The 64970-nt window shown below is 46.0% G+C and overlaps 3 protein-coding genes across 3 annotated transcripts in view; all 3 read left to right on the forward strand.

Moving 5' to 3' along the window:
* Mcm3ap (minichromosome maintenance complex component 3 associated protein) overlaps positions 1–13746 on the forward strand; it is a 44251-nt gene extending 30505 nt beyond the window's left edge. Inside the window, exons 19-29 of the mRNA XM_055607046.1 lie at positions 676–744; positions 824–958; positions 3367–3520; positions 4405–4663; positions 4876–4973; positions 6012–6402; positions 7011–7268; positions 8051–8180; positions 9126–9329; positions 10724–10874; positions 13462–13746. Coding sequence (XP_055463021.1) covers positions 676–744; positions 824–958; positions 3367–3520; positions 4405–4663; positions 4876–4973; positions 6012–6402; positions 7011–7268; positions 8051–8180; positions 9126–9329; positions 10724–10874; positions 13462–13620 — 2008 coding nt within the window. The 3' untranslated portion in view covers positions 13621–13746. The remainder of the gene's footprint in view (positions 1–675; positions 745–823; positions 959–3366; positions 3521–4404; positions 4664–4875; positions 4974–6011; positions 6403–7010; positions 7269–8050; positions 8181–9125; positions 9330–10723; positions 10875–13461) is intronic.
* Positions 13747–19343: 5597 nt separating this feature from the next.
* Lss (lanosterol synthase) lies at positions 19344–40892 on the forward strand. Its single transcript, XM_055606970.1, has 22 exons — positions 19344–19414; positions 19597–19765; positions 21488–21626; positions 23017–23125; positions 23715–23836; positions 26295–26391; positions 27043–27178; positions 27717–27825; positions 28254–28372; positions 29201–29298; positions 29935–29962; positions 31329–31385; positions 31993–32064; positions 32540–32590; positions 33143–33292; positions 33849–33945; positions 34571–34676; positions 36508–36573; positions 37163–37243; positions 38278–38448; positions 39349–39427; positions 39994–40892. Exons 1-22 carry the CDS (start codon positions 19401–19403, stop codon positions 40123–40125), a joined length of 2202 nt encoding a protein of 733 aa, XP_055462945.1. The 5' UTR covers positions 19344–19400; the 3' UTR covers positions 40126–40892.
* A 7822-nt stretch (positions 40893–48714) lies between these two features.
* Positions 48715–60396, forward strand: Spatc1l (spermatogenesis and centriole associated 1 like). The gene is made up of 4 exons (XM_055607182.1): positions 48715–48916; positions 50770–51108; positions 59525–59676; positions 59970–60396. The coding sequence occupies exons 1-4, from the start codon at positions 48715–48717 to the stop codon at positions 60294–60296; spliced, it is 1020 nt and encodes a 339-aa protein (XP_055463157.1). The 3' UTR covers positions 60297–60396.
* Positions 60397–64970: the final 4574 nt, after the last annotated feature.

Consider the following 64970-nt stretch of genomic DNA (forward strand, 5'->3'; position numbering starts at 1 on the left):
AGTGTCCTTTTTTTTCTGTGTCTCTCTCAGCCAGGCCCTCCCTGCCGTTCCTTCCAGTCTCCCTGAGCAGTCTAGTTCCTGAGGCTCAAATTGTTCAATCATAGCCATCCTGTCTCTGCAGGCCCAGTATCGGTGTTGTTTTAAGGGCTTTCATAGGCATCCTGCCACCCAGTAGGGAGGCCCTAAGGAGACAATATGGAGGTGCTATAGGCATACCCTGATGTGGCTGTTTCTTCTGGTCATCACGGGATGCTCTCTCTGAACATCTTCTCCTAAGGTTTTATCTGGTCCACCAGATCCCTTGGTCATCTCTGTGTGCTGTATGTAAATGTGTATGGTGGGCTGGCTCATACTCTTGAAGACAGGGTTAGGGTCTTTACTCTAAACCCATGTATGTTGTGACATGGTCTGGTTTCCTGAAGTCATAGTTTCTTGTGACATTCCCTTCCCAATCCTGGCTTTTCTTCTCAGCTTCAGTCTTCACTCATTCTACCAACCCGTAGAAGTCTGTAGTAGCCTGTAATGTTTGAGGGGAGGCCTATGGGATCCATTTGGCTAGTTACTAAAAAACGTAATCCGTTCCTGGGTCTGGGGGAAGTAAAACTACTAAAATCTTCCTGTGGGCTAAAAGTAGCCTCTTATAGTCCTGGTGTCTTTCTTTTTTATTCTTTGTAGGTTGAGGCAGCTTAGAAACAAGACAGCTCACCAGATGAAGGTTCAGCACTTCCACCAGCAGCTGCTGAGGTCTGTCCGTCTCACTGTTTGTATTTGTTCCTGCTTGGGTTCTGTACACTGGCTCATCCATGTGATCTGCCCCTTCCAGTAATGCTGCGTGGGCACCTCTGGACCTGCCGTCCTTTGTGGCTGAGCACCTCCCTGTGAAGCATGAGCACGTATTTTGGAAACTGGTGCTGGTGCTGCCTAATGGAGAAGAGCAGACTCCAGAGAGTCCTGGCAGGTCAGAAGTTTCCTGTATGGGGAGTATGGATGCTGATCTGGAGAAGGACTTCTATTTATTTAAGATTTTGGAAGGGATTAGTTTATACTTTGTCTGCTACGCTTTGTCTTTCCCTTAGGTGAAAAAAAAAAAAAAATGGACATTTTAAAAAATTAAAAAAATGATAAGATACTATTTTCTAAATAATTTCCAGAAATTATAATCTTAAAGCAACTATGATGCTGGTATAGAGTGGCTTATGCCCATAATCCTACCACTCTGAAGGCTGAGACAGGAGAATTGCCATGAGTTTGAAGTCAGCCTGGGCTATAGAGACCTTGTCTCTAAAAAAACACCAAATATGGAGGCTGTGGAGATAGCTCAACTGAAATGTGCGTGCATGAGTACCTGAGTTCACTACCAGGCTTCATGTAAAAAAGCTCGGTAGTCGTACTCTTGTAATCTCAGCACTGCAAGGTGGAGACAGTGCAATTACCCCAGCCCATGCTGAAAATCCCTGTCTCAAAAAAGAATGTGAAGGACCTTGAGGAGTGACGCCGAGTTTGACTTCTTCCTTCCACATACGTGCATGCACAAATACGTGTCACTGTGTGTGTACATACTTGCATAGACAATTCCAAAACAGAACAAACAACCCTCCAGCTACTTTTCCTCTAGTAGCTACTAGAGGAATTGGAATGTCACTCATATATTATAAACTTTATTCCCAGTGATTATTCATAGGGTTTTACAACCCTATGAATAATCACTGTGTCTAGAGCATTTTTTTTTTCTCTAAATAAAAAGCCTGTGTTAATTAGTAGTCTCCATTCTTCTCTAACCCCAGCTCCTGGGAACTACAAATCTCCCTCTAATGTTTCTAGATGTGCCTAATGTGGCTGTCTTATGTACATGGGGTAGTAGTACGTAGTCTTGTAGCATATTATCTAATCTCACCTATGTTACAAAGTAAGCAAGTATCTCATTTTATTTATCTTACAAGTTGATAGCCATTTGAGTTTCCACTTAAATTCTCTTACGTACTTAGGAATAGAATTGCTGCGTTATGTAACTCTATGTGTAAGTCAATGCACAAGTGCCTGATTTTGTATAGTGACTCCAAGTTCTCTGAACATACTACTTTTAAACAGTTACTGTTGGGATTTAGCAAAGGAAAGGGAATAAGGAAACCATGAGGCTCAATCTCATAGGATAATTGAACAATGAAATAGTTGTGGCATTTTAAAAGTAATTGAATGATACATTTCGTAAAATAGCAATCATCTGGTTTTCTGAGTCCCTTAGGAAATGTATGCCACATAGCAATTCTTAAAGACTCGGCAGGAGAATTTTTTTTCATGTGTATGGTGGCTATTTGGCCAACGTGTGGATCTGTGCAGCTTGTGCTTGCAGTGCCCACAGAGACCAGAAGAAGGCATCAAATCCTCCGGAACTAGAGTTAGCTGCTGTGTGTTTTCTGGGAGTTGAACCCAGATTTCTTGTAAGAGCAGCCAGTGCTCTTAACTGCTGAGCCATCTCTCTATCCCAGAGGAATATTTGCTTGTTTTGTGTGTCCACCTGTGTGAAGATCAGAGGACAAACTTGTAGAAATCTGATCTCTCCTTATACCAGTAGTTTTCAACCTTCCTAATGCTGTGACCCTTTAAGACAGTTCTTAACATTGTGGTGATCCCTTAACCATAAAATCATTTTTGTTGCTACTTCATAACTAATTTTACTACTGTTATGGATTGCAATATAAATGTCTGTGTTTTCTGATGGTCTTAGGCGACCCCTGTGAAAGGATTTTTCAACCCCCAAAGGGGTTGCAACCCCCAGGTTCAGAACCACTGCCTACATCTTTGGGTTCTTAAGGCTTGGCAGCAAGCATCTTTATCTGCTGAGATGTCTTACTGGCCCAGTGTGAGAAGTTTGGTTTTATAAAATAGTTTGATGATGGTGGTGGTAGTTTTTTGAGACAAGGTCTCACTGTGTACCCTGAGGGGCCTGGAACTTGCTATACGGATCATGCTGGCCCCAAACTCACAGAAATCTAGCTGCCTCTGCCTCCCAACTGCTGGGATTAAAGGCAGTTGTGTGCCACCATTCCTGGCTGAAATGGGTATTTTAACTCCAGGGAGATTTCTATTGCTCAGGTCCCTTTTTGGTTCACAGTTTTAAATCACATTAGAATTAGCCAGCATGATTGTCCTTTCTAGTTACTCAAATAAATAACTTGGTAGAGGAACCTAACTCCATTTTAAAATGATAACCTGTTTTGTACAGGTAAGCTTCATCATAAAATTTAGTGTCAGTGACCCTGTATCCATACATTATTTCATTTGTTTCCTGAAGATTTCTGTAGTTCATTTTAAAATTAGACTTTCCTTTGATTTTTTTTTTTTTTTTTTTTTTTTTTTTACCTGTAGAATACTAGAAAATTGGTTAAAGGTCAAGTTCACAGGAGATGACAGCTTGGTGGATGACACACGCAATAATTCCGGTGATATCCAGACACTCACAGTTTTTAATGCTCTCAGTAGTAAAGGGGACCAAATAGTTTCCGTCAATGTGTGTATAAAGGTGAGTGACAATCCCTTCACATCTTTATCTCCATAATTTCATTTTCTCGCATTCAGACATTACTGAAATGATGGGTTGTATTGTAACATTTTTGTAAATAAGTATCAATGATTTGTACTAGTTCTATTTCCTCCCTCCCCACGCATGGTCCTTCCTTCCCCTCCATATCATTCCCTTCCTCTTCTAATCTTCCCCGTGATAACTGCTCTTCTGTCCTTTACCTTCTTATTAGACAGATGTTAAGCCACATGAATTGATCTTCTAAACATTATCTTTCTACCCTGTGTCTGTCTTGTTTCTTTGTACTGTATTCTGAAAGGTAATCTTAGCACAGCCTCTACAGGACCTGGTGCTTTTGGTTCTAAGTATCTGTATGTTAAGAGCTTCAGCTATCTTCCCTGGGTCTCTTTTGTGTTGGGAACTTTCTTCAGACATATTCAGACAGACTGACTGTCCCTGAAAAAGGCCCTTAAAGTTGGCCTAAGCTCTGTTTAGGGTAGCTGTAGGTTTTTGTATCTGTTGACAAGGCAGTTTCTTACAGGAATCTATGGTCTCATGGAGGGCTGGCCCAACTGTGTCTTGTTGTTTGTTTGTTTGTTTTTGTTTTTTGAGACAGTGTTTCACTATATAGTTCTGGCTGTTCTGGAACTCACTATTTAGATCATGCTGACCTCAAACTCACAGAGATCCACTTGCCTCTGCTTCCTGAGCGCTGGGATCAAAAGCATTTGCCATCATGCTTGGTCCAGCCTTGTCTTTGAAGGACTCTCCAGCGCACAGTGAATGTATGGTGAATGGACCGCTTTAGTCGTTCTTGCTGAGGCAGACTGTTTCCTCTGTCTTGCTCTCTGGAACATTCATCCTGATGTCTGATTTTGTTGCAGGTGGCCCATGGCACCCTTAGTGACAGTGCCCTTGATGCTGTGGAGACACGGAAGGACCTGTTGGGAGCCAGTGGGCTCATGCTGCTGCTTCCTCCCAAAGTGAAGAGTGAAGATGTGGCAGAGGAGGATTTGTACTGGCTTTCAGCTGTGCTGCAGCTCAAGCAGCTCCTTCAGGCCAAGCCGTTCCAGCCTGCACTTCCTCTGGTGGTTCTCGTGCCCAGCTGCAGAGGAGATTCCATGGGGAAAGAAGTAGAGGATGGTTTGTGAAGGAAGCCTCATTCATGAGCCAGCAGGATATTAAGTGGGTGGAGCTTGAGTTTGATGGATGGCAGGCAGTACAGTGTTGGGAACTTTTGGGGTTAGAACCTTATTTGTTCTGTCCACTGCATGGAGGGCCAAGACTAGCATTAGGGTGCGTCACCTATGACAACTAACGTTGTCACATGCAACCTTCCTCTGTTTCTCTTAAAGGTCTGACTTTACAGGAGTTGGTTTCAGCCAAGCTGATTTCAGATTACATTGTTGTTGAGATTCCTGATTCTGTTAATGATTTACAAGGCACTGTCAAGGTAAAGTTTCATCATTTTTAAAGGTCTTTTAAGATACCTTGTTTTTTTCTCTTCTGATCTAGCTTGAGTTTTATATAGGTGTTTGTTGTGGTTGTATGGTTCATTTTGAGACAGAGTATTATGAAGGGCAGACTGGCCTCAAATTTGCTAGGTAAGCTAGAACTGATGCTGCCTCTGCTTCTGCATGGATTAAAGACATGCATTATCATGTCCTGCGCATATTAGTGACTTCCATTTTATGTTTTATACATACACACACACACACATATATGTATAAAACTTTCTACAGATACAGGTAGGAATAAAAAAATTTGAAAATGGCCTTAGTTATGCTTCAGTAATATATTAAATTACGCACATGAAATTTTTGGCTTTGCTTTTATGAATTTAAAATGACCATTTACATCTTATATCTGAATGTCAGGTTTACCTGATTATTTTTTTAGAGTGATTGCTCTTGGAAACTAAAGAAATAATATTACCTAAGATTTCCTGAAAAGGTCTGCTGAAAATGATTTAGGGATTAGTAAATAACTATATTGCCCGAGGAGGTAGTTCATTGGTACACACCCACTTGACATATACAATGTCCTAAGTTATATCTCCAGCGCTATATGGAAACAAAACAAAAACAAAAACTCTACGGGAAGAGGTGATTGCAGGGTGTAGAGCATCCTGGCAGCGGTGAAGCCACTAGTTCTAGGAAGAAGATGGTGTGGCTCTGCCTTAGTGGGCAGGGAGGAAGATTTCATGAGGACCCAGATTCTTCCAGAAGGGCTTGGCAGGCTCTGCTTATTAGTTGGATCAGACTCATGGGACCCCCTTGGTTACCTTTGAGAGGCATAGCTCCTGGGCTCTAGAAACCTAAACTAAAGTGCAGAGAGGCCTTGTGCTCTGTCCTGCAGTGACTGAGATTTTGTTCTTGGGGCATTTTCCTAATACAGCCATGGGAAGAGTGCTAAGCCCCTTTGGAAAACTACTTTTTAAAATGATTGTGAATTGTGTGACTAGATCTCACCCTGTTGTCTTGTTCTTCAGGTTTCTGGAGCAGTCCAGTGGCTGGTCTCCCGATGCCCTCAAGCTCTAGACCTTTGCTGCCAGACCCTTATTCAGTACATTGAGGATGGGATCAGCCGTGAGTTCAGCGGTCGGTTTTTCCATGACAGAAGAGAGAGGCGCCAGGGTGGCCTGCCATCCCAGGAGCCTAGTGCCATTATTGAGTTGTTCAATAGTGTGCTGCAGTTCCTGGCCTCTGTGGTGTCTTCTGAGAAGCTGTGTGACATCTCCTGGCCTGTCACAGAATTCTCTGAAGTAGGGGGCAGCCAGCTGCTTCCTCACCTGCAGTGGAACTCACCAGAGCATCTAGCTTGGCTAAAGCAAGCTGTACTTGGGTTCCAGCTTCCACAGATGGATCTTCCACCTCCAGGGGGTACGTGCCCACTCTGAGGGAGGAGCGGAGGGCTAGCCTCCTGTTCTCTTTGTTTTAAAGACACTATACCAGATGGTGAGTTTCATTGTGAAGTCCACAGTTCACCTCCACTGTGTACCTACCTATACCCACCTTTGGATTTTTGGGTTAGAAGGAGACAATACTCTATGGAGTTGGAGCTGTTATCCTTTCCCCGAGACAGTCCTGAGATTGTCCCACAGTCCCACTTACCAGAAGAGATGGGCTAGCTGAGAAGCATGAGGCTTATGTGACTGTCTTGGAGCTACTGACCCTGCTGGGGTCAGCACTTAAGTGCTAGTTTATGTTAATGTTCCTTTAAAGCCTAGCTGCGTCTCCTGTGCCAATGCCGTGTATGGGCTGTGTGATGTAGACTCAATAGATAGCACAGGCTGACTCAACCTGGTGCTGCAGGAGCTGCTCTTTCCTATATTAATGGCGCCGGAAGGGAGCTTACTTACTAACTGGCAGAGCTTGTGGCCTTACATACATACTCTCTATATTTCTTAACTACACAGCTCTCTGCTAAGGAAATAGAGCATTAGTAATATTTCATGTTCACTGACTCTTGGTCAAACCTTTCTCTACAGCACCCTGGCTCCCCGTGTGCTCAATGGTCATTCAGTATACCTCCCAGATTCCCAGCTCCCGCCAGACACAGCCTGTCCTCCAGTCCCAGGTGGAGAACCTGCTGTGCAAAACATACCAAAAGTGGAAGAGCAAGAGCCTCTCTACAGGCCAGGAGTCAGGGCCTTCCGTTGCTGATATCCCATGGGATGACATCATCACCTTATGCATCAATCACAAGCTGAGCGACTGGATACCCCCCAGGCTCCCCATCATATCAGGTAGTTGCTGCTCAGCCTCAGGTCCTCAGCTGAGCAGGACCCTGCTCAGGCTGGGTCCTTTTGAGACTGTCCTAGTCTAATCTTCACAGGAGAGGGGAGGTGGGTCTTCACTTGGTTGGTTAAATAGTTTTGTTTTTTTTTAATAGGGTTTCATTGTGTAGTTCTGGCAAGCCAAACAAACAAATAAACAAAAACCCCATCTCCCCTCTTTTGTTAAATTTAGACAAGGAAAGTTTTATAAACTTTGGGAAGAGGTAAGGTTCAACTGGGAATGGTGGTCCATGTCTTTAATCCCATCACTCAAGAGGCTCTTGGTTAAAGGACAGCCAGGACTACACAGAGAGACCCTGTATCAGAAAACAAAACAAGGCCCGGGGGTGGTGGCACAGGCCTTTAATCCCAACACTTGGGAGGCAGAGGCAGGAGCACTCTCTTGAGTCCAAGGACCACCTTGTCCTACAGAGCAAGTTCCAGGACAGTCAAGGCTACACAGTGAAACTCTGTCTCGAAAAACCAAACCAACAAAAGAAGGTTCTAGGAGAACAGGACTCCCTGTTGGCTCCTGAACAGGCTTCTTGGTTGGTTCTGAGGGGGATTCTGTGGCTCTGAGAGCTACACCTATCCCTTCCACAGTCTCTATGAACGCATGTCCCATTCAAGCACGGAAGTTACTGTAGTCAGGTGTGTCCTTAAGTAGGTGGGTTTAAGCAAATACCAAGTGCTCATCTGTTGCTGTTTGTATGTATAATTTTAAAACATTTGTTCTTGTACTGTTTTTTCAGAGGCGCTGAGTGAAGATGGTCAGATATGTGTATATTTTTTCAAAAATCGTTTAAGAAAATACGATGTTCCCTTGTCATGGGAACAAGCCAGAATGCAGACACAGAGGGACCTTCAGCTGAGTCAAGGACGGTGAGGTTCAGGTTCAGTGTGTGTTTTTCTAGTCACAGCCAAGAGCAACAAATGAATGCACGCATGCTCAGTTCCCTCAGTAGGTATCAGTGCTGCACATGGTGGGTTGACTCTTCCGCGGCTATGGATGTGATCAGACAGCCCCCACAGACATGTCTGCAGGCCCCCTTGATCAAGACAGCCCCTCACCGAGACTTTCTTCCCCGAGGATTCTGAATTGTTTCACGCTGACAGTTAAAACTAGCCATCACAGCTATCCACCACAAATCTGACAAAACAAACACCCCAGTAAAATTAAGGCAACAACAACAACAAAATCATGTTCTTTATTAAAACATTAGACATGAATGCCAGGACCAGTCTGTGCTGCTATTGTGGTCACTACTATTGCTTAGTGTTCTTGAAGTCCAATCACTCTCTCTCTCCCTCTCTCTCTCTCTCTCTCACACACACACACAGAAACAGAGACAGACTGATACTGAAACAAAGCCCTGGGAGCCCAGTGTTCCTAGATAGTGGAACTTTTGGAAGCAACGGTGTCTGTCTGTCTGTCTCCCTCATGTTTGTGACAGGGTTTTGCTACATCTTCAGCCAGCCTGGAACTCACTATTAGATCAGGCTGGCTTTGAAGTCACAGAACTCTATCTTTCTCTGCCTCTGTTTCTTGAATGTTGGGATTAAATGCACATGCCACCATGCCTGGCCAACAGTGTCTCTTAATGTGCATGAGAACCACTGTAGGAGAGCTGCCTTCTCTTGTTGCCGTATTCCGACTTGAGGGAAGTTAGGAGTCAGGCTCAGGGCCGATGTGAGCATAAAGTGCCCAGTAGAGTACGTGGAGCTTGAAGCTTTCATTCAGAGTGAGCATGCGTCCGGCTATGTCTGTGCTTTGCACCGCCCTCTTCCCTCCATCTTTCTGACCTTCCCCCACACTTGTGCTTACAGTTCGGGGATAAAGTCTTCTCATCCTTCTACAAGCGGCTTTCCCCCTCCATTGCTTCATGTGCACCACAAAGGGAAGAAGAATGAGGAGAGTGGCCGAGAGGGGACTCTGAGCACGGAGGATCTGATGCGAGGAGCTTCTGCAGAAGAGCTCCTGGCACAGTGTCTGTCCAGCAGTCTGCTGGAAGAGAAGGAAGAGAGCAAGAGGTGCGTGTGTCCCCTTCCTGTCATTCCCTCTACTTCCTGTAGGAGAGGGAGACTAACTGGGGCTCAGTTAAGCCAAGACAGCCAGTGGTAGAGAGGAGGGAGGCAGCCGGGCTGGCAAGGGTTACAGTGAGAGGGGCTGAAGGGAGAAAGGAAGGAAGGCAGGCAGGCAGGCAAGTTGGACATTTATAAAGTATAAGCTTGAGGCTCTGGACTCTGTGAGCACTCATGTGCCCATACTCTGATGTAAACACACACAAACACCTATACATAACTATTTTTAAGTACATAAATATTTTTAAAAGTATAAGCTCTTACAAGACAGACTGTGCTCTAGACAGGATGTTTCTAAGTTTTATCATTTGAAATTGGTTTCATTGCTCATTATTTTAAGTCTATGATGAGTTTTCTAGGTGAAACGTGTGCAGCTAAGTCTCCGTAGCTTAGTCCACTGTGGCTGGCCACTGCTCCTTGGCCCTGGGGAGCCCAAGGCTCCAGTGGATTGTTACTGACTAGGTGGGCAGAAGCTGGGACAGACCCTCCTGCAGAACTGACTTCCCTTCCTTTCATGTGTACTTCCTCTTCTGGTCATTTCTACTGAGAAATAGAACTGGGAAGATAGACATTTGTGAAGGTTGTCTTCTGTCACCCCTGCCTTGCCCTGCCACACCTTCCAGCACTGAGTACCTACTCTTCCCTGCTTTGCCCCTCCCCCTGATACTAGAGAGGAGCACCCATTTTGTACGTGAGGTCAGCTCTCCCTCTGGATTGCAATTTGACCTTCAGCCTGCTCACAGTACTCCACCCATAGGGCTCTCTGGAGACAATGCCCTTCCCTTCACTAGATCATGCATGTTGGCACACAAACCTGCTGACATTCAGACACATCTTCCTGATGTGACTTCATTCTTCTCTCTAGTCACCACTCCAGGCTTCTCATTTTATAGCAAAACTCCTCAGAAACACCTGGGTTAGTCATCACTCTGTCTCTTTTGTCTTGCAGCCTGCATACTTGAATTTGGTCATGAGCCCTTGTCTGTGTCTGTGATCACATCCTAGCTTTTCATCCTTGTTTCTAGTCCCGTTCAAGGATTTCCCTGTTTATCTTTAGCAGCCAGACCTACTCTCTGGACTTCATCCCTGCTTCTTATGTGCTACCTACTTCTCTGTAATTTCATCCAGGTTCATGGATAGTTAAATACTATCAACCTTGTAATAAACCCAGGAATTCTACAGTGGCCCTCCCCGTGGCCATCCGCATTCACATGTATGCATGGGCACACAGAACACCACTTTAAGATAGGAGTGAAACCAGTGGTTTCACTAGTTTCACAGGAGTGGTTGAGGTTCTGCTTTTGGGGCTCTGTTTCTCACCATGGGATCTCATGCTATTCCAGGTTTGAAGATCAGCTTCAGCAGTGGTTATCTCAAGACCCCCCAGCGCTCACGGAGTCAGCCTGCCTTCCTCTCTATCTTCCTCAGACCCTGGTAGCTTTTCCTGATACTATCAGAGCTCAGACTGTGGTGAAAAAATCTACAAGTCCTCAGGTGAGAACTAGTACATTTGGCTTTTCCAGAATTAAAGACTGAGAGAATGTGGTCCAGCCTCAGTGGACCACATCTTTAACCCCAGCAATCCATGAGTGTGTGCCTAGCCTGGTCTACACAGTGAGTACCAGGACAGCCAGGGCTACATAGAGAAACCCTGTCTCAAAAAATGAAAAACAAAGCAAAGTGAAAAAATGAACAAAGCAAAAACCATTTTAAAAGCGCAGTAAGTTCTCTTTAAAATATCCAAAGACTCTAGAAAATGTCTAGAACCTTTGTAAAATATCCAAAGTCTCTTTGAAAGGTAGTCTCTGAACTGTGGGCACTTGTAATAAAAAAAATGTTACATCCTTTCTTATTCCAAGAAGGAAGAATAAGGGCACAGTCATAATCAAATCGAGTGAACCCAGAGTCCAACAGTGTAAAGTTTGGTATCAGACTTCTGGCGTCACTCGTGATCATCTGGGCAGCGGTCTACAGCACATGTCTCCTCGGTTTAGACTGGCTCCACTCCACAGCTGCTGCTGTCCCTGGTGGCCATCCATGGTACCAGCATCTTCGCAGTGCTTGAGTCTCCACTGCAGCTGGGCTGCTCTTTCACCAGTAACTTCTCTTGGGCTTTCTTCAGGGACTCTGTGCCCTGGCACGTGGTATCAAGCATTATCTCACCAGGACCCCTTCAATCCTGAGCCTTCTACTGCAGTTGAAAGCATCAATAGCCTGGCCTGGCCTCTCATGGTGCCAAGCCTCAGCTACACTTTATGACTCCAAAATGCCTTCAAAACCAGTCTTACACTAGCAAGTTCAGATGCCAACATGAGATACAGCTTCAGCTCCCTCTGGACCACAGCTTCTGTGTGCTGCCCCTGAGTAAACACTTCCCAGACAATTTCACCCCAGTGCTGCTGCTCTCTTCTTAATCATGGCAGATTCCTCAGCCCCCACCTGACCAGTATCAATTATCTCAGCAAAGCAAAGGTTTTACTATACAAACAACTAATGGAGTACTTGAGGGTCTTACAAACCTCCCTCTCAAACATCACAAGCTAGACCGCCAACATGTGCGCTACTCTCAGCATTGTTCTCTAATTCCCACACAGCTCATTAAACTCTGAACACTCAGAGGCGTTTCTAGCCCACAGTTCCAGAGTACTCCAAAAATACATGATCAGGTCTGTCGTGGTGATTCCCCAGGGTCCGGTAACCAGTTACTTAATTAGGGTTTCTATTGCTGTCTTAAAACACTATGACTATAAGCAACTTAGGAAACAGTTTATTTCCCCTTCTGTTTGAAGCTCATCATCCAAAGAAGTCAAGATAGGAACACAAATAGGGCAGGAACTTGGAGGTAGGAGCTGATGCAGAGGCCACGAAGGGGTGCTGCTTACTGGCTTGCTCCCATGGCTTACTCCCCATGTTTTCTTATGGAACCCAGGACCACCACCCTAGGAAAAGCACCATCCACAATGGGCTGAGCCCGCGCACATCAATCAAGAGAATGTACCACAGGCTTGCTCACAGGCCAGTCTTACAGGGGCATTTTCTCAATTGAGGTTCCCTCTTCTAAAATAACACTAGCTTAAAATTAACCAGCACAGCCAGGCGGTGGTGGCACATGCCTTTAATCCCAGCACTCGGGAGGCAGAGGCAGGCAAATCTAGAGTTTGAGGCCAGCCTGGTCTACAAAACAAGTTCTACAATAGCCAGGGCTACACAGAGAAACCCTGTGTTAGAAAAAACCAACAGTAACCCTCTTCCCCCCAGCCCAAAAAAAAAAAACAACCAGTACAGGTATGAACAGTAGATCTTGTCTGTGGGACCACATAACTTCCTGACTTTGACATTGACCAGACTCAATTTTGGGATTAACTTTCTCCAAGGAAAATAAATAAATGAAGAAGGTGAGCTCACAGAAGGAAATTTTACCCTAGAATACATGTTTTTCAAACCGTCTCTATGTTTTGTCTTGGTGGCTAAGGAAGCAGGAACAGTTTAACTGAAGGGACATGCTGACGGACAAGGGAGTGTTTCTGGAGTGGTTTAGGAAGCCTCTCAGGAAGGAAGGAGGGTGAACTAAGAGTACATTCTGTTTTCATTTATACATTTGCTTAATACTTTAAAATGTTCTGTTTGGATTACTGTGAAGCATGGTGGTGTACATGTGTAACCCCAGCACTGAGAAGAGAGAAGCAGAGCAGTTCAAGGCAGGCTTCTACTACATAGCAAGTGAGGCTATTCCAAACTACATTCCATCCTTTCTCAGCTCCACTCCACCGCCCCCCCAAAAAATGTTACTAATTCTTTCCTAAAGAAATTACCAGATAGTTAACAGAATTTAATGTACAAGAGTTTTCACTGAAGAATTGATTATATGTACAGTCAACAGATGAGCCCAGCTTGGAGCCTGGTTAAGCAATTCCAGTCCATAGAATACTGGCTCTGTATGTGTGGTAGGGGAGGCTGGAACGATGTGGGATTGATACCAAGGGAGGGTTCTGTTGAGTCTGATAGGCTCTAGAAGATCTAAACATGAATCAGATGTCATGCCTTCACAGAGAATTACTTTGGCTTTTTCTTTATTAACTAGAATGCAAGGGCAGGAGAGCAGTTGCGGCTTTCAGAGGTATCAGACACATCTCTGACTGAAAGGCTGAAGCACCTGGAAAGGCTGATACGAAGTTCAAGGGAAGAAGACATTGCCTCTGAGCTCCATCTCTCTGCACTGCTGGACATGGTGGACATATGAACAGTCTGTCATGGAAGTGTTTCTTCTTCATAATAGTTTGTTTTTATTCAAATTATGTTCAGATGCTTGATGCATTGTTGTAAATGTGACTATTGATTGTGCAAATAAACTATTTGAATCATCCCATATCTTTTTTTTTTTTTTTTTTTTTTTTTTATGAAAGGCTGTGTGATCTCTTTAATAGTATTTGCTTTAGACCATCCTTCCCTCACTAGGGAAAATACTGAGGGAGGGAGTTTTTACAACTTCCTGGTTTTCTTTTTTAATAGTTTTTTTTTTTTTGTGTTTGTTTTTTTAAGATTTATTTATTATGTAGTGTTCTACCTGTGTGTGCACCTGTGTGCCAGAAGAGGGCATCAGATCTCATTATACATGCTTGTGAGCCACCATGTGGTTGCTGGAGATTGAACTCAGGATCTTTGGAAGAGCAGCCAGTGCTCTTAACCTCTGAGCCATCTTTTCAGCCTCCAAGTTTCTGGTTTTCTATACATACATATTTTGGGAATTTTATGTACAAGTATATTTATATCATTTCTACCCTTCTCTCCTGCCACACTCTTGGATTCATGACCTATTCTTCTATAATTGTTGTTAGAATACAATCTACTGAGTCTGTTTAATGTTGCTTATATGTTGATGAGTTTAGGGCTGACCATATGGGAGTGGAGAACCTATTGGAGGTCTACTTCTTGGAGAAAGTCAATTCTCCCTCCCTTGGTAATCCATTGACTGCTTGTACTGTTTGTAATAGATGATTCATCCTCTTAGTAAACTCATTGTCCCTGATGTGCTAGACATCAGAAATGTAAGACAACGTAAGGCATGGGGTCCTCACTGTTAACTCTCTCTGCTCAGCAGGAGAGCCAACAGAAACATACGTACATACGTACATACACTGAAGATGTGTGTGGGTACAGATAATTCACTGTGGGCAGATTGTTTTGAGGGGGCACAATGAAAGCCTCTGTCAGCCAAATGAAAGAAACAGGTCAGCAAGCTGACTACATTCAGAGGCCATGGGAATTATTTGTAGAAAAACGTTAGGCAAAATAGGACCTGGTCCTATTTTCTCTTAAAAAATAACGTGGAACAGGTTAGAGAGATGGCTTTTCATTTAAGAACACTATTGTTCTTGCAGAAGATCTGGTTTTGGTTTCGAGCACCCACATGGTGGCTAATAACCATTTGGAAGTCCAGTTCTAGAAGATCTGACATCCTGTTTTGACCTCTGCAGGCACCATACATGCATGTGGTACACTACCTGAATGAAAACAGCCATACACATCAAGAAATAAAATGGCACTTTGCAAGGAAGGGAAGGAAGTATTAATAAACTTAGCAATGTTCAGTATGATCACCTTCCTGAAAGTGTGCACTAAGCATTTCCAGATTACCAACCTGTAGCCCCAGATTCTATTCAAGAAGAGTATTTAATATCTCTAGTTCTCTTCAAACCTCTAACATAGATGACGTGCCTACCACACGTCTTGGGTCTTGCTTACCTGGGTCTTGCTTAGTTCGCTGGGAAAAAAAAAAAAGAAAAAGAAAGAAAAGCACTAGGAAGAAATCTTAACCATCATCAGAACCACCAGCAAGTCATTTTTCCCCAAACACACTGCATCTTTAGGCTTTATAACTTTTTTTTAATTAAACATATTTTTTTCTTTTTCTGAGACAGGGTTTCTCTGGGTAGCCTTGGCTGTCCTGGACTCACTTTGTAGACCAGGCTGGCCTTGAACTCGCAGAGATCTGCTTGCCTCTGCCTTACAGACTGTTGGGATTTTAGCATATGGGAACTGAACTCAGATCATTAGGCTTTGAGGGAAGCATTTTACACACTGAGCCATGTTGCTGGCAGAAATATCTTCCTCTCCCTCTCCTCTCTCTGTGTGCACACATGTATTCATTCAGCCATGATAGGCTTGGAGGACAACTTTCAGGAGTCCATTCTCCTTCCATCCTTGTTGAGGCTTTCTCCAGCTTTCTCTAGCTTTCTCATCCTATGAAACTCATGCTGTAGTAGCCATCTGAGCTTTTACGTCTAAAGTGTAAATGGTTTTATTTCTATTCTTATATTTGATTCAATGTTTCAGCGAGAATAACATTTTAGATGGGAAATCATTGCCTTATATTCTCACTTGTTTTGTTTCTTGAAAAAAGGCTTAAAAACTAAGTTATTGTGTGTGTGTGAGTGTGTGTGTTTATTATGTGTGGGCCATTGCATGTTACTTAATGCACGTGGAGGTCAGAGGACAACTTTATGTAGTCAGTTCTTTCCTCAGGCTTGCACATCAAGTGCCTTTACCTACTGAGCCTCCTTGCAGGCCTTTTCTTGAAAAATTTCAGATCACTTCCTGGGGTGTCAAATGGACTTAGAGAAGTTGGGTAACAGAGTGAGGACTGAATATGATCAAAGTACATTGTATGCATTGATGAAATTAAAATTTAAGATCCTGTATGGCATCCCTTTGATTCATGGTAGTCTCAAATTTCCCACTCCCTGCCCTTTATTAATTTCTTCCTACTGTTAAACAACCTTTTTGGGTTTACCCGGGAAGCTTTTTCTTGGCATTTCTCCTGTAGTTTAGTGAGGCGATGGCTGAAGTGCAGACATCGGATGGTTCTGCTGGGCTTCATGTCCATGCATGGGCAGAGCAGTCCTTGTGCTGTTTTCCTCCTCTGCTTGCTCGGGCTCTGAGTCACTGAACAGTCTGCTTGCTGATGGACCTCTCTAGTTTTCTACTAAATCCCAGTTACCAATGCTTGTAGGTCTTCTTTCTTCTTTTTGTGTGTGAATATGTTCATGTGGGTATGTGTGTGTGTATGTGTGGATATATGTGTGTATCTGTTTGTGTATGGCCTTCAGAGGTGGGCATTGGGGTTTTCATTGTTTGCCTTCTTTTTTTTGAGGCAGGGCTTCTCACCGAATCCAGAGCTTGCCAGTTCTTTTGGACTGGCTGGCTAATGAGCTGGTGAGTTCTGTTTCTGCCCCTCCAGCACTGCGATTATAGACGTGTGCCACTCTGCTTAGCTTCCATGTGGGTGCTAGGGGTCCAGACTAGTCCTCAAGATTGTGAGCCTGGTACCTTACTGATTGAGCTATTTCATCAGCCCACTTTCTTCCTTCCCTCCCTCCCTCCCTCCTTCCTTCCTCCTCCCTTCATCTATCACCCTGTCTCTCCTCCTTCTCCCTCAGGTGGTCTTGCTATAAAGCTTTGGCTGGCCAAAATCACAGTTCTCCCGAATCAGCCTCTGAAGTGCTGGAATTCTAATCATCATGTGTTATGCCCAATGGCTTGCAGGCTAGTTGCCTCAGAGAAATGTTTACTCCTATCTTAAGCTCTCTGTTGAAATGTGAGGTAGGACTGGATTTCCCTGAAAGTGTAGACTTTCAATCCCTCTCCTTTTGGTGACACCCAGTTATATTTCATGCCCAGGCTTCTTATCTGCTCTTTACTTGGCTATTCTAGGCTTCCATCTAGGAGAGTGAAACTATAATTATCTTCCTTCAAGTTTTTCGTTGCTCCTTCCAGTTTCTGCACTTCCAGGGTTCACTGGCAAGAACTGTCATTTTCTTGTTGGCTTTACCTAAACATACAGGTTTCAGTTTTCTCTGGTTTGCTGAATCAATCATTCCTCCATCCATCTCTCGCCTTTATAATTTTCCTACTTAGAATTTTTCCTCTTCATCCTTGAAATCTTTTCTAAAACTGAGACCTTCATACATGCATATAATGTGTTTGGATTAAACCCACCCTCATTCTCTCCCCTCCAGCTCCTCTCCTTTCTCTCCTGTGCCTTTTCACTTTTGTTGTGGGTTTTATGTCTTTATCTTTTGACTAGGAGGATGTGGAGAGGAAACAGAGGTCAATGTCTATGTCTAGCCTGGCGTTTTCAATTAGAAATTTCTTTTCCTGTCATTACCCTTTTCTCTCTGTCTCCTAAGAAAGCTCCTCAGTCAGAAACTAATTATTCCTCTTTGTACAATCAGCGATCAGCAGTTACCACCGGCTCCATTTTGTAGTCCCTTCAGAACTTCAGTAGAGACTGGGTCTTCTCTTGGCTTCCTTGACCCTGTTCCCTTTGTTTTCCTCCTCACTGGACTAAAGAACTAGAACTTCTCTGTTCAGTTTCTAGTTGATCTTATCTCACCTCATGATTTCAAAAGCCATCAGACTCTTAAGAGTCCTCTCTAGTCTTGTTCTCGTTTCTGAATGCCAGTCTACTTAACACTTCCACCTGGATGTCTAGTATTTGTCAAACCGTGTTCGCAATTTAAATTGAAATTTCCAAGCAAATTTTACCTATATTAGTAAATGGCATTGGCTCCGCTGATATTTTCTTCTTCTATGCACAGTTAAGGTCTTTCCCCTTGGCCTGTCTCGAAACCCTTTAGGCTCCAGAGTCTTTGTCAGCCACCAAGGCTCTCCCAAACTTCACATGGCTAAGGAGATAACATTGACATTGCCTTCCTTGTCAATGGGATCTCACTCTCTACCCAGTTGCCCAGCTCTCAAACTTTAGAGTCTTCTGTATTTAGTTTAAGCTAAATATGGTACAAGTTGAGACAAATATTTCTTAATATTGCTCTGGAAAAGTTTTATCTATGTGAATTTGCAGATTGATTTTATATTTTTCTTACTTAGATATTAAAAAGCATATCACTTTATTCATAAGATGTCTAGTCCAGTAAAATATCAACCTAAATTCTTTTGCAACCAAAATCTCTGTCCCATCTAGCTTCACCATTTTTCAAGTCTGGGATTACATACAGACCAGAATTCTTTTTTCCAATGTTTCATGTTTTAACACAGAAGGACTTCCCTGGAAAAAGTTGCAGCTCTTTTTCTCTGGGGAAACATTGATTAAGTTAGTGATTTTGGGAGAACAAACAGGGTCCAGTGTGCTAGGATTGCTTGGGCAGCCGTTTTGGAGTCTTTTCACTGACACACTATGCATACACGGGACTTGGTGGGTCAGCTCCCAAAGGTTTCACTTGTTTGCCTGGGTCAGAAGCTGAGACGTGTAAAGGAAAGGCAGTCATTATGAAGCAGTTAGCCAGCTCTCTTGCTTGCCTTTGAACTAACTTTTCTATTTTGGTATTTTGCATTTTATTTTATGTGCACAGGAGTATTTTACCGCCATGTATGTGTGGGCATTATGTGCATGCTGGTGCCTGAGGAGGTTAGAAAGGAGCATCTGATTCCTTGGAACTAGAGTTATAGATGGCTGTGTGTCACCATGTAGGTGCAAGGGTGAAGGCCCCTTGCCCCAAGGTAGTCCCTGGCGCCTTGTGTTCCTGCGTGGTCCCTGCTGATCACGGATCAAAGCTAGTTTCCGCTCCCACCTCAGGCCATTCGAGCTTCCTGGGTACTTCTGAAGCACTCGTGGCTTCTTTTCTGCAGATGTCGGAGGGACCGTTCTTCACCAGCCTTGGAGACGTCCCATTGCAGAACGTCCAGGGAAATCCAAGGCTGTCGGCTCCAGAAGGGGTCGGCCCAGCCCCTCCCAGAGTCCCTCCCCCGCAAGCCCCGCCCCCAATGGCTTTCCGCCCCCTCAGGCCCCGCCCCCCGGTAGCCTCACGCCGTCGGGCGGCCGGCCCCTGACCACTGCGCTTGCAGTGCGTCTCTTGTGCCCACCTCGTGAGGCTCTGATTGGCCCGTTCTGGCATCGGCTCACTCAGCTGTTCCGGTCGGCCGAGGCTCGCGCCTGCGCAGTGCGCCCGGCAGTCAGTCAGGTAAGGCGCAGACCTCGCCGGTGGCCGAGAGCGCAGCGTCGTCATGACTGAGGGCACGTGAGTCCCGGACACTGGGCCTCCCCGCGGGGTGTTGCGGGGTGTCGGCAGGGCGGTGGCGGGGAAGGTGCCTGGACAGCAGGGTGGCCTGGCTGGTGGCCCTGCGGGCCTGGATTGCAGGCATCCCACCCGGGCGGAGCCTGACGAGCGCTGCTCCCTCTCGCTGGTCCCCTCCCCTCCAGGTGTCTGCGGCGTCGAGGGGGACCCTATAAAACCGAGCCGGCCACTGACCTCACCCGCTGGCGGCTCCGCAATGAGCTGGGTCGGCAGAGATGGACGTATTTCCAAGAGGAGGAAGCCCCTGGTCGACCACAGACCGGCCTGGAGGCCCACTCTTTGGGACTGGACACAGTAAGTGATGTGATTCTTCGGGCCCCGGCTCATCCCAGGCTGGAAGTGACCACACACCAGCCTTCGCCTTGCCTTCCTGAGCCAGAGCCCTGGGACAGTGGAGAGCCTTGTTCAAAAATCGGGCGTCCAGCCAGTAATAGATGCATGTATGTAAACCAGTGTACTCGTGGGAATAGTGTAGCATGAAGAAAAAGCTAAATATGAGGGGGCGAGGAAGGGACTGTGCAGATAACGGACACGGGTTGTGAAAGGAGATGTAAAGCTTGCTGTTTTATAGTTCTCCTGTCACGGAGTTTTTGTTTTGGTGGTGGAATAATGCACAAAATATATTGGGCACTGAAAGTGTAAAAGTTAATGTAAAGCTTCATAGCTTCCTTTTTCAAAGGACAAGTTCATTAAGTTCGATCAACTTTATGTCTGGTTAGTTTTGGAATGTGATGTTTTTATATGTTTGCAAGTGTTTTTTCTTTAAATAATAAGCTTATAATTAAAAAAAGACTTATTTATTTATTATGTGTACAGTATTGTGCTTGCATGTGTGCCTGCATGCCAGAAGAGTCGCCAGATCCCATGTGGTTGCCAGGAATTGAACTCAGGACCTCTAGGAGAGCAGGCATTGCTCTTAACGGCTGAACCATCTCTCTAGCCCCTTATAATTTTTTTTTTTTTTTTAAAGATGTGTGATCTTGGGCATGGAGGGCATCTTTGTAATCCTAGCCACTCTGGAGCCTGTGGCAGGGATATAAGTCTGTGATCTGCCTGGGCAGTTTAGTGAGACCTTGTCTCAGAAAATAAGCAAAGAAGCTGGTGATGGTGGCTAAGACCTTTCATCCCACCACTCAGGAGGCTGAGGCAGGTGCATTTCTGTGAGTTAGAGGCCAACCTGGTCTACATAGTAAGTTGTAGGCCAGCCAGGGCTATGTAATGAGACTGTATCTCAAAACAACAACAAATAAACAAGCAAAGAAAAAGAAGGATGGTTAACGTTTGTCTCAGTTCAGTCTCCAAAACTGAAAACAGCAACAAAAAGTGTGAGGACTTGGGAGCAGTGCTTCCTTCCAGAGACATGAATTGAAGCAGCCTTTTTTTTTTTTTTTCTTCAGTTCCTCCATTCCAGAGACCTGTGGAAGAAGTTGCCCTAACTTGGTTTTATTTTTGAGCACCTTTTTTTTTTTTTAAATAAATTTTGATTTATAGGAGAATTACAAAGATGGATGTGATTTTGTTTATATTCACAAGATGAAATACCCTGACCGGATGTTCTGGTTGTGTGCATCCATGGCTGTATGAAGCTCAGCTAGTCATGGAACAGTTAGCTAACAGGCTTCCTATGGGTCCTGGCCGTCAGCTGGGAAAGCCATCTCTGGGGAACCGCTATGCTATTGTATGAGCTGTTTCTGAGAAAAGGAATAGTCCCAGTATCAGTTGGGCATTAGTGCCCTGCACTGTTGTTCTGTGTTGTGTTTATTTAAGATGTCTTGAAGTTTTGAAGGAATTTTCAGATTGGTGGCTGGAAGGTAAATCATGACAACATGGAAATGCTTCTTTTTTTTTTTATTGTAAATGGGGTGATATTGTCATTGAAGACTTTCTTGTTTTAGATTGAAACGGTTGAAAAATTGAAAGTAATTAAGATTCACCCTGTTGACTCTGATTGTGAATGAAGAGGGATCCTGGTGGCAGCGGGCATCCTCAGCTCTCATCTTTTCTTTCCCTTTGCAGAGGAGTTATTTCAAGGACTTACCTAAGGCTCAGACAGCTCATGAGGGGGCCCTGAATGGCATGACGTTTTATGCCAAGCTGCAGGCTGAGGACGGACACTGGGCGGGTGATTACGGTGGTCCACTCTTCCTCTTGCCAGGTAGGAGCGTGCTGCCTCTACTCAAGGGGAAGGCTGTTCTGGATTACCAGGGTGTGTGCAGGGGTGCCTGTGGAGGTGGGGCGAGTGCTTGACCTACCTTGGTCAGGCAGGTTCAAACCCAGGAGCTCATTGGAAAAGCTCTGGAGGAGCCTGGCCTGTAACCCAGTCATCCTGCGGCCAGGATTAGGGAACCATGGTGAAGCACAGTTAGCCCGGGGTAGCTTGGCAAGTACTCTAATAATGGAAGCAAGGAATTTCCTAGGAGAGGGGGGTGGGTGGTCTTGAGTCCCAGAGCAGGATGGAAAGGGCACTCTAGGTAGAAGGCCCTGGCAGTGCTAGGGTACTGTAGAGAGGCAAGGTTATGGTGGAGGAGTCGGCGCCCACGCGCGTGCAGTTTGAGAAGCAGGATACCCACTTTGAACTTGCTGTCGAAGGATGGCTGGGGAGTTCTGCAGGGACACCACAGGTCCAGGTTGGTGAGTGATAGAAGGCTTACATTTGAACACACTGCTCTCTGATCTAGTTTGCTTGTGTAAGACTGGGAAATGTTTCTCTAAAGGGAACCATATTCTTGCTTCGCGACCTTTTCCTCATTTTTAACTCTGCTATCTCAGTAGCCTGAATTCTTCTGAAGATACTGCTTTGTTTCTGTAGTAGCTGCCCTTTCCTTCTCTTCCTATGCCATACCATGGGCATATGATATGCAGCTGCTCTGTGGGTGATGAGGATAAGAGCTGTGCATCCGAAGACCAGGCTTGGGATGAAGGTTTCTTGTGCAGTATCATCTCTCCCCATATATTCAAAATAGCACATATGTGCAAATAGTTTATAAAACAGAACAGTACAATCTAAGCAATAACTGTTCTCCTGGCTGGGCAGTGGTGGCGCACGCCGTTAATCCCAGAACTCAGGAAGCAGAGGCAGGCGGAACTCTGAGTTCAAGGCCACTCTGGTTTACAGGAAAAGTTCGAGGGCAGCCAGGGATATACAGAGAAGCCCTGTCTTGAAAAAAAAAAATCAACAAACAAACAATCAAAAACTATTATCCTGTCAAGGGTTACTATTTCAGTCCCAAATAGGTGTTAAAGCAAAACCTGGTTGCCCCTATGGTCGCGCTGATCTTGAACTGACTCTTCTTAAAACTTCAGAGCACTTGTGGGAGGTGTCTTAAATGCTCTGCAGGCCCTGGCCTGAGAGTATTAACTGGATTTTACCTGGTGTTTCCAAAGTCATTGGTTGGGCCTGGAAAGAATGGCCTTCCTAGGCTTGATTGGCTGAGAAGGAAAGCCTCAGGGCAGCACTGTCAGAGAGAAGGTCCTCAGGAAGAAGGGCTTGGGTGTAGCAGCGCTAGTACCTGTTCCTAGTGTGGAACATCCTTCTCACCACACAGGTCTCCTGATTACGTGTCACGTGTCACACATCCCTCTGCCAGCCGAATACAAGAAGGAGATGGCGCGGTACCTGCGGTCAGTACAGCTTCCTGACGGCGGCTGGGGCCTGTGAGTATGTCCAGCTGTACACATAATGTACATGTGTGTGCTTGTGTGTGTTTTTATGTAGCTCATGCTTGGTTTTTCAGGGAGCTGTTGAGAAGTGGGGTGACTGTAACCATGGGCCTAGGGTGGCGTGGGTGAAAGCCTGGCCGGAGGAGAGTAGGCTGGTACCTATGTGCAGCCTGGCCACGGTTTTATCTCTGGTCTTGTGAATGGGTGTCTTGGGTGGGAGCCTCTTGATACTCACATGCCAAGTGAAAGATATCATATTTTAAAATTGTGGAGGCAGCAGAGAGCAGAGATGGCAGCCAGTGTAGGGCCCCCACAGAGCCTTCTCAGTGTGCTTTCCTGATGTGGTGCCCACTGGGAGCAGAGGGGCAGGGCAGGCCCTGCCCAGGTGATTTTGGAGCAATTGGATATCTCTCATTGCATGAACTAAACTTCCCCTGGGAATTCCTGAGCCATGCTTCCCATGTTGGTGGGAGGTATTACAGCAATCTCTTCTAGGCAGATTCCACTGCCAGTATTGTTTTATTTCTTAGACATAGTGACAGATGACAGGAGCCTTTTTCCCACCATCTCATACTTCCATTAGGCACGTTGAGGACAAGTCTACAGTGTTTGGGACCGCCCTGAACTATGTGGCTCTCAGAATCCTAGGTATTGGACCTGATGATCCTGACCTTGTGCGTGCTCGGAACATTCTTCACAAAAAAGGTAGGTCCCATATGGCATGTGGGGTTTTTGTCATGCTGACATAATGAGCCCTTATGGGAGTTAGTTAGATGCACCTCTAGTTGAATCACTCAGAAAAACACATGTGTAGGTCGGAACTGTTGAGCTGTTTACTAATATTATTAATAATGATTATTATTAATTTTAACTATTTTTAAAAGACTGATTTATTTTTATGTGAATGGATGTTTTGGCTTGCAAGGATGTCTGTGCACCACATGCATGCAGGGCCTGGGAAGGTTAGAAGAGGGCACCAGACCCTTTGGAACTGTAGTTACAGATACTGTTGCTAGCCGCCATGTGGGTTCTGGGGACTGAACTCAGGTCCTCTGCAAGAGAAGTCTGTGCTTTTAAGTCTCTTGAGCCATGTCTCATGCCCTAATTTTATTATTTATGGTTTTTTGAGACAGGATTTCTCTGTGTAGCCTTGGCTGTCCTGGACTGGCTTTTTAGACTAAGCTAGCCTCGAATTCACAGTGATCCACCTTCCTCTGCCTCCCTGAGTGCTGGGATTAAAGGAGTGTGCTACTATGCCCAGCTTTAATTTTGTTATTTCTAATTTAATTATTAATTAATGTATGTGTGTGTTTGTTTTGTGAGATGGGTGTATTCTGTGTGTGTGTGTTTATGCCACAGTGCACATAAAGAGGTCAGAGAATAACTTTGTGCAGTTGATTTTCTCCTCTTTATTTTTACCTGAGTTCTAGAGATCAAACTCAGATTATTAGTCTTGTGTGGCCAGTATCTTTGCCCACTTGGCCTAGACACAATGGGAGGGTTTTTTTTTTTTTTGTTTCTTTTTTCTTTTCTTTTCTTTTTTGAGGCAGGGTCTTATGTAGCTCAGGCTAGCCATGAAATCACTATGTTGCTAAGGTTGGCCTTGAACTCCTGATCTTCCTGCCTCTACCTCCTGGGGCTGGAGTTATAGGCATGCACTACAATGCCTGGTTTATGTAGTGTTGGGGATTGAACTCAGGGCTTTGTGCCTGCTAGAGAAACACTCTTATCAATTAAGCTATATCCTTAGCTCAAAACAATTTTTTTTCCCTGAGACAGCATTTCTCTGTGTAGCCTTGGCTGTCCTGGACTCACTTTGTAGACCAGGCTGGCCTCGAACTCAGAGATCCACCTGCCTCTGCCTCTCAGAGTGCTGGACTACAGGCGTGCGCCACCATGCCTGGCACAATTTGGCATTTTATATTTGGCTTTCTTCATGAATTGGTAAAGGTTTAGAAGCAACATGCTAATCCAGGGCTTATGCAACAGTCCGTGAAGGCTGCCTTTTGGAGGTGGCTGAGCTATAAGCTAGCAGCCCCAGTGAGGGGTCTGCTTGACCCCTCTATACTTGTCTTTGAGATTGGGCATGATTACTTCTCTCCTCATCCGTGGGCCTTAAAGACCATTCCAGCCCTCGGCGGGCTTTGTGGCCCCCACTGCTCTTAGAACAAAGCTTATCTTGCATTGCCACTCTGCGGCACCTCATGTGGTCCCGCACCCTGCCTCTCAAAGACCCCCTAACTCCTTTCTTGCTCTTTGCTACTTGCTCAAGGACCTTTCATTTTGTCAGTGTGGTTTCCTGCCTCTTCCTGCACGGTTCCCATGCACTCTACCCTCTAACCGCCCTTTCCGCCCTCACTATGCTGTCTTGGAAGCTCCTCTTTGCACTTACAGCATATCTTAAATTTTACTCCTTCAGGATTTCTTTCTGACTTCCCAGGCTAGGTGAAGTGTTCTGGTTGCATTGTGAAATTCTGCAGTCTTGTTATTAAGTAAGTCATCCCCAACCCCGATGTTACTGACAGTGTGCTCTCTGTTCTGTTGCTCACTTGTTCTCACGCTTGCCCAGAGGAGGGATGTGCTTGCCTCATGCTTTAACTAGTAGCTTTCTCCGTCTTTTTGACTTTGACACACTTGGATTTAGGGCAGAACTCTTAAGATATGTATAAGTTGGCGTTGCCACGTGCTGCAGCGAGAACCAACTATTGCTTGGTAGGGGCAGAGCAGGGTCTGAATGTGCAGCTGCATGTTAGCCTACCCCGGAGTCATTTGTGCCAGGCTATCCGCTGAATGGAAATATACAGATGTGTAGCCTGGTCTTGGTTGGAGAAAGAGCAGCCAAGCGTCCTTTCCCCTTCCCCTTTCTCCAGGCTCATGCCACATGCCACTCTGTGTATCTGGGACCCTTTCTCCCTGAGCTACCTGTGCAAATAGCTGCCTTCATGTGTTCCTTCCTGGGGATAGGGACTATAAACAGCTCTCTCGAGGTTAGACACACTTGTTCCTGGCTGCTGTTTCTACCCAGTGGCTGCGGTGTCCTGGGAAGCTGTGGAATACGGCTTCTCATCTGGGAATTATTGGACCTGTGCAAGAAGGAGAAAGAGAAAGCTGCAAGCCAGTATTCATACAGACTGGTAGCTGATTTTTCCTTCTCTCTTTCCAGGTGGTGCAGCGGCCATCCCCTCCTGGGGAAAGTTCTGGCTGGCTGTCCTGAATGTTTATAGCTGGGAAGGACTCAATACCCTGTTCCCTGAGATGTGGTATGCCTGCCCTCTGCCTACTGTAATGCCTTCTCATAGATTGATGGGACCTAATGGGGTCAATTAGCATCTCACTAGAGGCCCCTCATGTGTTCTACAGATATATAGAAAGAGTTTTAGGCAAAGCAAGGCATCAAACACCTGGCTCTATAGCAGGCTGTCAGGTCCTGCAGGTTAATTTCAGAACCCGTTTTGTGGCTTGGGCTTTGTGGGGATAGACAACAGATGATGCCAGTTAATTACAAAAACTTGGAGCATATACAGGAGTAAAGGGGAGAGCCTTCCCCATCCTATGGTCAGTGTTCTTCTATTCATTGGCTATTTTAGAAAAGCATTGGCCCCATTGGCAGCTCTCCTGGCTAGACTTGTCTAAGGAGGCAAGTGCAGGCAGAGGAAAGCCTTGCCAGGGTAGAGCTGGGTACTAAAGCCTGGGGCTCTGGTCTCTGTCCCTGCAACGTCGAGCTCCATATATGTGGTGTACAAACTCCACAGTCATTTGGCATTAGAACGTAGAATGCAAGGATGCACAAACATGGATGAATGCACTCACAGTATCACGAGTGTCCATGCTTGGAAAGGCCCAGGCCTCAGGGCTGTTAGTAGTGTAGGCTTATGTTCTTCTGTCCTGCTGACGGAGCCTGTCTCTTCCAGGCTGTTTCCTGAATGGGTACCTGCACACCCCTCCACTCTCTGGTGTCACTGCCGGCAGGTCTATCTGCCCATGAGCTACTGCTACGCCACTCGGCTAAGTGCCTTAGAGGACCCACTGGTTCAGAGCCTCCGCCAGGCAAGCCTTATGTTATGAGCTCTAGGGACCTTGTGAGGAAGTGGCACACAGCCTTTGGGGGCTTGGGCTTCTGGAGCTTAACTGCTTCTCAGTACTCTGGGGTCCTGAGGAGTCCCCTGCCTTCTCACCTGTAAACAAATGTAAACTGCTGAGAGGGATCTGTGCTGTGGGAAAAGTATCTGCCATTGCTCAGTGTCCCATTGGGACTTGAAGAGTTCACAAGCTGCAGGCCTAGCCTAGCAGTTACTGTTCTTGGGAAATAGTCCTGAGATGGAGTTTGGGAACAGGATTTGTGCTAGATTTAGGCTCATAGGGCTGGGACAGCTCCTCAGATTAGCTCCTCAGATTAACTGAAATAGCTGGGCTTCTCACCCTGTAGCGGTAGTTCATTGGGTGTCCCTAACCCCTGAGAAGGACATGACCCATAACTCTGAGAGTGTACAGCAAGACCATTCCTGCTTTGAGTCAGTCCATTCTGTGTGCCTGAGAGGCATGTTCTCTGCTTCTGCGAGGTACTCAGGTGTCCCCTGCCCTTTAGGAGCTCTATGTGGAGGATTATGCCAGCATCGATTGGCCAGCACAGAGGAACAACGTGTCCCCCGATGAGCTGTACACTCCACACAGCTGGCTGCTGCATGTGGTGTATGGTGGGTGCCGCCTGAGGGTTGGGAGAGCCTGGCTAGCACACAGTTCAGATGTCTCTCAGCTCTCCACATTGATTCATTCCCTCCGCCGATGCAGTAAATGACCTCTGTGCTGGTCCCTGGAGCGGGAGCTGGAAAGACATAGCTTTGCTCTGGTCCCCCAACAAGGACCAGCTGCTATTTGTTGATAGCCCCTCAGTATCACCGAGGCAGGGCAGGGCCATGGTGGGAGGTATGAAGCAAACCTTCCTGGATGGGAAGGAGGAAGCACATGAGGCAGACTGGCCGGAGGAGTCCCAGGGGAAAAGAGAGGTCCAGATGCTGTGCCGTGTAGGACCCATTCCCGTCTGAAGGCCTAGGGCACAGCCTGGCCAGGAATGGCAGGTCCTTCTCCTGTTGCTGGGTGTCCACTAATGCCTTCTCTGCTGCAGGAATCCTCAACCTGTATGAGCGTTTCCACAGTACCACCCTGCGCCAGCGGGCTATCCAGATGCTGTATGATCACATTGCCGCTGATGACCGGTTCACTAAGAGCATCAGCATTGGCCCGGTCAGTGATTACAACCCCTGGGGCCTGGAGCAGCTTTGGTGAAGTGAGCTCCTGTGGGTTCCCTAGGAGGTAGGCTCTGTAGAGCTAGGAATGAGACAGGTGTATTTCCCGATCCCGGCACATCTCCATTTGGGTCAGTGTATTCATTTTCTGGCCTCAGTGAAGCTTTTTCCTCCCGTTGCCCTGCCTGGCTCTTGTCTGAGAGTCTGAGCACCTCCTGGAAGACTATTTCCTGAGCTCTCTGGCCAGCTGGGTGGGGTGTTTTTTCCTCCTTACTCCTCACAGATCCCACCCTAGATAATCCACCTTCTACTCCTTATATAAGGTTTATAGATGACTAGGGGTACAACGTGGTCCACTTCTGGTCTGTCCCATCTGTTTGGGGGACCCCAACCCTCTAGTTCCTGATTTTGCTTCACTTCCTGAGTCTGGCCAAATGTGCACATGCTTAGGGATCTCAAGGAGCACACGGCTCAAGCTGGGTAGTCAGGGCATACTGTCTAGAGCTTGTAGAGACCCAGCAAGGAAGGTGTCCTCATAGATGAGAAGCAACCAGGATGTTGGTTACTATACTGTGGTGAGTTGCCCATAGGTTTGCTGGATAAACCCAGCTAGCACTGAGTTTCTTCCTCCCTGACTGTGGACTCTGGGTCCTTCTTTGTCATACCCTAAGCTGGCCTAGAATCTTGAATGACATATTAGCTTTAGTTTGAGTCTATTCCTAGGGACACGAATGTATAGAGAACTCTTAGGAATGTCCTATTAGAACAGATGGGGCCCTGCCCCAAGGTAAAGTTGCATGGGTCCTGATGGCCACATATCCTGCAGATCTCGAAAACGATCAACATGCTTGTCCGTTGGTCAGTGGATGGTCCATCCTCCTCTGCCTTCCAGGAGCACGTCTCTAGGATCCCAGATTACCTTTGGTGAGTGTGGTTAACTGGTGGCTGGAATGTGGTGCCGAGTGCAGACTGTGGACATACAGCTATAATGCTGGGCCCCTGTGCCTCATCTAGTTAGGGGCGCCAGAGTCAAGCTTCTGAGAATAATATATAGAATCAGGAATGTTACCAGTTAGATTGTCTTTGGGAAGATTTTTTACCTAGCAGTAACTATGGGTCGTTCCCAGAGTCAGAGACAGGAAGCCTGGGAATAGTCTGGCAGTGTTGTGAGGAAGACTGGTAGACAAGAGGCTTGTCAGCCCTGGATTGTGCCCAAGGTAGGGACTGTCACAGGGACCATAGCAGGAAGCCCTGTGCTCATAGAGGCCATCCTCACTCTGGTGGCATGGTGTGAGATGAGGATAGCAAAGTAGAGCTGGCTGTAGAAGCTTTGGCACAGGCCAGTGCCCCCTGGGTAAGCTGTTGTCTTGTTCCTGTTGACCGCAGCCCTTGTACTTGTAAGCCCAGCTGGGCAGCACTGAAGTCAGCTTCGAGGGGAGGTGGGTATGGATGCTCCCAAGGGAGATCTGTGTGCTCTTTTGCTTGTGTGTGGCTCCTGGTGGACACCTAGAATTCCAGCTTTCACCTTGTCCCTGACATAACCTTTTCTTATCTCTATAGGTTGGGCCTTGATGGCATGAAAATGCAGGTAAGGGCTGTAGATCTGAGGCTGCTGGCTCTCTTTGTAACCATCTCTGCTTGTTTATTTATTTTTAAACTCTTTGCATTTATTATGATACAAAAGTGACAGTCAGGCGTAGTGGCACATGCCTGTATTACCGCCACTCAGTTGGCTAAAGCAGGAGGATTGAGTTTGAGGCTGGACAGTGCTGTATAGCAAGACCATATTTCTGAATTAAAAAAAAAAAAATGGAGCAGAGGTGAGAAATCATGAAAAATGAAAGAAAAAGTGACTCCCCCAACACAGTACTTGCAGTAAAAGAGTTACACTTCAGTCCTCGTGTCTGTGGGGCTGTGGGCACCTCCTGGTCTCTGGTTCTACATGTCCATCTAGAGTCCTTCATCAGGGTAGACTAATCCATGACAGATCTGGACTTGGCTCAGTCCCTCTAGAAACCTTCATCCTTTTACTGTGATGGAGAAGTGGCTCTGGGTAGGTAATGGGCCTCTCTGGCAGGTCACTAGGAGCTGTGTGTTCTCAGCTGGTAGAGAGTGCCTTCTGTAGCCACCAGTACAGGAGGAGCCTCCAGGTCAGAGGGGCATGCCCAGGCCTGAAACTTCCTTTCCGTGGTCCCTAAGTGCTAAAGGATGGCGTATCTGCAGTTGCACAGAGCAAGGAGGAAGTGGTTTGCTGGAGATATAGAACATGATGTTAGAGAAAGCATGTGATATGTGGTCAGATTTTACTAGATCTTTCTAGGGCTCTGGCCAAAGGGTGAACAGTGGATATGCTCGCTGGTCAGGTGTTTAGCTGGGATCTTTGGCCCCCAAGGAGCTATGAGAGAGCTTAGGGTCTGAGATCACCCTATAGGATTGAGAGTTGGGGTTTCTGTCAAATATTTAGAGAGTCCTAAAAATAGAGAATAAAACCCAGTGCGGCTTTGATCATCCATTTCCTGCACCAAGACCCAACAGTGTGGTTCAGGAAACCAGGCTTCCTGGGTGGGATTCAATGTGGTCCTTCCTTGCTTTGTAATATGTCAGCTGGGTCCCTGCCACCTCAAGCATACTTGGAGATGAAGGGACTTTGTTTCTGGTTCTCCCACAACTGGGGTACCATGCTGTCATGGGGTATGGAGGAGCCTTCAAGGGACCATGTGGTCCTGGATATGTCCTGAGAAAGTGCTGTTCTGCTGGGGCCTATAAAGGCAGGCGAGGCTGTATTTACCCATGTCTGCCTACAAGACTTTGTATTCTTTCAGGCGTGTGTCAGCCACTAGGGTGCATAGGGCTCAGACTCTGATATAGAGCATTAACTGGGTACGTCTCTGACACCCTTGGATCCTAGGAGTCAGTGGATGGGGTTGCTATAACAGTTCATTCTTTGTGAGCAGGGTACCAATGGATCACAGGTCTGGGACACCTCGTTTGCTATCCAAGCAATGTTGGAGGTATGTGGCTCTGTTTCTCTGTGCAGCCCCCACCTGATCTTCCTGTGTGTGTGAGCCACACATGCACCCTGAGAGAAATGATACATGCCTTCTGTCCCTTGGGCTGCTCACTGCCTGGCTCCCAACACCCTGTTGATAATCCCTAGGAAGCACAGGCCTTCCTTGGCAACCTGAATGCTAAGCTGGGTTAGGGCTTTGGGAGACAAGCCTAGGGTGTGATGGGTAAGGTGGTACTGGCCTAGGTGGGCCTGAGGCTCTTAAAACAGTAGCTGTTACTTGAGTAAGAGAGAATGTTTCTCTGCAGGTGGGGATGAGGTCAGTGAAACCCTGAGGGTGTCTTCGGACAACCCAGGGCCTAGGCCAAGTTGGGGTGTCTGTGTAGGGCCTGGAAGAACAGATGGGACTCAGGTAACTATCCAGGGGGTCTTTTCGTCCATTCCAGTCTTTAGTCCTGTCTCACTGTCTTTTCTGTCTTTAAAGCTGAGAGCATCAGGAAACCCTAGAAAACTCTTAAGCTGTGTCAGTTTCTGGGAGTAGGAGTGGGGCGGCAAGATGTTGCCAGGACACTGGAAGACTGGCTCAGCTGTGCTCTCCTGCTGTCTTCTAGGCAGGTGCACACCACAGACCTGAATTTTTATCCTGCCTGCAGAAGGCTCACGAATTCCTGCGGCTTTCACAGGTGAGGTCCATGCCCCTCCTCATCTGTCCTGCGCCCCGAGCTTAGATTGTTTCTGTGCTGTGCTGCCCTGCCCTGTCCTGTGCCATGTTGATGTACCTGCTCACTCTAAGGTAGCTCTGGCCATGGCCTGCAGTGGCATTTCACTAGCAGGTAGTGAGTCAGTACTGGCTTCCCTAGCAGGCCTGCCGCAGGTCAAACACTGGGTGATGGGCCTTTAGAAACCCATCTGAATGGACCCCACTGCACATGTAGATCTGTTTGCTCTCTTGTTGAACTGAGTCATGCCACTCAGGAGAGCTGGGCAGGAGAGTGGTTTGTTCAGCCCTCCCTGGATGATCTTATTTCCTAGTAGTGATAAACTGATGGGTCTCATGAGTGTCGTGCTGTGCTGACTGTGGCCAGCAGTGGATGCAGCACAGGGTCCCAGGTGCCAGCCTGTTTCTGTTTTCCCCATATGTTCCTTTCTGCTCTCCAGGTCCCAGACAATTTTCCCGACTATCAGAAGTATTACCGCCAGATGCACAAGGTGTGTATGGGCAACCCACCCAAGCCCACAGAGGGCTCAGCTGTCTTCCCTTGGAGGAGGACTTCTGTTGGTTTTCCGGCTTCTTGCTCCATAGATCCCTCCGATCAGGGGCTTCATCATTCCTTGAGGCAGCCTGCACCTTTGTGGCCATGCTTCAGGGTGGTTCAGGTATCAAGCACACACAGATACCAAGAGCTGGACAGTGAGCTTGAGTGTTGAGATCAAGGCAAATGGACTCAGAACCAGCATCAATCTCTTTTGCTGTAAGGGCCTACTTATAAGTGCAGGTTGTGGAATGAGACTTTGACAGAGCCGCTGCCTTTCCATCGTGGGGTCTATAGGGCACCTATGCTGCTGGTTAGGTCCCAGATCACTTTTTATTGCTGAGATCCGAGGGCATTCTAGATGGGCATGAAGTCCTAGATAGTCCCTGTGCTGAAGCTGAAGTCTGTTCAACTGTGTCTAATTTAGGTGCCCCTGTGCGGTGTGCATAGGCCTCACCCTGAGCATTTCAGTTCTGTAGAGGAGGACTGTTGCACTCTGTCTCTGCAGGGCGGTTTTCCCTTCAGTACTCTGGACTGTGGCTGGATTGTTGCTGATTGCACAGCTGAGGCTTTGAAGGCTGTGCTGCTCCTGCAGAAGCAGTGTCCCTCAATCACAGAGCACGTCCCCAAAGAGCGTCTTTATGATGCTGTGGCTGTGGTGAGTACCTACATTATGTTTGCTTCCGCTTTTACAGTTCTGTCTTAGCAGACTAAGGCTAGGGTGTGGGACATCATAGTCTAAGACTGAACCATGGGCTAGACCTTTGAGACTTTGGCTGGGTATGAGCGTAGGGCTCTGTGATGTAAGAAGTGGTGCCTGGCCAGTTCCAGATGTTTCAAGGATCTGTGGTCCCTTAGGCTTCTCTTCTTACCTTGAGAGATTCAAGTAACTGACCATATTTGTGCTGAGATTTCTGCGGGTCTCAGTTGGGAGGGCTGGTGGTCTTTGCTGGGTATCCAGAGAGAAGTTGGAAATGTCTGTTCATTTTTGTGTAAAGTCCTTTTAGCACATCTGCTTCTTGTGTATATTTTACCATGGCGATCTGTATTGGCTTAACATCCAGATGTTGTGTCACTGCACTGGACACTTACTAAGCACGAAACTGGCTTATCACTCATTCCTGTCCTGTTGATTGTCAGACCTGTGGTACTTTGGCAAAGTCATGCTGTACCGTGTGTGCTCAGTTCTCCAAGCATCCTCTTAATTGTTTCAGTTGCTTAGCATGAGGAATTCTGATGGAGGATTTGCTACCTACGAGACTAAGCGTGGGGGCCATTTGCTGGAGTTGCTGAACCCCTCAGAGGTCTTTGGTGAGTGTGTTGACTAGCAGCGTGGTGTGTAAAGCAGGCCTGGCATGCTAGCAGATCCATGCAGAGCCCTCTGTGAGCCCCAGAGTATAGAGTACCTGCATTGTTCTGTGTCAAGCCATGGAGACCTTAGGCTGAGGTTACATTCTCCTGCTTATCCACAGGGCCTTGTGCTATATTAAGGCTGCCATGCATGCTGCATACACTCAGTGACTCCCAGCACTTGTAAGGACCTATGTCAAGGAATGCTGGGCCATAGCTTTGCATTGTCATTGAGGTTCTAGTCTATCAAGGCACACTTTGTCCTCACTGACTCCGACACTTATCGTGTTCCTTCATGCCTTCTAATTTTCCTATTTTTTGAGCTTTCAGACATGTTGTTGTTGTATGTGGGGGATGGACTTGGTAGTAGTAGTAGCTCAGCTGTTTTATGTGTGAGTCTTGTAGCATAAGTGTGCAGGCCTCTGCCCATTGCAGCCACATTGCCCAGGATGATCTTGGGGTAAAGTCCAGGTATAAGTCCTGCATGCTTCAACACTCTTGTTTGCCAAATTCTGAAACTATTGTCCCTGAACTATTGTCCCTGGGCCATAGTGGAGCTCAGGTGCCTCCTTCTTTCCCTTTCTAGGTGACATAATGATTGACTACACGTATGTAGAGTGTACCTCAGCAGTGATGCAGGCACTGAAGCATTTCCATGAACACTTCCCAGACCATAGGGCAGCAGAGATCAGGTAAGGAAGTAAGAGCAGGCCTGAGCAGGGCCACAGTCAGCCACAGCATTCTCTATTCATTTTTTTCAATTAGTGGTGGGGTATTGGGCCATTATGACATAGCAACAATTACTTTGTCTCAAGAGCTTGATTAGTTATGAGACTTTGTGGTATATCTCTCATCATTATAGTTTCCTTCTGTGACTGATGGAGGCTGAAGGCAACAGTAATATAAGGCATAAACCCAAACATTTAAAAGGGGCATATCATGCCTATTTAATAAAACAATAGCAATGGCCTTCTTATTGGGCCCTATGATTTTCCTAGCCATGAGCTTTACCCTGACTTAAAGTAGCACATGTGCTTTTCTTCCTCTGGAGGGGCCTTAACATCATAGCAGAAACAGTGAAACTGCATTCTATTGCTATTATGTTATTGTTGTGTTACTATTGTATTAATGGGCCTGTCTTACCTGATGTTTATATTGTAACAAGTAGGAGCTAGACTGTGGGGACAGTTCTGACCCAACAGGCTTCGTGCTATCCTCAGTATTATGAAGCCAGCTAGCAAGGAAAGAGTTTCTACTTTAGTCTTAGCATAGTTTTGCCAGAGCATATGGTGTTTTTAACAGTAGGAACAATCTAGTTTTGCTTTGTGGCCAACAACAATCTAGTTTTGCTTTGTGGCTATTGTGGCAATAGCCTTGTGGTTTGAGAGGCCTGGCTAAGAGCTCCTAGGGAGGTAGCTCAGTCCTAGCATTGAGATAGTTCACAAAAAAAAAAAAAAAAGAAAAGAAAAAACCATAAATAATATGAGACAATGCACATAAAAAAGTAAGGCGTGGAGAGATGGCTCAGTTAATAGCATCAGCCTGATCTCATTTTTCCCATGAAACATCAGTCAAGTACCTCCATCTCACCCTCTGGGACTGTAAGCCCAATTGTAAGTTGTTTCATGATGGCAATAGAAAAATAACTAATGCAGAAGCTGGTACCGAGAGAGACTGCCGTGGAAGACCTAACCATACTTTTTGGGAGGAATGTAGAAGGCTTTGTAACTTTGGACTAGGAAAGCAGTTGAACACCTAAAGCAGAGCTTGATGGACCATCCTCACAGGAGCTTGCAAAACAGTGCTGAGAACTACGCCTTCTGTGGTGGCCCAGATCAAGAACTTCAATATTACCAACTGGGCTAGAAACCAGTTTTCTGATACTTTGACTAACAATGTAGCTGCTTTCTGCTCTCTCCTAAGAACTTGACTGACGTTAAACATGTGGCAATTAGTAGTTGCTCCTATGCAGGTGTACAGTGAAAAAGAGCAAATGGGGAAGAAATCTAAACACACAGTTTGAAGAGGGAAAAGAGTCCCAGGAGACTTCACATGGGATCCTGTGCTGACAGGGAACAGGAGATTGAGGAGAGGCAGACCTGAGATGGAATGCTGGGAGGGGCATCAATGCCCTACTCAGCTAAGCTTCCACCTTTGAAAATAAAAGGCCTCAAGAATTTTCTGCCCTAAAATAAAAACTGCTATAAATGATTGAAGGGGACCAGGCTCCATCTCAAGTGTAGTTATTGATGGTTTTAATCTACTTCCTTTTTATGTGATTTGTTCAGGCTCTCTGTTAATGTTATGATCAATGGCTTTGATAGTTTTCAGAGCTACTTCCAATGTGGACCTCATCTCCAAAGTCTGTCTTCGCTCTGTGTTTCCTCTGAACTTTGACAGTCTGTGTTCCCTTTCTGTGTCTAGAGCTGCCATTCTCACTGTTCTGAGACTATTGTGTAGGCAGGATTGGGGAAGGCTTTGTGATTTTTGCCTGTAGTGTTCATCAGGCTAACTGTATTGCAGGGAGACCCTCAATCAAGGCCTGGAGTTCTGCCGAAAGATGCAGAGAGCTGATGGCTCTTGGGAGGGGTGAGTAGGTACTTGGTGGAAGGGGATGACCTGTGCACAGGGTTGGGAGTCTGCCTTACTGCCTTCTTCCTGGGAGACTCAGGAAGTTGGGACTTCCTGGTAGATCATGTTCCTTGGCTGATGCTTGCTCTTTCATTATGCTGAAAGCTGTGTTGTAGGGAGGCAGTTGGGGTGCCTTTGCTCTTGGCCCTAATGTGATTATTCCTGAAGCTGTGTGCATCAGTGCCTTGATTGGAGGAAGCGGTGGCTGAGCCAGGGGATGTCTGGGATGTCTGTGACAGATTGCATTTAGCAACTGCCAAAGTCCCTTCCTCCCTCTTTTCTCTCCATTCCCAACCTTCCATCCTCTTCCTCTGTCTCTTACTTTGTCTTTGGTTTTGTGAGACAGGATCTTGATGTGTAGCTCAGGCTGGCTTTAAATTAGCAATCTTCCTGGGTTAGCCCAGTACTGGGGATGCAGGCATGTACTACCCCATGCTCCATTCCAGTTATGCCCTTTCTACTTGAGCTTGTCCCAGTACCTGGGTAGAGTACCTGTACTCTCAGTTGGATCGAAGAGCATGCCTGACATTCTCTTGTCTCCCTCTAGGTCTTGGGGGGTTTGTTTCACCTATGGTGGCTGGTTTGGCCTGGAAGCTTTTGCTTGCATGGGGCATATCTACCAAGATGGGTAAGTGCAGCCTCCAGGCTGATGGCAAGTGAGGGCAGCGCCATGATCATCCCTCTGGTCTGTTACTCTGTTGCTGTCATAACACACTGACCAAAAGCACCTTGGGGAAGAAAGAGTTTATTTTAGGTTTATACTTTCAGGTCATAATCCATCATTGAGGGAAGTTAGGAGAGGAACTGAAGCAGAAACTATGAGAGAAACCCTACTCAGCTAGCTTTCTTAAACAGTGGGCTGGACCCTACCACCTTCTTCAGTTGATCTCTCTTCCCAGGTGACTCTGTGTTAAGTTGACAGTAAAACTAACCAGGTCAGTAATGCTCTGCCTTGGAGGTTTTTTCCCCATTGACACTTGATTTTATTTTGTTTAATATTTTAAACAATGAGATAAGATCACTATTTCAGGAAAAAGGGAATTCTTTTTTTGTTTTGTTTTTGTTTGTTTGTTTTTTGAGACAGGGTTTCTCTGTATAGCCTTGGCTGTCCTGGACTCAATTAGTAGACTAGGCTGCCCTCAAACTCATAGAGCTCTGCCTGCCTCTGTCTCCCCGAGTCCTGGGATTACAGGCGTGTGCCACTGCACCCAGCTTGAGAAAGGGAATTTGAAGGACTTATTTTCTTGGCTCATAAGCCTAGGGTAGGGGTTACCTCAGAGTCTTATACAGCTGTCTCTTATCCTGAGTGAGAAAGGAGTAGGGTCTAGAAACTCAGGGGTTGATTCAAGCCCAGCTTCTGGCTGTCCTAGCCAGTGCTTCTAGATCTAGTGAGTTTGGGGAGTAGGGATATTGTACTAAGCCAGATACAACCCAGAAATGCCTGGGTCTGTTTCAGTGTGCCCACATATCAGCCTGCACGTGCATGTAGCTGCAGAGTGTTTGCTCAGCACCTCTGTGAGGCATGCACAGCAGCATGCACAGCCTTATCCACTCAACCCCTACAGGCCCCTCACTTGACCCTAAGGCAGCCAGGCAAAGGAGGATAGAGAGGGCTTAGATCCTCCTAAGATTGGAGTCTCCAATCTCCTCCTCTCTCTACAGGGCTGCTTGTGCAGAAGTATCACGGGCCTGCAACTTCCTCCTGTCCCAGCAGATGGCAGATGGAGGCTGGGGGGAGGACTTCGAGTCCTGTGAACAACGGCGGTATGTGCAGAGTGCCAGGTCCCAGGTCCATAGTACGTGCTGGGCCCTGCTGGGCTTGATGGCTGTCAGGTAAGGACAATGGGACCATCCTTGGGCATGTATACCAGGGACACTCATTGTTGAGGAGGTGGCCTGGGGTAGTACAGATGTGGGAAGAGGTGAAAGTAGCCACAGGACTGAGCCATTCATTATTCCTCTGTAACTGTGGATGCAGGCAGCTTCAGAAACCACATAACCTATTCCTAGGCTAAGTGGCAGCCTGTCTGGCTGCATGTTACTTGCAGATAAGATAAGATAAGATAAGATAAGATAAGATAAGATAAGATAAGATAAGATATGAGAGACTTATCTCTTGGAAATGCTCTACCTATCATCCATTGGTAGTCAGTATTTGTTGACTGAGAAGCTGGGGCCTGAGGGAAATGAGAGACATCTGTGGTGGGGAAGTTGGAACCATTTGGAGAGCTTCCTGAAATCCCTTTAGTCGTGTGTACAGGAATCCCAAGAACGTTATCCCAGGAGTGTTATCATCAGTCTATTCCCAGTCAGTCCACCACTGCTGGCCTTGGCTTCTGTCAAACCCTCAGTCCATGGGGTGTCTCACTCCTGCCAGCAAGTGCATCAGAGCACATAGCTTTTGTGGTTTCCAGAGAGCAGAGTAGGTGTGAGACTTGTCTTCCTCTCTAGAGAGTCTAGCAGCACCTTGTGCCAGCCATGTTGCCATGTCAACCATGTCTTCCAGGGACAGAATCAGGTCTATAGGAAATGTATGCCCACTTGTCCGTCCCCATACTTGCACATGCTCTGTTTCTCAGGGCTCCTGAGATTATAGCAGGAGCCTCAGGTATTCTGGTTGTTGAGGTTTTCCTATTCATTGCCATAATATGTGGAGATTTTGTTGTCCTTCTTCTGGGATGCATGTGTATGCCACATGCTAGGTATGTTCATACCCATCTTCTTGTCCCTCAGGCATCCTGACATCACTGCTCAGGAGAGGGGAATCAGATGTCTGCTGGAGAAGCAGCTCCCCAATGGAGACTGGCCTCAGGTGTGTGAGGGGCCTTGGGCAGTAGTTCCAGCATTGAGTTCCAACTTGCCCATTAGTTTTCACACGCTTTCCTATGCCCTTACTCCTTTTACAGTGCTTTGGAGATCTGGGATATGGACACTGCCAAGCAGAGGCTTGTCCTGGTTATAGATCTAAGATGTGTTGCTGGGTCTAAGTGTTGAGCTCATTTTGCTATTTGTAAAAGAAAGTGGCTGTGGAAAGGACTAGAAACTTGAAGTTTTCCTGCAGAACCACAGCTCTCCCGTGTGCTTCTTGGGTGTGGCCCCTCACTGACAAGATATGCAGATGGGTTTCCATGTGTCCCTGTGGCTGTGGGGATTATTAGACACATTCCAAGGAAAAATGTTTACTTCAAGCTGTAGTCTCTGAGCTGGGACAAAGTTGAGCAGGAGTGCTGCCAGCCTGTGCTTCCCTGTCTTTGCTTACTTATCTTTGGGTCATCAGCTCTCCCTAAGCAGAATTGTCCTGGGGCTGGGAAATTCAGTAATCAGGACCATCATCCAGAGAGAAGCTTCTTAGCTGCTTGTTTTTCTATGTCCTTCCAGGAGAACATCTCTGGGGTCTTCAACAAGTCCTGTGCCATCAGCTACACAAGTTACAGGAACATCTTCCCCATCTGGGCCCTGGGCCGCTTCTCCAACCTATACCCTGACAATACCCTCGCCGGTCACCTTTGAACGCACATCTGTCTGTGTTGCAGCTGGCCAGAATCATCACCATAGAGTTCCTGGAGAGACTGGGGTTTTGGCAAGGTGATAGGAGCCTTCTTAGCCCCACTTTAGGCCTTGTCACCTATTGCAGACATGGGGCTGGGGATAGGGTCAGGGTTGGTGCCTTGACACTTGTCAGTATAGCTTTAGTTCTGAGACTTGCTTCAGTGAGAAAGGGAACAAGACAATCCTTGGAATTCAAAGAGAAAGAGTGTACTCTGCAGCTCCTGGATATATCCTTCTTGAGGGAGTGAGGCTATAGAGTTTTCATGACCAATGACTTTCCTGTGAGGAGAGCAGCTGGCTTCTTCATATTCTCCCTTGTCTACTATAGAATGAGCCCCTGACCAGACTCCTGCTTGCTGGGCTGGGGGAGTTATGTCAACCCTGTGATGCTGGTATGCTCAGAGAAAGGCTCAGTGGGGAGTGAGGTAGGTGCCTAGTTCACAGGTGCCTAGTTTCCTGTCTTGGATCCTAGCCTGTGCTATTCACTGCATTGCTCTCAGCCTCTGCCAGCAGCAGATCTGCCCCTAGTGGCAGCAACTGTCCTTTGGAATTTGGGCTGTTGTCCCCAAAACAGTCATGACCAGATCACTGTATGACATACCAGTTTTCCAGGAAGGAAATATAAATTTGCTTTATCCTAAAAATGTTACTAAAAGTCATTTAAATGATCACTGACTCCCTTAATAAACAGACATTTTGGGCTGGAATGATGGCCCAGCAGAAAGGAACACTGACTGCTCTTTCAGAGGACCTGGGTTTGATTCCCAGCACTCACTTGGTGGCTAATGACTTTCTGCAATTCAGTTTCCAGGGGATTTAATACCTTCTAGCCTTTGTGGGACTGCACATGTGGTACATAGACATATATGCAGGCATAACACCCATTCACATGAAATAAAGCTTGAAAATAAAATGTTAAAGACAACAGTATTCCCCCCTTCCCCTGACATTTCATCCTGGAGCACCCTGAGGTTGTGTGGCAAGGACAGATGTAGCATCCAATTCTGCACCTAGATTATAAGCTCACACACATTGCATTGGCTTCTGGGACATCAGTGTCCTGATGTCCTGGCCTCTCAGAAAAGCACACGGGGGAATCCAGGCATAGAATAACAGGGGTAGAGCAGATAGTAGCTGTAGTGCTTTCTGCTATGGGACAGCACTGTAGGAAGGGCAGCTGACCACTCCAGCTCACCGCTTAGACCCACTGAGCCAGCCAGGCAGCTGTGGCTCTCCCGTGACCCAGGAAAATGCTCGTGATACCCAAAGGCCATTGCCAACCCTTATGCCAACTGTGCTTTGAGTTCAAGTGAGGGCCAGATTTCTGAGGTGATGCTTCTTGAGTGTGAGTTCTGGATCCCTGATTTCTAACTGTGTCTGCCAGCATGCAGGCAGAATTCGGTGTGGAAAATGTGTGTCTCCTTGAAGTTACCACTTTTCTCCCTGACCATGGTGAGCAGGGTCCAGCCTGATGCCTTCTTAGTCTTAATACCTACCACCCCTATTACTTTCTGTGCTGGTGGTAGCTCCAACCTCTCCCTGGCCCAGAGAGCTGTGTCTGATTACCGCTTTTCCTGCTCAGGACCCTCTAGGGCTGCCCTCTGCCATGGTGAGATACCCTGAGGCTTTGTGCCATCTGCCTCCTGCCCAGCTTCCACCACTACCGCCTTGTGCTTTCCTGTCTTGCATCCTAGCCTGTGCTGTTCACTGCACTGCTCTCAGCCTCTGCCAGCAGCAGATCCGCCCCTAGCGGCAGCAACTGTCCTTTGGGATTCCCAGTCATGACCTGTATACACTGACACGGGATCAGTTCCCTTATCAGTAAACAGCTGATAAACATGCATCATGCTCTAAGTGTCGCGCTGTAGCGTTGTCATGGTACGTAGGATTACCAGCCCCAGTTTAGGGAGTTCTCCAGGCTCAGCGGGGAGTTGGTGGGGGACACTCACCAGATTAACTGTCCAGAAGAAGCCCTTAAAGATTCTTGAAAGTTTTAGCTCGCCAGGGACAAATTTGGAATGCACTAAAGGCTTTTCCTGTGGAGTCATAGGAGATTTCCTCTGTTCACTGTGATGTGAACCTCAACATTCTTTTTTAAATGTTGGATTTAAAAAAGAAATTAAAATTTTTTAAATGAGGGATTCTTTAGTAAAAAATGTTGATGTTTTTTCACTTGTGAAACAATTTTGCTATGTGGTACTCGCTATGACATGACACATACTACGTAGTCCAGGAAGGCCTCAAGCCTGGGGTAGTCCCCCGCCTCCACCTCCTGAGTAATGGGATTGGAGGATGTACAACCATTCCCTGCTGAAGTGCCTGATGGACGCTCCTCTCTGACAAAATATTTTTCCTTCTACAACATAACTTACTGCTAAGTAGAATTAAATTTACTAAGACATTTTTCTTTTTTTAAATAAATTTTTGCAGTATGCTGTTTTCACATTCTTTAATTTAGTTTAGCAAATATGACTATATGGTGATATATAGTTAATCAACCTGATTTATAATTAATAATTAATTAGAGACAAGGTCTCACTGTATAGACCTGGCCAGCCTGGAACTGGCCATGTAAACTAGGCTAGCCTCCAGCTCACAGAGATCCACCTGCCTCTGCCTCAAAGGTGCTAGGATTAAAGGTGTGTGCCACCATACCCGACTTTCAACTTGATTTATTTTTATCTCAACTTTATTTATTGACCTCTTTTATACAGATATTACCACTATCTATAGTATAAATGACTGTATTTTAAAGTTTCAGATTCTTTATTCAAAAGTTCTCAAAAGATAAAACAGGAAAATCCAACAATCTGACTAAATGTACACTTCTAAAACAGTCTTTGGCATTTAACATCAAGTCCTAGGAAGGAAACTGCATATCTTGAACCTGTAAATAAGGTACCTGGCAAGTCTGCAGTATCATCAGTATAGACCAGTATAGATCACTATAAAAATCTTTTTTAAGAAAAAGATTTGTACAAAATTTTGTGTATATATTTAATTTTTAAAATAATTTAACAGCTGTCTAGTACATGATGTTTAGCTGACTTTTGGTTTATATACAGAGGTATATTTCCCAAATCAGACCCAGATGAGTATGGCACTCAGTTCAGACATACCTAACAGCAGATTTTTTCTCTCCTTCTGACTAAGCTACCAACTTCCTGTCTTAAAATGCAAAAAAAAATATCAAGTAGTAAGAGACTGGGCTGATAAACACACTAGGTACAATAGTGGTGTTGTGTTCCGCCTGATGTTCCACAATACAGAATGTTTTCCGGTGTGTAGACCCAATAATACCTTAAAAAACGAGCAAAACCACATTTCTCTTATGACTGTATAATTTTTCTCAGGATCCGTACTTCTCAGAGCAGCAAGGACATTTGAAACTATGAAATGTCTCTAAGATCTATCATCAAATATAAAGCAATACAATTTAAGAACTAAGAAATACTCAAAAGAAATAAGTACTTAGCCCTAGCTCCCTAGTTTCGAGGTGGTTGATGGAAATAGGGAGGGCCAGCAACCTATTCAGCACAAAAGAAAAATAGCTTCTGAGGCAGATAACTGATCATACACAGATGACCAGACAATACACAGTTTTGGAAGACAATTTGCCATTACTTTTTTAAAAATTGCCTTAAGACTGGATGTGCTGGGATGGGTTTGCGGGGTGCGGGGAGGTGGCTCCCCTCTTCTGAGGGGCAGTGGAGGGGGAATAGGAGGGAAGGACCAGGAGGAAAGGAGGGAGGGGCTATAATTGAGATGTAAAGTGAATAACTAAAATTAAAAAAGCACTAATAACTGTGAATTATCTTGTATGTACTAAAGTAGAAATAACCATGAATCAGCAATCTCATAGTTTCAAAACTGGTTTTGTTTACACTTGAGCACCTGTAGTGATGACATAAAATGTGGCACTACTTGGATTAAAATCTTCCTCTTTTGTTTGTGTCTCTGTGTGTCCATACATCACTTCAAATTATAAAACCTCATGCAAAGGTACAAAAAAGCACATTCTCTTCATTGCAAACTGGCCTGGCAAAATAAAGAGAAGGTGTAATGCTGAGACAGGGTGGAGCGACTGCCTACTGGCTCTTCTGTCTTTGGTGAAGGTACCTTTAACAGTGCCAAGTCATTTTTATTTTTTCAAATTTACCTCATAGAGAGAGCGCATAAGCCTATGAGCCAGCCAGCAAGCAGTACCTTCCTTCTATGGTTCTTGCCACAGTTTGGCTGTAAAGTGAGCTCCTTGGTCAGAGGTAATAATAAACAAGCCTACCTTTGAGATTGCCTTGAGTTCCTGCCTTGACTTCCCTCAGGGGTGGTGGCATGGAGTTATAAGCTGAATAACACCTTTCCTTCTCCTAGGTTGCTTTTGGTCAAAGTGTTTCTAATCACATCAATGGAAATGAGACTAGGACAATCTGTTAAGAAAAGATTCTAGTATCAATCAGCACAAGCTCAGTTGCGTGAATTCATCACCTGAAACAATAGAGACCAACACATCCAGGCGCTTCTGTCATTCACATGCTGGGTCGTGAGAGGAATCTTCAGAAATTGAGAAGTATATTATGTGACCATGGTGAAACTAGATGAGGAAGGAATTTGGAAAACCCCCAAAACTTGGGAGTTGAGCAGCGTAATTCTGAATAACTTGTGATGAAATATGAAGTCAAGAACAGAGTTGAATTTCATTATTCAGGTACGGGCGTTTCTAGATTATGACTTTGGGAAGGTGAACTTTGGTGATTTTGGCCAATGGTTTCCCCACTTGTAGTCTCTTCCTGTAGGTCCTTTTATTTGGATCTACCTGATCAGGTGATCGCACATATACCAAGGCTAGTATCAGGAAAACTAGTGTCTACTCACTGACTTTAGTTTCTGTTTGTGCACAACATACTGTTCCTGCTTTATTAAAGGTACTGATAATAAGTTTATAAATTTATCTCTTTTGTTGGTGGTGGTGACAGGGCCAGTTTGAGACAGGGTTTCTCCGTGTAGCCCTGGCTGTCCTGGACTTGCTTCAAACTCACAGAGATCTGCCTGCCTCTGCCTGCCCAAGTGCTGGGATTACAGGTGTGTGTGGCCATGTCCAGCTTATCTCAGATTTGTCAAAAAATAATATCTTTTTAAAAAAGATACGGGATCTAGGGAGATGGCTCAGAGGGTAAAATTACTAAAAATATAAGCCTGACACCAGTTTTATCCCTAGAACCTAGGTAAAAAGTCAGATGCCAAAGCACCCATCTGTAATCCCAGCACTCAACAGCAAAATGGGAGGTAGAGGCAGGAGAATATTCCTGACACTTGGTCCAGCTAGGGTGAATAGGCAGCACAGTAGCAGAAAGAGAGATCCTGCCTCAAAGTGGAAGGTGAGAACCAATTCCCCAAAGTTATCTCCTGATCTTTACAGGTATGCAGGTGTATGCGCGCGCGCGTGCGCGCACACACACACACACACACACACACACACACACACACACACACACACGATACCGGGACCTCTGTGGTCCATTGGGGCTGCGTGCTTCATGATTCCAGCTCTGACACGATAAAGGACAGAGAGCACAGCACAGGACCTTCAAGGCCATGGAAACTACCCTGTAGGACACTGTAGTGGGTACAGGCCACCCTTACACATTTGTGCAAACGCACAGAACACGCAGCTGCAAGAGGAAAGCTGGGTGCTCACCATGCACTGGGTGATAGGGGCATGTCGCTTTCAACAGTTGCGGCCTCCGGTGCAGGGTGTTGGTGGGGAGAATGTATGATTCTGTCGGAGCAGGGAGCGTGCAGGTGATCTCCACCTCACTCCCAATCTTGCTGTAAATCTGAAACTGGCCCTTACAAATAAAGGCTTTAAAAGACAATGATGATGGGAGCACAGGAGAAATTCAAGCTGAATGACAATTAAAGTGACATCAAAAGTTGTAGGATGTAGCTAAAGCATGCAGGGAATAAGAATTCAAAAGTAAGCTAAACAACTACTTTAGGAAGCCATAGTACGTATAAAGAAGGGAATAATAAAATGAGCAAAATGTCAAATGCAGTAAAAAGGTGAATCAACCCAAAGGTTAGGCCTTAGATCCTCTGCCTCTGCCTCCCAGGGGCTGGAATTAAAGGTGTGCATCTGGCTTCCTAAAAACATTTTAAAGATTGAATTATAACTCTAAAACATTCCCAGAAGAAATCTAGACTGATAGCTTTACTGGCAAGTTCTAACAAACATTTCAGAAAATAATTTAATTAATAATTCAAATAATTTTAGCATGAATACCCCAGAGTCGGGACACTTGACAACTCATTTCGAAACATGATAGTGTAAAATCAGATCAAGACATTACTGAGAGGCAGCTGAGATGCCTCCACAGGTAAAGACAACTTCTGCCACCCTGGTGACCTAAAATCCCCACCGTCCACATGATACGAAGAGAGAACTGACCCCTGAAAGCTGTCCTCTGACTGCCACATGTGTGCTATGGCGAGCATGTGCGCTCACGCATAAACACACAAAGTAAGTGAATGAAACGCAAGAAGGCTTGTAGGGGCTGGAAAGGTGGCTCAGTGGTTAAGGGCACTGGCTCCTTCCCCAGGGAACTGGGTTTGATTCCCAGCACCCACAAGCTGTCTCACAACTGTCTGTACTTAAGAGTTTCAGGGGACCTAACATGCTTTTCTGGCATGCATGTGGTGCACAGATATACACACAGGCAAAACACCCAGATAAATACATTTATAATAAATTAATTTTAAAAAGGCGTTAAGTAGAGGTGATTCAGATCGGTTCTGTCACAAATGTGAAACTAAACAGAATAGTAACAAATTGAGTCCAGCGACATATGAAAAGCATCATGATAAGTAAATAAACAGAATGTTGATAGCCTAGTGGCTGGGTGGCCCTTCCATGCCAGGGAAAAGAGGTGACATCTCAGTGCAGTTAGACGCTAGCAGGAAGGGACCACACGGTGATGACAAATGCTTTTAATCCCAGCACTTGGAGGCAGAGTCAGGTGATCACTGAGTTTGAGGCCAGCCTGGTCCACAGAGCCAGGTCTAAGATAGCCAAGGCCACACAAAGAAATCTTGTCTCAAAGAAAAACAACAACATTCAAGGGCTTCGAAGCCACTTAAGCACTCTGATCCTGGGAACTGAATGCCTGACTTCTGATCAATGCTTTTATGTGCTCTGCTCTCTGTTTTTGAAGGCTACTGAAAGCCCTTAGTGGCTCCCATTCAGGTTCCTATTGCCCTTGTCTGAGGAGAGAGGCCTACTGATCGAACATTTGATGTTTAAGAATCTCTTTTCTCCACAAAACCCAAGTTTGCTGTACTTGAAGTATCATACTAACATGGCTGCCTGGACTGAATAAAGATTTTTAGCTGGGGACAGTGCCAATGTCTGCACAGAGTGCCTTTAGACATTGATGGAGAGCCCCGGATATTGGCAGAGGAATGGTAGGCGTTGGATATAGGTTTTCTGGTTGTGTCCTTTCTCATCGAGGAGGACCAGGTAGCAACCATTGAGCATCTGAGCAGCCAGTACAGGAAGGCCTGATTCAGAAATCGAGGCCGCCCACTCCATGGAGCAGGAAGAGCAGGACGCCTGGGTGACTTTCCAGACACCCTTATTAACTGACCACTGTAGCACTCCTGTGTCACAATCCCTGCTCTACAGCGCCTCATCCCTGACTAGTCCACTATCTGGCATGGAGTCAGACAAATGTGCTGCCTTCAGGCTTTTCATGAGGGAAATGGGATGATGTGATTCGTAAGTGGCCTCCCCTTCCATCTCTGTCAGGGCTCCTCTAGAATCTCCCTGGAGCTACGGGGAAATCATGGGGTCCCACCCTAGGCTGCTCACCTCCTCTGCTCTTATGGTCCTTTTCTCTTTTAAGTATAGGTTCCAAGAGTAAGGCTCAAAAACAGTATGTCATATACCCTGTAGGTTCTGGGAGCCCCCACTGGCCTGTGGTCCTGTGGAGGCAGGAAATGACAGGTTAACCTCATAGGCACATGTCTTGGGAAGAGCAGTCACTGAGATACAGTCAAGTCTCTGCTATGGCCTGGGGACTTCATTGTGTGGACAGCATGGCTCGCCCATGCTCTGTTCTGGCCGCTTCTGGAAAGTGCTGGCAAGGCCTGGCCTTGGGAGTCTTGGTACATGCTGTCTTCCCTGTGTAGGCTGCCTTCTGGAAGGTCATCCTCCTGCCTTCACATTCCATAGACCCTGTTATCAACAATGTCGTCAACTGATGTTCTCCACACTCAGTCCTTCTGTGGTTTGAGGTGCATGCCTGCATACTTTGTATGCTTCTGGCTTCTCTGTGCATCCTCAGGCCCAGGTTGGTTTAGAGAGCTCTGGAAGGTGGCTGAGGAATGGAGGTTGGCTCTGTGGCACTGCCTCTTTAAGGGTAGCGACATCACAAGGCTGTGGAAGGCCAGGCAGCCTGGAACTCCGTGTCCTTAGGCTGTTTCTGTGGGGTCTGCGGGCTCTGTATTTCCATCTCCATGGGGCCACAGGCCCACGGGTGAGCACTTTAGGACACCATGGCAGAGAGTAGTGAGCTGATGAACAGGCTCATGAGTGAGAACGCAGACCTGAAGAAGCAGGTGCGCCTCCTGAAGGAGAACCAGATGCTGAAGCGGCTGCTCAGTGAGAGTTGCCAGGAGAGCTGTAGCCGAGGGGGCCGGGACCTGCTCTTTCCCAAGACCCCTACCTACCCTGAGGCCTGCTCCCCAGGGAACGGAGGTGAGGTGCAGGCCTTGCCAGGACAGGACAGCTCCACCTGTGAAGGGTGGGTCGTAGGCCTGCTGGTGGGGCACCTTCCAACCTCTTAGGCCAAGAAACCTGTTTTGTAGACTGTCCCGGAGAAAGCCTTTCTCTCAGGGACACAGCCCACATACACGTGAGTGGTGGAGAGGGCATGTCAGCTGGTGGATACGCCTGTTGGCGGTTTTGAAGAGCTGCCACCTGGATTAAAACAGGCTGGGTGTGTTCCCATGACTCCAGGCCTGCTGAGGTCATTTCCATTTTATTGGGCCTGGCTGGGTGGTTTCATCCGGCTCTGCGTGTTTCTTCCTTTGCTTTGTAGCAGCTGGACCCATATTCTTGTCTCGCAGAGGTGCAGGTGTACCTCCTGAGGAAGCCAACATGAGCCTCATCCATTCATTTGCCATCAGTTGAAAAGAGTCACTTGGTTGAACCTGGCCCCAGGAAGGGGGTGCAGCACCCACCCCAGAGGGAGATCCTGATATTAACTCTTGGGCGTGAATGGGTGACAAAGACTATGGTGCTACCACCTGTTCACCAAATAGTATCAGCTCAAACCTGTGGCTTTTTGAAATTCGGGGAGGGGAGGAGCATGTGTGGAGCTGATGACCAATTCCTGCAAACAGTAGTTGGTTGTGTTTTGAAAGTTTGTTTTTTTTTTTTTAATGTAAAAATTTTTTTTTCCATTTCCATACACAGTAGTGTGATTTGGGGTGTGGTTGGACTTTGGCTGGAAGGGTGGGCAGTGGACAGAGCCCTCCCCCATCACTGATACCTGAGAATGCTACTGACCCAGCGGGTTCAGCTTCCTGAAGGAAGCGACGGCCATTCATACCACCTGGCCAGAGTGGACGGCTAGAGAGATGTTCCAACCCACCAAGCCTTTAAGGAGACAGGCAGCCTGATGGTAAACTGTGGGGTTAGCCAGGCTGTCGCCCACTCCTGTGGGGTATCTTGGAGGTTAGCTGTGAACCTGTCAAAAGGCAGACTGTGAGGACCTGAGTTTGGTGTAGTCACTTCTCAGAGTCCACTGGGATGTCTGCCTCTGTCCTCTCCACCCAGCCAGCACTGAAAAAGCATTTTGTAGTGCCCTGGGGCCGGGTAAGATGGAGACAGTGTTGCTGACAAGTGGCTGAGGAAACAGAACATTTGTTGGAGGGACCACACTCAGGCAACTGGGTCACGTGTGACATCCTGGAGCGAATGTGTGACATCTGTATCGCCATGTGTCGTGGTGGCCGTATAAGCACCAGCCCCCACGTCTCATTGTTGCTGACCAGTGTCAGGGACTGGCAAACCTCATGCCACCTGGCCAAGGTTCCAAGGGTGTGAGAGGGATCTAGTCTTGCACTTTTACACATGAAATGCAGTTTATTTTTTCCCCAGAACTGTTTGTTGAAGAGACTCTTCTTTTTCTCAGAACTTTTACATTTTTGTTTCTTGGCCCACTTTGGCTTTCTGCTTCTTACTGAGCCCTTTAACGTCAGTGAAAAGGCTGGGGTGAAAAGACGTTGGGTGTACACATAGTTCCAGGAATCAGAGGAACCACGTAGTTAGTTCCCAAGTGGACGGATATGGATAAACCTGAGAAATTTACATTGCGGAAAAACTTAACGTTTGTGACGGATTTGGAAAGCATGTAGCTATCACTGAAGTGAGGGTGGTTGTGAGTGGTTGTGAGCACACCAGTGCCCACTTGCTTACTGTCGAGTTCATGGGGGAGGGGCAGAGTTCTGGTCAGGACCCATAATGTTCATCCACATCTCTCTCTGTGCTTCCGGATGTGTCCGAGTACCTCTAGCCTGACTTATCCTTTTTCTTTTCCACCCCAGGTCCAGAGTTTGGAAGGTTTGCCGCTGTCCCTGACACATCCTCCCACCTACAGACATCTTCCCTGGAGGACCTGCTGTGCTCACATGCCCCACTCTCCAGTGAGGATGAAGCCTCCCCGGGCTGTGCAACCACATCTCAAGTGCCTTTCAAGGCCTTCCTCAGCCCTCCGGAACTACAGGCACGCATTGCCGACAGGAAGCTGTCACCACTCCTGAGTCCCTTGCAGGATTCCCTGGCTGACAAAACCCTGCTTGAGCCCATGCGGCCTAAGAAGGTGTGCTTCTCGGAGAGTAACCTGCCCACTGGGGATAGGAGCAGGAGGACCTATTACCTCAATGGTATGGTACACACAGGTGGCCCTGGGCGGGGAAAACCATGTTTAGAGCCATGGCTCTGGCTAGCTTCTCCGGTGTGGAAGCGTTGGGAGGAAAGCTAGGGTGGGCCTGGGGCCAGGGTTATTTATGTCTGTCCAGGCCTTTTGGGAAAAAAATGGAGTCGCTTGTCCTCATATTTAGCTGAAAAAAAAAAAATCTCTTTGTATGGTTCTGGCTATACGTCCTTTTTGGTTTCCTAGGTATCATGCCCCCCAGTGTGTGGGTTTTTCACCGTCTACTGTTTGGTTGGGGGAGAGATGAAACTATTGAGCATCGTCAAGTAGAACTTCCTGATAGTTTTTCTTTTGTCCTCTCTAGTTGTTTGCGCCCAGTTTAGGAAGTCTTAGGTTTTGGATTTAGGTCTCTCACTCGTTAAAAGTGTTTGGTCTGTGCTATGAGGTTTGCATGCAGAAGCTACTTCCTGCTCCAACACTTGAAAAGAAGGCTCTTCCCTGTGGAACTGCCCCGGCATCTTGTTAGAAAACTGACCTCTTCCCGACTGTGAATCTATTTTTGGACTCCTGTGCAGCTCAGCCACCTGTGTAGATCCACTTGCACTTGTGTTTGTGGCTCTGTGTGAAACTATAAATCAAGTTCTGGCACCTTCACGTTCCTCTCTTCACTTTAGAATTGGGCTGGCCATCTTTACAAAAGAAAGTCTGATGACATCTTGACTGAAATGATTTTGGACCTATAGGCCAATTATGTTGATTTTTAGACAAAGGTACCTTCACAATATTGTCATATATATTTCTTAATTTTAATAATTTTTGAAATTAAAATATAATTATCTGACTTTCCATTTTCCTTTTCTCCCTCCAACCCCTCCCGTGTACCCCCTCTTTCAAATTTATTATGGCTTCTTCTTTTTTAGTTGTTGATGTGTGTGTTTGTGTATGTGTGTATATGTGTATTTCTCAATATATGAATGCTACCTGCTCAGTCTGTATAATTTTATTTGTATGTATATGATTTCAGAACTGGACACTGGAATTTTTTAATGAACACAGTTTATATTTATTGAGGTCTTTAAATTTTATTTATTTATTTATTTATTTATTTATTTATTTATTTATTTATTTTTGAGGCAGAATCTATCTACATAGCTCCAGCTGTCTTAAAACTCACTATGTAGCTCATACTGACCTCAAACTCACAGAGATTTGCCTAACTCTGCCTCCCAAGTGCTGGGATTAAAGGCATGCACCATCAGGTCCCAGTCATAAATGTTATTAACAGCATTTTATATTTCAGATACATGTAAATATCTCTATATATTCCTATATAGTTACCTGTATGTTGAGCTCTGTGATAATTTATGAGTCGTGTGTCAGTCTGTCCGGGCTAAGGAACCTAGTCATGTGGCCGCCCATTATACAGGCTTGCTTGTAAAGTTTTTTTTAATGAGATTAGTATTTAAATTGATAGTCTAGATGGAACAAATCACCATCCTCAGTGTAAAGCAGTTGAAGATGTGGAGATCCCCTGAGAATTCTGTCTTCCTGAGGCTGCTTTCAGACCTGAGCCTTAATTATTAGGCCTTTCTGGTCTCTATGATACTAGCCTTTGGAAAGGAATTTTATCTGCATCATCAGTTCTTCTGGCTTTGCTGTTTGCCAACTGCAGATCTCAAGATTTGTGGGCTCTTATAATCCTGTGAATTTCTTATAATGAATCCCTTTGTGTATATACACACACACATACCTGATGAACCGTGAAGAACACTGAGTAATACAATTTGTGTCTTAAAAACTTGCAAACCTGTAACTATTTTGATAGATTCCTTCTGTTTTTATTTTATTTTTACAGTACAAGGACTGGACCTAGGACCCCCAGCATGCTAGGCAAGCACCCTACTGCTGAACTATATCCCAGGCCCAATTATGTCTTTTGTGATGAAAGACAAGCTCATTGTGTTGTTTCTAACTTACGTCATTAATTTCTTTTCCTTATCGTATTACACTGGCTAGGTCTTGAAAGCAGTATGGAGTGGGAATGATGACAGTGACATATTTGTCCTTTTCTAGTTAAGGGAAGCTTTGATATTTGACGTTAGTTAAGGTTTTTGTAGATGCTTTTTATCAGGCTGAAAAAAAAATTCCCTTTGGTTTCTAGTTTGCTAATTTATCACAAATGGGTATCAGAATTTTGTTCAATACTTTTTCAATACCTATCAAGATGAGTATTTGTTTTTGTGATATGTTAATATATTGACTTCATCACTGTAACAAAACACGGGACACAGGCTACGTATGAAGTAGATAGAGATTTGCTTCGGCTCCTGGTTTGAGAGACACAAGTCTAAGCTCAAGTTGCCCTGGATTTGTGATCCTGGAGAGGGAGACACGGGGTAGGGGCAGCAGGGAAAGACAGACAGGGGCTTCAGTTCCACACTGACATGTGAGGGCACACGCCCAGTGAGCTAAGGAGCTACCTCTAGACTCTGCTTCTTTAAAGGCCCATCGTACTGCTACCCTAAAATAAAATCTTTTCATCTGGACCTTTGGAAGCCCCACTCATACCGTCGCCTACGCTAAATCATACTAATTTTTTTAAATGTTAAACTAACCTTGCGTTCCTGAGAGAAGCCTCATTTGATGAAGACATATTTTACTTTTCCACCTTGTTGAATTCTGTTTGCTCACGTTTGCTAAGAATTTGTGCTATTCGTGAGGATACCATTCTTCACTATCCTTGTAACGGAATTTTCTGATTTGGCTCCAAAGAATGAGATAGACGGTGTTACAGCCTCTTTAATTTAGCTGGGACAATTTATGTCATGTTTGTGTTATTTCTCACATGTTTGTCAGAGTTCACCACGGAAACCAACGTAGCCTGAAAATTTATTTGTAAGAGTGATTTCTTAAAAAGATTTATTTTTATTTTATGTGTATTTGTGCTTTGCCTGTACATGTCTGCACACACGCACAGTGCCCGTGGAGCCAGAAGAGGTGGTAGGATTCCCTGAACTAGAATTAAGGATCACAACCAAACCACCCTTATGGGTGCTAGGAACCCAACCCAGGTCCTCTGCAAGAGGAACAAGTGCTTTTAACTGCTGTGCCATCTCCCCAGCTTTTGTAAGAATGTTTTAGAAGTACAAATTACATTTTATTGAATGAGTCTATAACTATCCTATAGTTATCTGTTTGTCCTTGTGTAACATTTGGCAGTTTGTGAATTTTTGAGGAAGTGGTCTGTTTCATCTAGGTGGTCAATTTTTATTTCATGTATAAAGCTATTCGTAAGATGGGTGTGGTGACACACACCTTTAATTCCAGCACAGGCAGAGGCAGGTAGATCTCTAGGAGTGTGAGGCCAGCCTGGTCTACGAAGCAAGTCCAGGACAGCCAGGGCTCCGTTAAACAGAGAAACCCTGTCTCAAAAACAAAACAAAACTAAACCAAATAAACAAAACAAAACAAAACAAAAAAAACAGAAAAAGCTATCCCTAATATTTTCTTATTCCTAATATTTCCTAGTGACAGATGTCATTAGAGTGGTATCATTTTTAATTTTTGATCATAGCTGTTTCTGTTATTTTATTTTTCCCTGCCTAACTCTAGTTGGAGATGTATCAATTCTTTTTTTCTTTGACATACAGGCAGATCTTGGAAATTTTAGGCTAGTCTAGGGATGAGTCCTAGAACTTCTCAGGTATAGCATGGTTTCTCTGCCTAATTACTGCTTGGGCGAGGGACAGGAGGAGAGAGAGACAGAGAGCGAGAGACAGAGACCAAGCTGAAATAATGCGGAGAGGATGTATGGACCCTATCTCTCCATGCCTCCATCTACCCTACATATGTTTGCATGTTTGTATGTTTTGAGAAAGGCTTTCACTGTGTATCCCTAAGTGGTCTCAGGTTCATACCAGTCCTCCTGCACCTGCTTCTCAAATGTTGAGATTACATGTACCACTGGGCTTGACTGGGCCTATGTGCTTTTTTTGTCTTGTCATTTTTAATTCCTGGATTAAATATGTATATTCTTTGACAATTTTATATATGTATTAATGTGTTTTGATCACATTTATGCGTTTTTTTTTTAAATCCCCCTACACCCCCCCCCCGGCTTCCTCTGGATCCCCTCTTTTCCCTAATATATTCTCCCCCCAACTTTTGTGTCTTTTCTTTTGATGACACACTGAGTTTAATTATGGTTGCTTGCATGAATGTAAGTGGAGTTGTTTACTGGTTCATGGGCAACTTACAAGTGGCTACACCACTGAAGAAAAGTGGTTCCCCTTTCTCCAGCTGCCAGTAACTGCCCACAGCTCCTCAGCTAGGGCTGGAGTCCCATGAGCCCCTCCCCTATCCACTTTAGAATGTTGATGTGTTCAGGAGTGTGTAGGCCTTGCACAGGCAACACGACCAGCTGTTGTGAATTCTTGGGTGCATGGCGATTTCACGTTCAGAAGCAAACTTTCCACAGCCCTCCTTCCTCCTGGGGCTCTTACCTTCTTTTCTCCCCTTCTTCGGCAATGTCGCCTGAGCTTTGGGGATGGGGAGTGAGAAAGATGTGCATTTGAGGTTGAGTACTCAACAATAACTTTTTCTCAGCGCTTTGACCAGGTATGAATCTCTTCATTAACCACCTCCCACTGCAGACAGAAGCTTCTCTGAACAACCCTGAAAGTAGCACTTCTTTCCCGGGAATAAACGTAAATATTTAGAAGGCAGTTTGACAACATGTCCCTTTAGGGAAACAGTAATAGTAAGTTCCACTCTAGGGCCTATGACTTCCCCAGTCACGGGCTGTTGGCTAGATTTGCGGTACCAGACATAAATTCCCACCCATGGAGCAGGTCTTCAATCCAATCAGAAAGTGGTTGGTTACTCCAATAAAATCATGCCACTGTTGTCTCAGTTGGCCCATCATGCCTGCCTTTCCACTGCTGGGTGAGAGAGTTGATGACTCCCCCCCCCCCCAGCAAACTGTAGCACTTCTAGCACTTTAAAGCTGCCAGCAAGGAGGAAGCTCCCAGCCTATGTCTGGGTTTGTAATACTTTCTGTGACTGTACAGAATGACTAAGACAGAAACGCACTGAAAGGCATACAGCTTTAAAGAGCTAAAACAGTTTATTCCTAGGTTAGAAGACTTAATATTGTTTAATAGCCAATATCAATAATTACCAATAGCTCATTGCAACTCATCTATTCTAGCTAGTTTCTTTATGAAAATATATGCATAACCTTATAGTTATGTTAAAATATACAGGACCCAGGACAGGTAAAACAACTTTCAAAAATTGAGCAAAGTGGAGGACTCACACTTTCCAATTTCAAATTTACTATAAATCTATATTAATCAAGACTATCATAAGACTTACCATAAGGCTAGACATATTGATGAACTGGAAAGCAGCAAGCTCATGAATTTGAAATTTGATGTTATAATGTTACTAAGACAGTTCAGTGGATAAAGGACAATCTTCAACACATGGGTGTGTACATGCAAAGAGTAAAGCTAGACCATACCTCATATCATATGCAAAAATCAACTCGAAGCATATGAAAATGCTTAAGAGATCTAAGAATTCCAAAACTCATAAAACTTAAAGGCACAGGATTCAGTCTTCATTACCTTAGCTTTGACAATGGATTTTTAGGTATGACAACAGAAATCTATGCAACCACCTAAAATAGATAAGCTGAACTATTTTCTGAATGAAAAACCTCTTGTGCTTTAAGGAACACACACACACACACACACACGTCACTGAGGGAAATATTTGTAAATCTTGTATTGGTAGGGGAATAGTTCCAGAATATATAAGAACTCTTGCAGGATGTAGTGGCTTATTTTTGTAATCCCAGCTCATAGAAGGATATCTGATATGCAAGCCCTGTGAAAGGTTAGGGGTCACTCCAAGGGGTCATGACCCACAGGTTGACAACCGATGGCTTAGGAACTGTAGACAAAAGAATTTCTAGTTTTAGCCCAGTTTTGGCTTAACAGAAAGACTCTGTCTTTACAAAAAAAAAAAAAAAATGTTCGAAGGGCTCGGGCAGATTGGCTAATATGCACCATTAACCAACCTCACAAGGTAAATGAGAGCCACAAGGGGATCCATGCTCTTTCCCATCTGCAGGAAAAAAAAAAAAAAAAAAAAAAAGGCAACGGAGTACTGATGGAAATGCAAAATAGGGCAGCTGCTAGGGAAAAGTCTAGCATACTCTCAAAAGGTCATAGTTGTGACCCAGAAACCCTAGCGAACTGAAACAAATGTTCCCCCAAGAGGGGAACAGCACAAACAGCCATCAACTGACAAGCAGATAAATAAAATATAGCTTGTTTACATGATGAAATATTACTCAACTACCAATAGGATGATGAATCACCAGCACGTTACAAAGATGGACCCTGGTTATGCCAGGTGTATGATGTCAGACACGAAAGGGTGCCCATCGTGTAGTTCCACCTATGTGACATGTCCATCTTAGATAAATAAAGAGAGAGAGTGGTAGTTTCAGGGGCTGGAGAATGAAAAGCCATTGGTAATAGGAGAGGATTTGCTTTTGTTTGCTTTGGGAGGCCATGAAGACTAGAAAGAGATAGTGGTGATGGTTGTATAGCTCTGTGGATAACGGTGACCAGGCTGCTTTTACAGGCCAGGCTTATAGAATGTGAAGCCATCTGTGCTGCCATCCTGGGCTCTGTAATGTAGGAATTGGACTGAGGGAAACTGTAGAGCTTATACCCCTCAGAGTGACAAATCAACATGGGGCCTGTTCTCCACATGAATGACAGGTCTTTTCTCTCAAATTCGGATGAGGTTCATCTTTCAAAGAGTATAAGGTTTTGAAAGGATATTGGGATGTATTGCATTTTTTAAATAATGATTTCTAGGGGCTGAAGAGATGGCTCAGAGGTTAAGAGCACTGGCTGCTCTTCCAAAGGTCCTGAGTTCAATTCCCAGCAACCACTTGGTGACTCACAACCATCTATAATGTGATCTGGTGCCCTCTGCTGGTGTTCAGGTGTGCATGCAGGCAGAATGTATACACAACATATAAATCTTTTTTTTAAAAAATAATGATTTCTATGATACCAGAGGCTGCTGTGTGGAGAAGGGTTATTTGGGGGCATGTGTGTGTGTGTGTGTGTGTGTGTACACAGGGTACAGAAGGATCCAAGTGTCCTGAGAAGTATAAGAAGAGTAATGAAAAGAGACTCTCCCGTCAGCCAGTCATACTATCCACAGACATGGCAAGGTTGGGCTGATACTGAACTTTTCGACATCAGCCAGTCTTTGATGGCAATGGTGTGGACCAGAAGAGGCTGGCCCTTTCCAGAGCCAGGCTGTGATGCCCCTGCTGACCTGAGAGAGGTTGGCAGGTGGTCTGAACGGCATCTGGGCAAATGTTGTTTTGTTTCCTCTGAAGAGGATGAGATGAGAGCCATACCCAAACTTTACAAATTCACAGCTTGGGCTGAGCCCAGAGCATTTCCGTCTAACTATCCCTGTATCTAGTCCTGGAAGCTTCTAGCCTCTGTACAATCTAATCTTCTGCAAGCCCAGACTTTGAAGGCTTCAGCTTCCAGCCTTCATCTGCTAACCTAGAATGTTTTCAGCCTCCGAGACTTACTGCTAAATAAGCTGACCCTTTCTAGTTCTGTCTGAACTCTAGCTGGCTGGTTCAACTCAGCTGTTCTGGCTCAAAATTCTCTAAGCTGAAAACAGGCTTTCCCCCCTGCTTCTCACTGAATTGCTCTGCTTGGAAAAACTTCCTCTGAACTCCATGAACTGAACCGAACTGCACTGAATTCTACTGTGGTCCCAAACTCTACTGGACTGTATCCACGAACTCTCTGCTCTCTCTCTCTGTTGCTCTTAAGTAGCTTCTCTTTCTTGTGTGGTCTCTGAGAGTTAGGCATATCCTAGCTCTGGCTCATTCTGTCAAATCTTTCTCTGATTTGTCAGTTTGTCTTCTCTTCAACTGGAAATCATTGTTTGGGATTAAAGGTATGTACTAAATTCCAGCCAGAGGGATGAAAGGTGTGTCTTAAGGGTGTGTCTGTATTTTAGACCACACAGACCTCGGCCTTTGGATGTGTACTTACCATGGTAGCCATGTTGCTGGATTAAAATTCCTCTGCAGGAGAAAGCCCCACTCTCTCTGGATAGACCTGGGTGCCATCCTCCCTAGGGCCCCTTCTCTCTTCTGCAGGTTCACATGGCTTTTTGGCATCTCAGGCAGAGAAGGGAGCCATGTGCCCAGGTCCCAGGGAAACACGCTGAGAGCAAACAGAGAGGGACTAGTGCCCTCGCCAGATCCAAACATCTCAGCTTTTGAAAGTTTTTCCTTTACCCTGGCAGTGGGGGGCAAAGGTACCTGGGTACCTTGAAATGGTCAGAACGGGGCCTGTCTCACCCAGAGATCCAGAGTTTTGCGGGTGCTGAGAAGGATGGCCGCATAGTCGGGGAGATCGCGTTCCAGCTTGACCGGCGCATCCTGGCCTATGTGTTCCCCGGGGTGACGCGCCTCTATGGTTTTACAGTCTCCAACATCCCTGAGAAGATCAAGCAGGTACACAGTCTCTGTTGTTCCAGGTCCGGGCTGGTACCTGGGTGCGTGAGGGGTACACCCTGCTGCTGTCGAGGCCTTGCAGACATGGACTTTTCTTGGGTCCAAGTGAATCCCCTCCTTCCTCACCTTCCCTGCCTTCCCCGCCAAGGGCTCACCCTTCGGAAGTGCTGACGGGGCCTAGGGCATCTACTTCCCCTCTATGCCTCCAAGTCTGCCCTGCTCCTACCTACCTCCACTAGGGTCAGAGACTTCTCTGATGTGGTGCCTCGTCTCCTCTGCCCTGTGTCCCTCAGACGTCTATCAAGTCCCTAGACGGCTCGGTGGATGAGAAGAAGCTGCGTGAGCTCACACATCGGTACCTGACCCTGACGGCGCGGCTGGAGAAGCTGGGCTACAGCCGCGAAGTACACCCGGTCTTCAGTGAGTTCCTCATCAACACTTACGGCATCCTGAAGCAGCGTCCAGACTTGCGGGCCAACCCGCTGCACAGCAGCCCCGCTGCACTGCGCAAGCTCGTCATTGACATCGTGCCACCGAAGTTCCTGGGTGACTCCCTGCTACTGCTGAACTGCCTGTGTGAGCTCTCCAAGGAGGACAGCAAACCACTCTTCGCCTGGTGAGCCGCTCGCCTCACCCTTCCTGCAATAAACGTGTTTGTTCCAAACCCGGGGACCACCCGCGTCCTCCCGCACGGAAAGCTGTCTGCCCAGCTACACTGGGGAAAGGCCTCCTCCACGTCTGCGCTTGCCCTGGGCACTCAGCAGGTCGGGCTGCGCACGGCCATGGGGCACCTGTTGCCTTATTAAAAGCTTATTTATTTGTTTGCCTTACCTCTGGCTCTTTGAGGGCGTGGAGAGGTGTCTTGGTCTCGGCTGGCCTGCGAGAACTGTGGGTCAGTGTTCATGGATGGAACTTGGGCTGGGCTCCTTAGCACAGTGTCCTGGAAGGCCTCAGTCTCACCCTTGAAAGGACCAGTAAGTTCCCTTCCAATTTGGGTTTCTCCGAATACAGAGCTGGAGGCAAGATGGTTGTGGAACCCACAGTGCCTATTAGAGTAGAAACACAGTCCTGTGGTCAAAGTTAGGGACTTTGGACTATTACAGCAGAATGGGTCAAGTCTGTATTTGGCCTGTGTGACTGCGCATGTGCTGGGCCGGGGATAAGCTCTGTGGAGCAGGAATTAAGGAAGGGGCAGCAACACAGGGAAGGGACCACTAAGAGCCGCGACGGGCTTAGTTCTTGGGACCCAGGAGATCTTCAGTGTTCTTGGACATTGGCCAGAGTGGCGAGGATGCTGTGACTCCACATCATTTCCACCCCCCCCCCCCACACACACACACAGGTAACTCCCTGTGCGCACATACACTGTTCCAGAGTCAGCCCTACAGCAAAGAGACGGAACCCTCAACCAATCAGTGTGGTTGAGTCTGGGGGTCCAGACGCAAAGGCCTGGACTGGTATGACACTTGGCAAGTTTAAGAGCAGAGATGGCTCAGGCAGTGCAGGTAGCTGCAAGCTGGCCCCTGTGCTATCCTGGGTTCTGAGGTTAGGGCCACTGTCTTGCTCACTAAATTATTGGAGCCAGAATACTGAGTGACATCCTTGAGGGACCAGACTCTTGCTTAGTATACATGTTGAGTTCTGAGATGCCTATGGGTTAAAGGCAGTGCTGAGTCCTGGTGAAGGGAGGGGCCAAACTTGACACCAGGGCGGGGTCTAGCCAACCTGGACTATAAGCCCTTGAGAGGCTCTGGCTTAGTGTCATTGTCATCAGCTTTCCCCTCTTAGAGTCACCTTTTCGGTCATTGAAGCAAGGCAGTGAGCATGACCGTGTCCAAATAGTGAGCACTTGGAGCTTTCAGACCACAGGCCTATAGCTGTATCGTTGTCTTAGCCAGATTGGCCACAGCCACTTCCCTTTGAAGGCAGCAACTGGATGTTTAAGGCACGCGCCTGGATTAGGCTAGTTAGCTGTAGCTCACAATTCAAATAGGAAGTATCCACTGCTGCTGTGCAGGGCTATGTGGGGGATGGTTAGGATGGTTCAAAGGAGAGAGGTCTGTGGCAGCTTATTTGAGGAGTGGGCAAAGCAGGGAAGGTGAGCATGAACAGTTCAAATTCCATAGGCTTGGACTATGATGGAGGAGGATGTCTCTCCTGACCAAGTGTCTTGCCCTGACCAAGACACTTTTGGAGGTCAGAGACCTTGGCCTAGGGAGAGTTAAGTTGGTCATTTTGCATAAGAAAGGCATGTTTACACACTGGGAGCTACTATCTCACAGTGGATAGAATAGTTTTGTCAAATAAAACAGCAAGGCACCCAAGAGGTCATGGTGTAATAAAAGAAGAAATAGAAAATCAGCACAAGTACTCAAAATAACCCTGGGGTGGGAGGGACAGAGTGGATTGGTCCCTGGGCTATGAAGAATTGGAAGAATTGGGCTTTTGAACTTGACTATGAGTCTCTGTGTCCATCACTGTGATAAAACACCCAAGAAAGTCAATTTAGTGAGGAAAGATTTATTTAGCTCACATTTCAAAGGTTTAGCTAGTATCCCATTTGTTTCTGGGCCTATGATGGAGCAAAATACTCCTGGCAGGGGCAGGGTGGAACAAAATTACTCATTTCAGTGTTCAGGAAGCAAAGAGAGAACACAGATAAGGGACAAGGTATACCCTCTTCAAGGGCAAAATCACCCCAGTAATCCACCTTTTCCAACCAGGCCCCCATCTTTTTCCCCAATAGTCTATTCAATATGAACTCATCGATGGCCTAATCCATTCAAGAGACCAGAGTCCTCATGATCCAATCATGCCCCCAAAGCCCTTTCTCTTAACATTGCTTTTGTTGGGACCAAAATTTCAACAGTGAGCCTTTGGAGAACATTCCAAACCCAAACCCAAAGACACTGGGAGTGTGCCTAGAGATGAGGGGTTTGGTATCTCAACAGAGCCCCTCCCAGGTTTCAGTGTCTGGTGTTCTGTTTAGAAGGCTTGGGAGTGTTCCTGCCTGAAAAGAGAAAGGACAGTGGTGAAGGATGTGTGTGTGTGTGTGTGTGTGTGTGTGTGTGTGTTTCAGGCAAGATTTGATAGTGGTGTAATTTGCCTGAGTCCCCTGGAGATGGGAACAGGTCGGGCTGGTTTCCTGTGGCCACAGCCCACATTGGAGGGGTGGAGTCATGCCCTACCTGCCCAGGGACCAATGCCTGCGTGAAATTCGTGAAATTCGATTTGGGAAGCTTCTGCATGGGCAATTTGTCCCTTATCTATGGACTCCCAGGTATCTGTTGTTATTAAAACAAAATCCCAAACACTTGATTTTACCAATAAAAACTTGGGAGCCAGTTGTTGGGGTAAAGGCCTGCTAGCTCAGAAAGGCAGAGAAAGCACCCACCTGACCTTCCTATTCAGCTGACACCCCAGAAGCCCTTACTCCTCCTCCATGCTGTCTTAAAAACCTTTCAAATGGAATGTCCCTTCTTTCTACTTCCTGTGTGTGTGTCTATCTGTCCTCGAGACTTCCTTTTGCTCTTTATGTTTTTTTTTTTCTCATGTTCACTTCCCATCAACTGGTTGCTTGCTCTGCCTTTTGTCCTAGGGTTAACTTTATTATTTAATCCTATTTACAGAAAGCTCTTAGGTTAAAGGTGTGTGCTAGGGCTGAACTACACCACAACAAGCAACAGGTTTATATATATAAACATTTTTATACAGGTATATATAACATTTTAAACAGGTGTATATATATTTATAAACATTTTTTTTCCAGTTCACAATCTCAGGGTTCACATGGGAGCAGATATCTGACAACAGGTATCTGGTCTGCCTTTGTGTCTGGGTCCAGCCTTTCACTTCCAGTTGTCCCAGCTTTGTGCTGCCCTCAGTGGTTTCTCGGTCTCTCCAGATGGCCACGGAGGGACTGGGTGATGTGTCTTGACACTCTGACACCCTGAGGCTTTGTGGAGTGGGGGGCATCTTTGTGAGAGATGCTCACGGGCTATCGTAGGATCTGTGGACCCCATACAGAAGGGCCATACCAGCTTCTGCCTAGAATTCGAATTCAAGAAGGCGTCTGGGAGTTGGAGCCATGAGATGGAACTTGCCATTCTCATGCAGCCAGAGCTGTAAATTTAAAGGAGTTGTGGCTCTCGAGTCAGCAGCGAGGCAAACTTGGGCTGTCTTTCCCTGCCTGCTCTGGGGAGCGCAATACCACACAGCAAATCATACCCACAGTATCACCTGCTTCACTCTCACACCAATTACCATGCGCACACTCACGCCTACACCTGCCCCAACAGCCACATGAACATGTAACGTCAATACTCACTCAAATATATATCCATATACCAACACATGCATGCATACATACATACACACATACACATACTATCCAGATATGCTCATACCAACATTCACTCATACAAATACGAGCCTACATTGCTACATACCAACACCCACATAGATGTAAATATTAACATCCATACTCAACACACTTATCCCAGTTCCCACACACATGTTCATACATTAACACTGAAACACATACTAGTAACACAACAGCATAGACATTGTGCTGTTTAGCTTTTATTATTGTCTTGACACAACCTTTGGGAACAGAGAACCTCGGCTGAGCGATTGCCCAGATCAGATTCGTCTGTGGCCTTGTCTGTAAGGCATAGTCTTCTTAATCTTGTTTTTTAGATTTATGTGTATGGATATTTTGCCTGCATATAGATATGTAGACCATATGCATGCCTGTGACCACAGAGGTCAGAAAGGTTGTCAGATCCTCTGCAACTAAAGTTACAGATGGCTGTAAACAGCTATGTGGGTGCTGGGACTCAAACCCAGATCCTTTGCAAGAACGACAAGTACTCTTAACTACTGAGCCATTTCTCCAGCTCCAGGAGTTGGCTTCATTCTTGACTGCTGTAGGAGGGCCCAGCCTGTTATGAGCAGAACTATTCCTTGGGCAGGTGGTGGCCCTGGACTGTAAGAATGAGTCAGGAAGCAAACCAGTAAGCAGCATTCCTCCGTGGTTTCTGTTTCATTGCCTTCCTGCCTTGACGTCCCTTAGTGATGGCCAGAGACCTGGAAGCGTGAGCTGAGATAAACCCTTTTCTTCGGCAACCCCCAAGTTGCTTTTGGTTAGAGTGTTTTATCATAGCAACAGAGAAGCAAACCAGGACACACACACACACATTCACGTCAGCACCCAAATCCAACACGACTCTCCATCTTTCCTACACTACACACACACACACACACACACACACACACACACACACACACACACA

Source organism: Psammomys obesus, unplaced genomic scaffold (assembly GCF_907164565.1).
Source record: "Psammomys obesus unplaced genomic scaffold, mPsaObe1.curated_primary_1811, whole genome shotgun sequence".
Lineage (NCBI taxonomy): Eukaryota > Metazoa > Chordata > Mammalia > Rodentia > Muridae > Psammomys > Psammomys obesus.

What these genes read in the sequence shown, in the direction of transcription:
- Lss (XM_055606970.1), top strand. An exon ending in AGGATCCCAGATTACCTTTG is followed by an intron (nt 29,299 to 29,934) that starts GTGAGTGTGGTT and finishes TTATCTCTATAG; the next exon opens with GTTGGGCCTTGATGGCATGA. An exon ending in CTGGGCTTGATGGCTGTCAG is followed by an intron (nt 38,449 to 39,348) that starts GTAAGGACAATG and finishes CTTGTCCCTCAG; the next exon opens with GCATCCTGACATCACTGCTC.
- Spatc1l (XM_055607182.1), top strand. Translation starts at nt 48,715, where the DNA reads ATGGCAGAGAGTAGTGAGCTGATGAACAGGCTCATGAGTGAGAACGCA. An exon ending in CTGCTCCCCAGGGAACGGAG is followed by an intron (nt 48,917 to 50,769) that starts GTGAGGTGCAGG and finishes TTTCCACCCCAG; the next exon opens with GTCCAGAGTTTGGAAGGTTT. An exon ending in GAGGACCTATTACCTCAATG is followed by an intron (nt 51,109 to 59,524) that starts GTATGGTACACA and finishes TGTCTCACCCAG; the next exon opens with AGATCCAGAGTTTTGCGGGT.